Source organism: Trifolium pratense, linkage group LG2 (assembly GCF_020283565.1).
Source record: "Trifolium pratense cultivar HEN17-A07 linkage group LG2, ARS_RC_1.1, whole genome shotgun sequence".
NCBI classification, from domain to species: Eukaryota; Viridiplantae; Streptophyta; class Magnoliopsida; order Fabales; family Fabaceae; genus Trifolium; species Trifolium pratense.
Window position 1 is genome coordinate 29605006 of NC_060060.1, and position 63706 is coordinate 29668711.

The 63706-nt window shown below is 33.7% G+C and overlaps 8 protein-coding genes and 1 long non-coding RNA gene across 9 annotated transcripts; 3 read left to right on the plus strand and 6 right to left on the minus strand.

Annotated features, from left to right (window-relative positions):
• The first annotated feature begins 2246 nt into the window (after positions 1-2246).
• Positions 2247-14322, plus strand: LOC123907810 (importin subunit alpha-1b-like). The gene is made up of 7 exons (XM_045958185.1): positions 2247-2965; positions 3458-3652; positions 4757-5271; positions 5348-5423; positions 6300-6446; positions 8382-13673; positions 13777-14322. The coding sequence occupies exons 1-6, from the start codon at positions 2588-2590 to the stop codon at positions 8502-8504; spliced, it is 1434 nt and encodes a 477-aa protein (XP_045814141.1). The 5' UTR covers positions 2247-2587; the 3' UTR covers positions 8505-13673; positions 13777-14322.
• Positions 14323-20896: 6574 nt separating this feature from the next.
• LOC123908961 (equilibrative nucleotide transporter 3-like) lies at positions 20897-23655 on the minus strand. The gene is made up of 9 exons (XM_045959712.1): positions 23407-23655; positions 23198-23302; positions 22950-23105; positions 22694-22837; positions 22478-22583; positions 22162-22316; positions 21892-22052; positions 21534-21792; positions 20897-21223 (listed from the first exon to the last, which is right to left on the minus strand). Exons 1-9 carry the CDS (start codon positions 23455-23457, stop codon positions 21113-21115), a joined length of 1248 nt encoding a protein of 415 aa, XP_045815668.1. The 5' UTR covers positions 23458-23655; the 3' UTR covers positions 20897-21112.
• A 2393-nt stretch (positions 23656-26048) lies between these two features.
• Positions 26049-28338, minus strand: LOC123904511 (equilibrative nucleotide transporter 3-like). Its single transcript, XM_045954168.1, has 10 exons — positions 28290-28338; positions 28104-28208; positions 27809-27964; positions 27570-27713; positions 27374-27479; positions 27064-27239; positions 26815-26975; positions 26466-26724; positions 26262-26348; positions 26049-26141 (listed from the first exon to the last, which is right to left on the minus strand). The coding sequence occupies exons 1-10, from the start codon at positions 28329-28331 to the stop codon at positions 26049-26051; spliced, it is 1329 nt and encodes a 442-aa protein (XP_045810124.1). The 5' UTR covers positions 28332-28338.
• A 1659-nt stretch (positions 28339-29997) lies between these two features.
• Positions 29998-33420, minus strand: LOC123904512 (cation/H(+) antiporter 15-like). Its single transcript, XM_045954169.1, has 3 exons — positions 33196-33420; positions 31387-32382; positions 29998-31302 (listed from the first exon to the last, which is right to left on the minus strand). Exons 1-3 carry the CDS (start codon positions 33418-33420, stop codon positions 29998-30000), a joined length of 2526 nt encoding a protein of 841 aa, XP_045810125.1.
• Positions 33421-35388: 1968 nt separating this feature from the next.
• LOC123904513 (E3 ubiquitin-protein ligase RSL1-like) lies at positions 35389-37655 on the plus strand. The gene is made up of 2 exons (XM_045954170.1): positions 35389-35990; positions 37493-37655. Exons 1-2 carry the CDS (start codon positions 35389-35391, stop codon positions 37653-37655), a joined length of 765 nt encoding a protein of 254 aa, XP_045810126.1.
• A 4970-nt stretch (positions 37656-42625) lies between these two features.
• On the minus strand, positions 42626-46960 carry LOC123908898 (protein PLANT CADMIUM RESISTANCE 12-like). Its single transcript, XM_045959626.1, has 5 exons — positions 46414-46960; positions 45452-45515; positions 45108-45272; positions 44540-44605; positions 42626-43500 (listed from the first exon to the last, which is right to left on the minus strand). Exons 1-5 carry the CDS (start codon positions 46710-46712, stop codon positions 43336-43338), a joined length of 759 nt encoding a protein of 252 aa, XP_045815582.1. The 5' UTR covers positions 46713-46960; the 3' UTR covers positions 42626-43335.
• A 7142-nt stretch (positions 46961-54102) lies between these two features.
• LOC123907952 (protein pleiotropic regulatory locus 1-like) lies at positions 54103-55553 on the minus strand. The gene has a single exon (XM_045958434.1). The coding sequence runs from the start codon at positions 55434-55436 to the stop codon at positions 54138-54140; it is 1299 nt and encodes a 432-aa protein (XP_045814390.1). The 5' UTR covers positions 55437-55553; the 3' UTR covers positions 54103-54137.
• Positions 55554-56263: 710 nt separating this feature from the next.
• On the plus strand, positions 56264-58318 carry LOC123907957. The gene is made up of 5 exons (XR_006809525.1): positions 56264-56523; positions 56853-57056; positions 57677-57774; positions 57871-58005; positions 58203-58318. It is a non-coding gene; the product is annotated as an uncharacterized LOC123907957 (long non-coding RNA).
• Positions 58319-61686: 3368 nt separating this feature from the next.
• On the minus strand, positions 61687-63161 carry LOC123907951 (protein pleiotropic regulatory locus 1-like). The gene has a single exon (XM_045958433.1). The coding sequence runs from the start codon at positions 63018-63020 to the stop codon at positions 61722-61724; it is 1299 nt and encodes a 432-aa protein (XP_045814389.1). The 5' UTR covers positions 63021-63161; the 3' UTR covers positions 61687-61721.
• Positions 63162-63706: the final 545 nt, after the last annotated feature.

The window sequence follows — 63706 nt, forward strand, 5'->3', positions numbered from 1 at the left end:
GCGACATTCTCCGTAATACAAATCACGCTTAAGCCTCCGAAGTGCGAGCATACAAGCAGCGTTTAACTACGAGAATGCGACTTAGACGTCATGCGTCTAAAAGCAACCAACCCACAAACATTTTTTACCCTGAACTACGAAACCCTGATTTTCCCATTGCACCTGGGAATACGTAGGAGCAGGATTCAACATCTTGTCGGGCACAATAATAAAAAACAAAACCTTTTTCCCCGCATATATAATCAAATAAATAATAATAAAAACAAACTTTTTCTATCGATGAAGCAAGAAATGAGTAATCAAGCAAACATTAAAAAACACATTAAAGCAAACAAACATTTCCCTCTAAAAGGTTCCCGTTGAGTACAACGGATGTGAGGGGTGCTAATACCTTCCTCTCGCATAACCAACTCCCGAACCCTTTTTCTCTACCCCTCAAGGTTTTCTCGATATTTTCCTTTCCCTTCTTTGGGATAAATAAAATCCGGTGGCGACTCTGTTTCTTTCTCGAGTGTCCACACTCGAGGTTATTTTTCGCGCCGCGACACATATACCACTCCATTCCACTCAATTTTAAGTCTTATACAATATATATTTAAATATTTACATAATTATTTACTTAAAAAATATTTTATTCTTCTTCAGTCATTTTTTTAAGAAAATTATTGTAATATATAACTCCTCCAAAATTCGCCCGTGCATCGCACGAGTAAAAGAACTAGTGCTACTTAAAATAGCATCTCATAAAGCGTTACATGCTAATTAGATAAACTTGTTAGCAAACACGTCAATTTTTATAAAACAAGCTTATAAGTTAGTCATAATGTAACCAAAAACTTCTGCCTTTCTAATTCTAGTTTCAACGATAACCCAAGTTAAACCAGAATGAGAGCTCCTAAGCAATCCATGTTTCCGAATGAGAAAGTGTGTCTTCAAATTCTCAATGCATTATATGATACATACATCAAACACGGAATTTTATTCTTGTTTGTTCAAAAGCCTTTCACACGTTTTCTTGGCATGGATTAGTAGCTACACCATGCAAGCCTTTTGCTATTAATTAGTGAGACATTTGAATTTGTCATATGGAAGGTAATGATATTGGGTACAAAATAGTTAGGCACTGTAAGGAATAAAAATGGCTTTTTATTGAGACAGGGAGGAACAATGTCTCACACTCTCACCCAATTTAGTTATTAAAATTGAGGATTTTTTTTTTTTGTGCGCTCACGCGTGTGTGTATAATTTGTGCTGATTCAAAAAAAAAAAAGTATCCAAGGACTGTGATTAAAGCGGTAGGTCTGTTTTAGACATATATGGACTGCTAAGGATTCAAAATCGCTAGTCTAAGCATCTTTTTATTGAGACTAATGATGACAAATAATCTTTTGAGACCGCTGAGTCCTGGGGCTCTCTACTAGTGTCGTCAAGCCAAAATCGTAACTTTTTTTTTTTGAGTTATTTGGAATTTTAATGAAGTGTGTTTATGTCTCAAATGTTAAACTCTAAATTTTTTTCTGATGGCAGAGTGTTTACGTTTCCAGATTTGGCAGTTAGTTATCGTGCTTCAAAAGTAAAAAAAAAAAAAAATTATATTTGCACTCTCTCCTCCCAATTTATTGTTTTTGTTGCAAAAGTTAAAAAAAAAATTATCCAAAAAATTATCAACATTAAAGATAAGATTTTAATTAGGATTTAATTGATATGTACCGACGTTACACTATTAATCAATATCAACTATGTTTTTCGCCACATCACCCCACTTCCCCACTTTCTTGACATGATGACAAAATGTTAATTATTTATTGGACGATTGTGTAAAACTATTTTACACCGTCACTGCATATCAATTAAACATTATTAATTATTTCATAAAAAGTAATCAAAATTACATGCTATGAAAGAGGCTATCCATTGTTAATTTGAGTGAGTTCAATTTGAAAGAGACTCAAAGTTGTTGGTTGACGCTATCCATTCGAGAAGACAGAACAATTCAAAATTTAGTTTAATTGTTAACGACATTATTTTTCTTATGTAAACTTTGATGTTAAGTTTGTTAGAAGACAAATAAATTTGGTTGCTCATACTCTTGCTAAAGCGGCCAATGTTTGAGTTAGTTTCCTTATATTTGAAATTTATTCCGTTATTGAATATTTATTAACTAATGATATGAATTAATTTTGTTTGGTTAAAAAAAAAAAATCAAAATTGAATGTTTAAGAAATTAGAAAAATGGAAATCAACACGTGATCTCTCTTTCTTTCACTTTGAGACACATGAAATGCAAACCATTTCACCCCTCACCACTCTTCTCTCTCAAATCAAACAATGACTCCACTACACTACACACACCACTACCCAAATCCCCATCATTTTGGCTCATTTTATTTTGCTTTAAATTAAGTTTGTTAGAACCCGAGTTAGAGAATGGGTTAGAAAAGGGTAACCATAGTTAAAAGTTTGGAAACAACTATAGAAATTGTTAGTTAGTTAAATGTTGAAAAATTAGAGAATTTAGAAAAAAAACTTCAGTTTACTCATATTCTTTCCATTTCTATTCTCCGTTTCTTTCTGTAACGAAATCAACATGTCTGAACCTCTTTCCAACTCTACTCTCACCACAGTCGGAACTTCCGCTGCCACTTCCGACCCTACTCTCACCACCGTCAGTACTTCCGCTTCCACTTCCGACCCTACTCTCACCACTGTCGGTACTTCCGCTGCCACTTCCGACCCTACTCTCACCACCGTCTGTACTTCCGCTACTTCCACCGAGCTTGATGCCGTTAATTCCGGTGATGATGATGATACTGATGATTCCGATGAGGATTCCAGTGATGATGATACTGATGATTCCGATGAGGATTCCGGTGATGGTTACGTAACCAGAACGTACCAGAAATTCTGTTACGATCTTCGTAATCCTCATGCGCAACCACTACCTCCTCCTCCTGATTTCGATGCAGTAACCAACTTCATCCATTCTTTCTTTTATTATTATTATTATTATTATTATTATTATTATTATTGAATTTTATTATTTTTTTTTTGTTGTTGTTTCCACTATATGATCGATTTTGCTTTTAAATGAAATTGTTAAATGAAGTTGTTAATAAATATTATAATGATTTTACTGAAGTTGTTACTAAATACTACTATAATTAAATAAGAAGTGTGTATTATTATAAAAGAATAAATAATAAGTGTGTATTATTAAAAAAAATAAAAAATAAGAAGTGTGTGGTACATAATATGGTAGTGGTAAGTAATCTTCATTGAATTGCTATGTCTCTTCGTTTTGATTTTGTTGAAGGTAGTAAGTAATCTTAATTGAATTATATACCCTCTGATTTTGATTTTGTTGTCTCTTAATTTAAGGAGTAGTATTTTCCCAAAATAAAAAACATTAAGAAGTAAGCAGTCTTCATTGAATTAATGTGTGTGATTTTTTTAACAGGTGAAAATCATCCACTCATCGGCTAAACCGTTATTTTTTGATGATGACCCTGTTGCACAGCTAGACGCTGTGACCAAGTTTGCTACGGTATTGTCAATGGGATCGCATGATTTTATCGATGAAGTCCTGAAAGTACCAAATATTGTCGAACAATTGTGGAAGTTCTCGGCACAGAATGATTACCCTGAACTGAAGGTATGACATTTTTCCTTCATGTCTGCTCTGTTCAAGAAATTACCCTGAAACGAAAGAAATAAGATTCTGTGTCGTTACTTATTGCAACCCTCATTGGCAGCATTGCATACTTTTTGGTATGACTGTTCATGGTTCGGTTTTCAGAGAAAACTGAACCGAACTGAACTGTCGCGACAGTTCTATATAACTGAACTGAACTGTCAATAAGTTGTCATGAACCAAACAGAACTGTTATAACATTTTAGTTAGCCGGTTAACTACTTCCGAACCGAACCAAAACTGAAAAATTGAACTAATGTTATGTTGACTGTGGAAAACTGGGAAACCGAAAATAGTGGAAAATTGAAAAGATCCGCATTATTTTTGGAAGCATAGGAGTCGAACTGTCATAAGACTCACAACAGTTCTATAAATTTAGATCAGGTACCTCAATTTATATTTGGAAGCATAGGAATATATGAAAGATCCACTATCTGTTTCACTTTTCACTGCTTATAGCTATTGATGCTTTTGCCAACAAATCACAACATAGAAATGAAAGGTAGAAGCTGCATCTGGTATACTTAATTACAACCGAACCATTTCAAATTTTCGTTTTCAATTTCAGGTACTGTGTAGTAAATTCAAATCTTTGAGCCTTCACTTTCCATCTTTGAGCTTTCTGTTAATGATAAGGACATAGAAGGAAATTCAGTTGCTTGCATCACAAGTCTGTTAGATTCTAACTGTCAACAACTGCTTGTAACTAACTAAGTTTGTTAGGATATAGTTAGTTAGTTGTTAGAGCATATGTGTAATCATAGTTTGTATATAAGAGATGATTTATCATAAACTCATTAGATTTGTGAATATGGAAAATTTACTTTCTTCTCTGCTTATGATTTTTTCTTCTTTTCTCTGCATAAGTCAGTTCCAAGCTTATAGCTATGGAGTTTATCTTCAGTTTTCACACTTTCAACTACACAGTACCGAAAACTAGTTATGAACTTACTGTGGATTCACGGATATGTAGTTCTAAAGCTTGATGATGTTGGTTCATGAAGACTCTTTGCTGAACAATATTTATTATATTGTATAACATATTTTACATTATTATATATGTAGGAGATGGCGCTATGGGCTCTCAACAATATAGCCGCGGGATGGTGTCAGCATACGAGAGTTGTAGTTGCAAGTGGTGGTATTCCAAAGCTTCTGAAGCTCTGCATCAGCAAAGAGAGTCTCATTGTTAAAATGCAGGCAATATGGGCCTTGGGTAATATTGCAGTTTATTCCCAAAAAACAAAGCATCAAATTTTGGAATTGGGTGCCACCACTCTCTACCCTTTAGTATGTATGCTGAAGGATACAACTACAGACAAATCACTCTCCTCGGTTATTATGTTTGCTTTGCTAAACTTTTTTCGTGAAAGGATTCCGTCAAAGCTTTACTTCCAACTGCAACCTCCTATCAGCGTTTTAGTTTCGCCTACTCTTGTGGATATTTTGTCTATGGAAAACACAAGAGAAGAACTTGTGCTAATAGCTCTTCATATGTTTGCTTGTTTTTTGGCAAGCGGTCTTTATAAAAAAGACGTGGACAAAGCAAACATGTATGCCCAAATTCCAAAATTTCTTGTGTAAGTATTACTATCTTTTTTGTCTTTTTTCATGGTTTCTTTTGCATGTTGAACCGACTGATTTTATTTATTACAGGCATCATCCAAAATGGAAGGAAGTTCCCAATTATGCACTGTTGATCATAAGGGATGTGGATGAGTCTAACAAACAGGTAGAAGTAAATATTGAAATTACTTTTTCCCAGTAATGAATAATAGTATAATTTAGCATCCAGACAAAGTTGAGTTTGGCTTCTCGAGGAATTCAGGTAGATGGGGGGTTAACTAATTGTGTTCATTGCTTAGGGGCGGAGGAGTCCTCCCTCCATCTGTTTCTCTTCTGCGATTTTGCGTCAATAGTGTGTGGAGGTCTATATTCCGTTGGCTTCGTGTGATCATTGTTATTCCTCCAAATCTTTTTTCTCTATTCGAGTGTCTGTCTGAGGCAGCGAGTAATAAAAGAATTAGGAAAGGTTTTTGGTTAATTTGGCACTCCACGCTATGGGTGATTTGGAGGTCCAGGAACGATATTACGTTTGCAAATGGTGTGAAAGATCCGGCGAAAGCAGTGGACGACATCAAAATGTTGTCGTGGCGATGGGGTTTGGCACGGCGGAAGGCGGAAGATTTCAATTTGTTTGTTCTATGAATGGTGTTGGGATCCCGAGAAATGTTTACTGTGAAGATAAATGTGCGATGTTACTCCCTGTGTTTTTTGCGGCGGCTGTTACTTTGCGGTCTCCGCAAGAGGCGGGTGTTGCAGTTTTGCATCTTACTGTTTTGCCTCTTGACACTGCTTTTCTCGGTTTTGTGCCTTTTCCTTTAGGACTTTGTTATTTCTGTTCTGTTGCCTGTGTTTGCTGCTGTGAGGTTCCTGTTTGTGTGCATCAGATTTTGGCTTTGTTTTAGGGGGTTTGGAACTCTTGCTCCATGTGTTTATTGTCTTTGTATCTTGTTTGTACTTCTTGTACTTACTTTGATTAATAAATTTTGCCTTATTAAAAAAAAATATTGATCTCTCTTGATTTATTGTATCGCCGTTTTTTCAGGTTTTAATCGACAATCAAGTTCTCTTGGGCCTTAAACATCTCATTGAAGTTGAAGGCCTTAATAAAAGAGGTGGTGACAAGTTTATCCGCAAAGGTGTTTGTAGAGCAATTGCAAACTTTACCGCTGGGACAAGCGGTCAATTACAGGTTAGAGGATTTGATATCCATTGATTTAGAGGATAATTAAATCCCTTCACCTTACACTTTAACATTTCCAAGACATCATTTGAATATGTTCTAACCAATCTTCTGTAAAATTATCCTTGTTCCTAAAAACCTTCTCGTTCCGACCTTTCCAAATAATCCAAATGCACGCGATTTCAACCGAGATTTTTGCCACAATATACTGCAGTTCAACTTTGACAATGAAAATAGTTGTGTTGCTGCTTCTCTTTTAGACTTAATTTCCTGTTCTGACAGTGCTGCAACTTCAAGAGATTTCCACTTTTCTTTCACAAAATTATGATACCCTTCCAATTCACTCCAATTCGCCGCTTTCTCACGGACAAGGATTGGACAATGATCTGAGAGCCCTTTGTCCAAACACCATTGAGAACATGCTGGCCATTGAGATAGCCCTCTGAAAATAAGAACATGTCGATATGACTCATAGCCGAGCCTTCTAAATTTGACCATGTGAATCTCCTACCAATTAAAGGTAAGTCAATCAGTTCTGCTTCTGACATGAAATTCTCAAACTCAACCATCTTGACCCTTGTTAAGTCTCTCACTCTTTTACGTTCTGATTCCGACTTAATTGCATTAAAGTCTCCCATCACGCACCATCTAGCTCTAGGTTTTGATCCCACCAAATCTGACAATTTTCTCCAAAGCATTCTTTTCCCATTAGCGTCATTCTCCAAAGCATTCTTTTCCCATTAGCGTCACAAGGCGCGTAAACATTCACTAAGAGAACATTTATCCCTTCTTGTCCCCACTGGCCTTCCATACAGATGAAATGGTCTCCAATAATTTCATTTTGCTTGTTACATATTTTTGGATTCCATAACTATAACAACCCTCTTGATCTTCCTACTGATGCCTTGAAAGAGTAATCAACTTCACTTGAACCCCACAAATTCCTCTCCACATTCTCCATTTTAGTTTCTTGAATACATATCATATCCAGGTTATTTTTTCTAATCAAATGAGATACTTCTTTCTTTTCTTACATTATAGCTTACTATCTTCATTATAGTTGAAATTATCCCCCAACTCAACCCTAACTTCACCTCCCTTTTCCTCCTCCCTTCTTATTTTTCTCTGCTACCTTCTTACCCCTCTCTTCTTGGATAATTAGTTGTTGCAAGATTTCCCCTTCCTCTCCATTCTTAACCACTCAAATCTCTTTCCCAAAGTCCCATACTCCTTGACAAAATTTCTCTGGCTTCACCATGAACTAACTTCCATGCATCTCTTTCTAAATCATTAATAAAATTGGACTGAATTGAAGTATGTAATACCTGATTTTTATCAACTCCTTTTCTGTTCTGCAACCTTTTCTCAGCTTTCTTTACTTTTCTCCACATTTTTCTTTTGTCATCAAGGATGTTTTTTCTTCTCCTTCTTCTCTCCGTGAAATCCGTTCCTATTGCTCCACATGAGAAGACCATTTCAATTTGAGACTTATTTGTTTCTTGTCTTTGAACTTCCTCACAACTGCATGTTTCCTTGTTGATGTCCCCATCTTGTTCTTCATCTAGGATTTTTTTCCTCCCTCACTTAACTCGCCCCTTGCTCTTTCAATTTGTTGACTTACTGTCATGGCAATTTGATTTTCGTTTGGACCTTCTAAATAATTCTCATTCCCGCCATTTTCCTTTATGTGATATATATGGGTAGAACAATTAATGAGAGGTATTTTTGGAACAATAACATTAAATAGGGTTAAATTTGGTTACTTTTGCTTATATTTAAGACCAAATTTTTTTGTTGACTTGTGCTTATTGTAAAGTTTGTACTTAAGTTTGTGGTATAGTGAATGTGATAAAATAGAGTAATCTCATAGGAACAACTGAAATTGACAATTTTATTTTTCCTTCTTTTACTTTTGTAACAAAAACATATATTTGATCATTGTAGGCTGTGATTGATATGAAGCTTATTTCTCCTCTGCTTGATCTCACGAAGAGTGAGTCTGACATTAAGGAAGTGGCTGCATGCGTTATATATAATGTCACTTGTTATGAATGCAGTAATGAATGAAAGCAAGAGCAGATATTCAAAGCAAATACTAACAAACTATTCTATTTTCATCAATATTCTTCTCTGCTTTATTGATATGCTAATGATTGGTTATATAGTACAATCCTAGGGAATCTAAGAAGGTACATTCCTCAATGATTACAAGCATTTCTTATCCTAACAGAATAGGTGAGTCAGCAGAGAACATTCTAGGCTTAGTAACAAATTACTTCCTTGCCCTTCTACCCTTTTTGAGTGGAGTTGTTTTGAATCCTCGAAGCCAATGTGGTTTGCCTGCATTCCTTTTGGGCCTACCTTGTGGAACAGTGTCAAGCCCAATATCATCTTGGCCCATATCCATATCTTCAATATCTGTTTCCACTTGGTTCGTGACATCCCAGGTTCCATCGAAATTGACCTTGTCCTCAAGGTCGAAAGTAGGGTAGGTGCTTTGAATTTCTTGATATTTCTCCCAAGTAGCATCTTCAGGAAACAGACCTTCCCATTGTATCAAAACTTCTACAAATTCTCCTGATTCATTCTGCTTCCAATCCAAAACAGCCAATGGTTTGATCACAGGTTGATTACCAAGTGCTTCCAAAGGTAAATCAAGTGGCTCAGAAGTTTCATCAAAACACGGTTTCAGCTGGGAGACATGGAAAACAGGATGGATCCTGCTAGTTGGTGGCAATTCCAACTCAAAAGCCACATCTCCAATGGCTTTTATGAGCTTAAAGGGTCCATAGAATCTTTTAGACAGTTTGTGAATTCTTCTCCCCATAACAGAATTCTGTCTATATGGTCTTAGCTTGACAAACACAAGATCACCCACCTTGAATTTATGTGGAATACGATGCTGATCAGCTTGTTCCTTCATGATAGCTTGGGCCTTTTGTAACTTGTTTTTGAGATTCTGCAGCATCATATCTCTGTCTATTAGTGTAGCATCTATTGCCTGAATGGATGAAGATCCAGGAATATAATCAGCCAAAGCAGGAGGAGGTCTACCATACACAATTTGGAATGGAGATAAGCCAGTGGAAGTATGTATGGCAGTATTGTAATGCCACTCAGCCCAGTGCAAGAATTGCTCCCATTGATTTGGTTTGTCATGGACAAAACAGCGCAGGTACTGCTGAAGCACTTTATTGACAATTTCTGTCTGGCCGTCGCTCTGAGGATGGTACGCTGTAGACATTCTAAGCTTAGTACCACTCAGCTTGAATAATTCCTGCCAAAATTGACTCAAGAAGATAGGGTCCCTGTCTGACACTATGCTTCTAGGCATGCCATGCAGTTTACAAACCATTTTAGCAAACAAGTCAGCTACCTTGATTGCAGTAAAATGTGTTGGAAGAGATCCAAAATGAGCAGCCTTTGAGAGTCTGTCTACCACCACGAAGATAACAGTATGCGATTGGACAGAAGGGAGCCCGACAATGAAATCGAGAGATATATCCTCCCATACTTTCTCTGGAATCGGCAGGGGTTGCAAGAGTCCATATGGAGAATGGTTAGCTGGCTTAGTTTGTTGGCAGATGGAGCAGGATTTAACAAAGTGAGTAACATCATTGCGCATCCCGTACCAAAACACATTCTCTTGCAAACGCCCATAAGTTCTGTGTATACCACTGTGACCACCTATGGTAGATGCATGAAATTCTTCCAAGAGTGTCAGTTTGAGTGGTGAAGTAGCTGGGATAAACAATTTACCTTTGAAAAACAACAGTCCATTCATAATTTCAAATTCAGAATACTCTGCTGGTTTAGCTTGGACTTGAGCTAAAAATTGTTGAAACTCGGTGTCCACAGCTAGTTGTTGTTTAAAGGTAGTGAGAAAATCCATCTGCGGTATGGTGAGAACTAAACAATGGACGCGTGAAAGGGCATCTGCTACCCTGTTCTGAGGTCCAGGTTTGTAGATAATTTCATAAGAGTATCCCAGCAGTTTGGCAAGATAAAATTGCTGCTCAGGAGTTTGTATGACTTGGGTCATTAGCTCTCTCAAACTCCTTTGATCTGTATATATAGCAAAAGTATTACCCAATAGATAAGTTCTCCACTTCTTCACTGCAGTTGTGATAGCACACAACTCTCGCACATAAGTGGAAGCTTGTAACATTCTTGGACAAAATTGCTTACTGAAATAGCAAATGGGATGACCACTTTGCATCAACACCGCTCCCATTCCTACACCTGAAGCATCTGTCTCAAGTATGAATTTCTCATCAAAATTGGGTAAACCTAACACAGGAACCTCAGTCATGGCTCGCTTTAACCCTTCAAACGCTTGTTGAGCTCTCTCCGTCCATTCAAAAGCATCGCGTTTGAGTAATGAGGTCAATGGCGCAGCCAAGGAAGCATAATTGCGCACAAACTTACGGTAGAAACCTGTTAAGCCTAAGAAACCACGCAATTGCTTAACATTCGTCGGTGGTGGCCAATTCACCATAGCGCTGATCTTAGAAGGATCAGGGCCTACACCCTCAGCAGACACAATGTGTCCTAAGTAATCAATAGAAGTTTGTGCAAAGGAACACTTAGAAGCCTTTAAACAGAATTCATTGTCAAGTAAACATTGTAAAACTGTCTCTAAGTGTTGCAGATGAGTATCCAAAGTAGGACTATATACCAATATGTCGTCGAAGAATACAATAACAAAACGACGAAGGAACGGCTCAAAAATAAGGTTCATAGTAGATTGAAAAGTAGAAGGTGCATTGCACAGTCCAAAAGGCATTACCATAAATTCATAATGACCTTGATGAGTGCGGAAAGCTGTCTTGTGAACATCCTCTTGAGCCATTCGAATCTGATGGTATCCAGAGCGAAGATCCAGTTTAGTAAACCAACAGGTGCCATATAATTCATCCAAAAGCTCATCGATGGCAGGTATTGGAAAGCGATCTTTGCTAGTGACTGCATTCAAAGCTCTATAATCTACGCAAAATCTCCAAGTGCCGTCTTTTTTGCGTACCAACAGAACAGGAGAAGAAAAAGCACTAGAACTGTGTTGAATGAGGCCGTTTGCTAGCATCTCTCTGATTTGAGTTTCAATTTCCTTTTTCTGAAATTGGGGGTACCGGTAGGGACGGACATTGACAGGGTTGGTGTTTGGAAGTAAGGGTATTTTGTGGTCTACTGGCCTTTGTGGTGGAAGGTGGGTTGGGGTTTTGAAAATGGTAGAGAATTTGGTTAAGAGCTTATTGATACGCTCATCAGGGTGAGGGTTGGAATTTGATGGTTCTTCTGGTTGGATGAGTTGCAGGTTAAGAAGAGTATCAATTGCGTTGGTGGAAACCAGACGCTGTAGTTGATGGATATTAGCCTCTTCTGGATTAGCTTTTGGCACCCCCTTTAGGTGAATTTGTTGTCCTTCAGAAAAGAAACTCATGGTTAATTTGTCATAATCCGTCACGATTGGGCCTAATGTTTTCAGCCATTGGACTCCAAGTACCAGCTCAGCTCCACTTAAGGGTAAGATAAACAGATCCACCGAAAATTCATGAGAGCCCAATAACAGAGTTGTTTGAGGACACATAGATGTGCAATTCAACACCTCCCCATTCCCCACCAATACTTTGAAGGAATGGGCTTCTTCAGTGGAAAGGCCCAATTGGCGAGCGACCCGGTCCTGCAAAAAATTGTGGGTACTCCCACTATCAATCAGAATTGCAACAGGTTTGTTGTGGATTTGGCCCATAACCCGCAACGTCTGAGGAATAGTATGGCCCATGAGTGCATGTAAGCTGATCTGGGCTGGATCCGGTTCAGATTCACTAGTCTTGGATTCAACAACAATCGGATCTGGATCCGAACTTTCCAAATGAAACGATGTCGCATCCTCTGTTGAATCCTCAGGTTCAACGATCAAAAGATGGAAAAGACGCTTACAACGATGACCACGTTGATAGCGTTCATCACAATTATAACACAATCCTTTCTCGCGACGAGCTTGAAGCTCTTCCGGAGATAATCGTTTCACCGCCGTCTGGGTTTTTGGAGCGACCACAGACATAGTAGGTTTGAAAGAGGAATTGGTGTTGGGTGATTGGGAGCTGGTGGCAGTGTTAGTGCGATTTGGGTGAAACGAACGATCGGAGAACTTATCTTCTTGGAGCTTAGCAAGACTGATAGCTTGAATCAGAGTGACAGGTTGGAAAGCAAGTACCTCGCGACGAATCGCCGGTTTTAAACCGGAAATAAAACAACTGAGGTAGCACGATGGAGGAAGACCCGTAATACGGTTAGCCAGAGCCTCAAACTGATTCTGGTACTCTTTAACCGTCGATGTCTGTGAGAGCTTGAACAGAGCACCTCTCGGATCTTCGTACTGTGACGGAGCAAAACGGGTTTCTAAGGCATGGAGAAATGTTGCCCAAGTCAAGATCTGGCCATTTTGATGCATCCATTGAAACCATGTGAGAGCCTCGCCATCCATGTAGAAAGATGCGATGCGAAGGCGTTGTTCCTCCGGTGTGGTGTGGTAGTCGAAGAATTGATTGATTTTGAAGATCCAACCCAACGGATCTGAACCATCGAAACGAGGTATATCCAGCTTGATGGAAGTGGTGGGAAAGGGGTTGAGATCTCGGTGATGAGGTGTGAAACCAGGTGGACCAAGACGGGAACGGAGGTCATGGATATCGGCGGCGACGGAGGTCTGGAACGTTTGCTGGGATTGCAAAAGAGTATTGATGGCCGTGGTGAGTTCCTCGATGGTGGGAATGGAAGACATTTTGACTCTCAATGAGAGCACCAAAATGTTATGAATGCAGTAATGAATGAAAGCAAGAGCAGATATTCAAAGCAAATACTAACAAACTATTCTATTTTCATCAATATTCTTCTCTGCTTTATTGATATGCTAATGATTGGTTATATAGTACAATCCTAGGGAATCTAAGAAGGTACATTCCTCAATGATTACAAGCATTTCTTATCCTAACAGAATAGGTGAGTCAGCAGAGAACATTCTAGGCTTAGTAACAAATTACTTCCTTGCCCTTCTACCCTTTTTGAGTGGAGTTGTTTTGAATCCTCGAAGCCAATGTGGTTTGCCTGCATTCCTTTTGGGCCTACCTTGTGGAACAGTGTCAAGCCCAATATCATCTTGGCCCATATCCATATCTTCAATATCTGTTTCCACTTGGTTCGTGACATCACTCGTGGAAGTAGTGAGCAGATGATGTAAGTTTAAACATCATATTTTGTTTTTCGATATATTGTTTTTAAATTGGTATGTATGACAATGTTGTGATGAAAAATTAAATGATTGACATTATTTTAATAGGTCATTACCGGGTAAGGAGTCTATTGAGGTGCTTTGTGAGCTGTTGAGTAGCACAGATCAAAAAATTTTGGAGTCATGTCTAAAAGGATTAGACAACTTATTGGCTAACAGTGCTATGGCGGAGATTTTTTTCGAGATGGTTGATGAGTCAGTACTCGATTATGGAGGAGTAATAGATAAGTTGATAGCTCTGAAGAAACATGACAACACAGAGATTGGTGACATGGCTAAAAAGATTGAGGACAAATGGATTGCTCATTAGGTTAATACACGGCTAGGAAGATTTGGACTGATGAATAGTTAATACACACGTGTCTTTGTGTGTTGAAAAACTCTTGGATTTGGTACACACTACACTACACTACACTACACACTATGCCTTGAATTTTTTGGTGAAATCTGCCTTGAATTTTTTGGTGAATTCTTAACTACTCATTCAAAGTGAGTGGCTAAATTTACCCAACTTAGTTGTCAAAAGCATATTGGTCTAGTAAATCTTACTTTCTATTCTCATTAAAAAAGTGTATAATTTTCTATTATTGGCAATTTATTTTATGCAATTGCAATTCAACCCCTTACATTAATGTTCTCCTATTACCAAAAACACAAGAGAATTTATGTTTCAAAGCAACTTCTTCTCTCACATTAACCTTTTTTTTACTCATCTCTCACATTAACCTTGCTCAGCACATTTCCCCCTTTGCACTTCAACATTTTTTGTTTTTTTGGTGAAATGCACTTCAACGTATACACTACTAGTACAATAGTATCTACTATTTTTGTACCTGTAGTACCACCAAACTTCTAAGGGCTCGTTTGATCCCGCTTTTTTTTAGAGCTTATGCAAACAATTTATGTAATATAAATTAGGTTTTATGCTATTAGTGAAAATTATAATTTTATAAGCTATTTTATCATAAACTACTTTGACAAGCTTATAATAATATATAAAAATTACGTAAACAACTATAGCACACAACCTATTCAATTTCAATCTACAAGTCCTTTTATTTTATGAAATAAGCTGCTAGTCTTTTATTCCACAGGCAACTATAGCACGCACATTTTTTTGTTGTTGAGCGAGACACACAACTAAAACAATTTTGTATCTTTTTACATTTGATATATTTTTTTATCATGAGGAACATTACAAAAATAAATAAATAAATAAATAAATTATTGTTCAAGTTAGACAATATTTTAGGAAAAGACGTTTTTATTTCTAGCTTATACAATATACATCATATAAATAAACATAATAAAGTTTGATACTATGGAATTTTTCATACTACCCCTTGCCTCTTTACTTGACAAGTGTTTTTTTTTTTATCTATATATTTAAATCCTAGATAGTTGTCCAATTGACTATCTAAAACCTAATCTACATCACCTACTTAAACCAATGAAAACCTTTCATTTAGCCACATCATCCACTTATATTCTTTTAATGAAAACCTATTATTATTATTATTATTATTATTATTATTATTATTATCATTTTTGTTCATTTTATTATTTTGTATATTTTATTATTTTTGGTTCAAAATAATTAATGTTTTTCCCAACAATCTTTTGTCTTATATTTCTTTACACGGGGAGTTGGTCAATTGTCCCAATATATTTCAAATTAATATAAATGACAAATTTGATAATGAAATAGTTTATTCAACTCATAATGCTCTAATAAGATTTATAATACAAAAAAACTTATTATGTTTCAACATCAATTTTTTCTCATGGTCAATTATATGTTGTCAAAAGTTATATTAAAGAGTTATATTAAGGAATGAATTAAAGATATTGCTAACAGATGTTAATGAAGAATATACCAAACCAAGGTAACTTCAAATGTGATGAATAAATAAGTTTTTTCAAATATATAAACACACATTTGATATCTATATCGCATTTAGATAACTTCTATTGTTATTATTATTTTGATAATACCTATTGTTTCGATTTAAAGTGACTACCTATACAAATAAATTTATGATGTTATAGTATAAAACAACGCATAAGACCCGTGCAATGCACGAGTAAACACAATAAAGTTTGATACTATGGAATTTTTCATACTACCCTTGCCTCTTTACTTCACAAGTGTTTTTTTTTTTAATAAACATAATAAAGTTTGATATCATATCTTTTATATTATAAACTTGTATACAAGCAAACCCTAAACCCTAATTTGTTTTCCCTATTTTTCCTCCATTTTATCTTGCAATTTTTATTAAAAAAATAATACAATTTTGTCTTGACTATGTTTCAAACCCGCAACCCTTCAATGCAAGACAATATTTTCAACCACTGTGACAAGTATACCAATTGTGATTAAAATTATGTGCAATAATTGATAAGCACCATCAAGTTTAAAAGTATATCATATCAAAATTATTGTTGACTATATTATTCATCACCAAATATTTTTATGTCTTTTCTGATCAATGATTTTTTTTTCTACCGGATCATAAATTTAGAGAATAATTATCGTGTGAGATTTGTAAAGTTATTATCACGTGTGATTTGGAAAGTTATATATATATATATATATATATATATATATATATATATATATATATATATATATATATATATATATATATTCTCATACTATAACACATTCAACAATATTGAAATCTATTAAAAAAAACGTTTTTCACATTTCAATGTCTCGTGTTAACAACTTCACCACAATTCGACTTAATTTACTCAGAGGTGTGTATAAACTTTCATTCTGTTTTGTGATTTATTATCTTTATTCCTGAAATCGATATTGTTTTAAAACTTTATATATATATATATATATATATATATATATATATATATATATATATATATATATATATATATATATATATATATATATATAGGGAGCACTTCAAGTGAGATGAGTGATTTATTGTGAGAGATGAGAGGAACAAATATAAACCATCCGATCAAAACTAACTGTCTTGATTAAATGGGCTTCACTTAACAAATACACACCGCATCACTCTTTATATATATATATATATATATATATATATATATATATATAAACAGATCATTTGAATCCCAATCCTTTATCTGATCGGGAGAAGTTGGTTAATGCATTGCAAATTAGATATCAGACCTACTGCGTTGAGTTTTGCGTAACCGAAGTTAGTATAGTTGCAAATTTTTTAATAGATTGTTTTTTACACCAAAATTCTCTATTATTTATATTTTATTTTATTTTATATGCTATTTCTATTAAAATTATTATATCGAGTATTGATATTAGGATTTTCACACACGACACAATTTTGCATTTAGTGACAATTTTGATATTAGGATTTAATATTAACCGATGATCAATTGATACAATATGCACTAGCAAATATTGAGATAATGTTACGTAGTTGTGGGAAGAGTTTAAAAGATTATCCTCCAATACCTAGAGCAGACACATCATTAGTTCCTGATATACAAAATAGTTTAATACACGACGAATTGAATTATAACAGACAATCATTAGATGAGGAACATGTTAGATTGATGTCAACCATGACTTCAGAGCAACGTAAAGTATATGACACAATCATGACAAGAGTTAACGAAAACAAACCTGGTGTGTTTTTTCTTTATGGTTATGGCGGTACAAGGAAGACATTTATCTGAAGGGTCATGTCAGCCGCATTACGCTCAAAATGTGAGATAGTTTTAACTGTTGTCTCAAGTGGGATCGCTGCATTGCTTATACCTGGCGGTAAAACAACACATTCAAGGTTTTGTATTCCTCTAAATGTTGACGAGTTTTCAACATGTACCATAGTTCCTAAAAGCCCTTTGGCGCTATTAATACAAAAAACAAAGCTCATTATATGGGATGAAGCACCAATGATGCACAAACTCTGTTTCGAAGCCGTTGATCGAACTTTAAAAGTGATCGTGTAGACCAGGAGAATGCGACTGCACCGGCGTTGAAGGTGGTTGAGAGCGTTGAAGACGGTTGAAACCCCTGTTGGAGCGGAGGGGGGTTGTGTACCTGCAGGCACTCCGACGCTCAAGTCAGTTTGTGTGTAAGTAGGTTTTCTGTGCTAAAAATATGCGTACCTTGTGAATGAAGTGGAGTCACATATATATACCCCCCAGCGCAGGGCCAAGGCCCTTGATGGCATTAATGGCCATCAAGTGGCTGCCGGAAAACGGCTTGGAGGCCTTGATGTGCAGTAAATGCCCATCATTCCGGTTTACGGCCGTTATGATACGTAAGAGTATCAGACCGTTGGAGGGTCGAGCACATCTTGCGGGCTCTTCATGGCAGGCTCGTTCGGATCATGTTTGTTCTACACCTTCTAACGCTCGAGCATCTATGCTCGGCCCAGAACAAAAAGATATTCTAAAGTCTATTGATGAAAAAAATAAACACATTCCCTTCGGTGGAAAAGTTGTTGTTTTTGCCGGAGATTTTAGACAAATTCTACCAGTAATACACAAAGGTACAAGGCCAGAAGTTGTTCATACTACTATTAATTCTTCGGTTCTTTGGAATTTTTGTGAAGTTTTAACATTGAGTAAAAACATGAGGCTTCTCAGTGGTGCTTCAAGTTCAGACGTTGAACAAAGAAGATTGTTTTCTGAATGAGTTTTGGGTGTTGGCGATGGAGAAATTGGAGATGACAACGACGATGATTTAGAACTTGACATTCCATCAGATTTATTGATTCCAAATTCAGGTGATCTTCTTGCTTCTATCGTTGAAAGCACTTATCCCTAACTTTTTCAAAACATGAACGATATAACGTATTTCCAAAATAGAGCTATGCTACCTCCTAAAAATTCAATATCCGACACAATAAATGATTATATGTTTGATTTAATTCCCGGTGAAGAAAAAACATATTTGAGTTATGATACTCCACTCACACAAAATGTAGACGGTCAACCAGTGGATGATGTTCATACTCCCGAATTTTTGAACACGATTTCTACGTCGGGACTTCCAAATCACAAGTTGAGACTCAAAGTTGGAGTTTCAGTTATGCTATTAAGGAATTTGAATAAAAAATTAGGATTATGCAATGGAACAAGACTTATTATTACGAGATTGAGAAAACGTGCTCTCGAAGGAAAAATTATTTCAGGAAGTAATATTGGTGATCAGGTTTTCATACCTAGATTTTCTCTGACACCATCTGACGTGAGAATTCCTTTTAAATTTTAACGGAGACAATTTCCTATAATGATTTCTTTTGCGATGACTATTAATAAGAGTCAGGGACAATCTTTAAAGCATGTTGAGATATATCTTCCGTCGCCAGTGTTTTCACACAGTCAGTTGTATGTTGCAATTTCAAGAGTTACTTCTAGAAAAGAATTAAAATTATTGATCATCCATGACGACAGTGAAGATACGACTAAGACTTCGAATGTGGTCTATAAGGAAGTCTTCCGTAATATAACATAATTTTCTTTGTATGAATATTTTTCCAAAATTATTGTTGAACTATCGACGATAGTTCAACATTAATTTTGAAAAAATATTTAATGTTTCTCAACTTTTTTCATATACCTTACATTATTGGAATTATCATATCTTATTATTATTATTATTATTATTATTATTATTATTATCATTATTATTCAAAGCAATTATAATTATATCATATTTAAAATATGTATTAAATTGTTTAATGCCATGTGGATATATGTTATAACATCAATATCTGACTCACTGGACCGTCTAATATGTTTTGGGATCAGTTTTGATATCAAGTAATTTCAGCTTCCTCCTAATTGCAGTTGTGGGATCGAACCATAATCCTTCATACTAAATCTAACGCCAATTACTACTGGATCAACTAATTATTGATTATTGATATTTATTTTACATTTTACCATAATATAAAAGTTGGTTAGTGTAGCGTGACCATAACCACAATTTAAAACTTTGAAAATAATAATGTCGTGTGGCATTTGAAGGATAGAGATTATATGACTCACATGTTTTTTTTTAAAAAAGGATACAAATAAAAATTTGTATGTGTCAATTAACTATTGAGATTGAAATGTGAACGTCTCTATTAGTATTACACCATTTTCTTTTTAACTTTAAGTAAATTGAGATTCTTTTTGTGATAGGAATAGGATTATAGAGAAGTGGGGGTGGACAGTGAGCGGGTCTGGCTGAATTCGGTCAAACTGTAGTGTCAAAGAATAAAGCCTAGTCAGCCCAAAAAATAGAGAGCGAGGGTTCGGTTTGCGGTTTAAATAGGTTATTGAGAGGTTTGATACAATGAATTTTTTTTTCTACCCCAACATTTGTTCTTTTACCTCAATATATTTTAAAATATTCTCATTATATCCTAAGTATATTTTTTTTTACTATGCCTCTTCGAACACTGTTCCGGTAAGTTTTTTCTTTTCCGGTATGTTAATTTTACCTGTACATTTTTTCAAAGTGTTCTGATATGCAAAAAATATTTGGAATCGTTCTCGTTTTTACCGGTTTGTATTAAAGTGTTCTGGTTAACACTAGAGCGCCTCAACAACCTCTTAGATGCGGTCGTAACCGCGGTAACAGCTTTAATGCTAATATCTCCGATGAGGACGATTTCAATCTCAACTGTAACACACATGAATCAGCCACAGATTGTACTGACTCGCTAGTAAAATTAAAATTCAGTTTCAGAATTTCAATTTTAGTTTTAAGTTTCAATTTGAACTCTATTTTGATTTTGTGGATTTTTGTAGAGTTTGATTCCTTGTGAAAGTGTTGAAGAGAGGAATTTATTAGCAGATGCGGCGAAGATTGTTGAAAAGAATAGCAAGGTTTACAAAAGGAAAGAAGATTTGATTAAGTTCGTTTCTGAAAATCTTCAATCACTAAATTCTGGATACATTCTTAATTTATCAGAAATGAGTCAATGACACCTCTAAATATGTCATCTATCTTTTATAGCTTTTTACCCTTTCTTTTTCGGATGGTAAAAGAATATAAAAATTCTTGCAAATATGAGTTTCTACTTCCTATTTATAGTCTTTTAAAACTTATTTGTTCTTTATTGGTCTTTCACATTTTTAAAATTACTTCTTTTACTTTATTTTTTATCATCTTATATGTACAAAAATTTTACCGTCATCTAAGGTGACAAATCTCTTTCAGAGAATCTAGAATCTATCTCTGGGATATACAAAATAAGTTGTCATACACAAATTGAGAGAATGAACTCCTAAACATCTACTTACATACATAGAGATTAGAGAGAATTGGTTAAGCAAATTACAGAGTTTAAAGACTAATACTACATGATTAGTTTAAAAATACACTACTAGTGTAATATCATACAAGTAAAATTGTAGGGAACAAATGAATTTAGAATGAATCTTTGCCTATGATCCACAACCAGTCAAGAACAGCTCCAGTAAATATTCCTGTTAAAAGACAAAGAACAAGCAAATTTCCTAATGCATTCTGCTCAGGACTCTGCAATAATACAAACTCCAAAATTAGTATAGAACTTGGACTAATTAATCACATGTAAATCAATTGTATCATTGGAGATAAAAAGATGTTAATTAAATAGTTTTTGGTCTTTGTTTGACACGTGTTGGTATTCGACACCAAAACAACACTGACACATAGTTACATTGAATCGTTTAGTATATTTTTTAAAAATTATCATCATTGTTTATGTCTCAGTATGTGTCATGTTTGATATTTGTGTCTGTGTTAGATGACTTAGATCTTTGTAGGTTTATATCGACATTAAGAGTTGTGAATCGTATAAACTTGCCTTGTAACCTCTTGGTGCAACTGTCATAACACAGACAGTGAGATAGCCATTGGTGAGTCCCAAGAATGAGGTAAGAAGGATCATCCATCCTTGATCACCATACTTTGCTGTAAAATAAAACGCTGGAACCAATAAGAATCTAGCAAGGATTGCTATTAGTAAACCCTTCCTTGATTCCAACTTCAACCATGGCACAAGTGGAATGTATCTTGATATGAAATCAAGAACATTATACATAGCAACTAAAACAATTGGATACCTACAAAGATCGACAGTGCCAACATTAAACTTTGATAAATAATCAATTTCATTGTCATCAGTTGGATTAGCAGAAGACTAAGCATAAACAGGTACATACCAGGTGCCTAATTGATGTGTTCCTGTATTTTCATACACAAATCCAGGAAAGATTGATAATGTTAACACATATATCAGAATTAAGTCTGCTGCATAATCAATGTTCTCCATAAATAACTGTCGGTTGCTCAGCCGCTCCTCTTGTTTGTCATCATATTCTGCCTACAAAAAGTTCCAAAATCGATCAGGACATAATTGATAAACTAATTATGCAAGATTAATGTATTACAATTTTAGCACAATAATTATGTTACATGATCAATTTTCTTACTTGAATGCCTGCAGCAGCTAGATCCGCTGCAACAGTCTTTGATCCCTCAGATGCGGCTTTTGAACGATAGTATTTCACTATAGGCAATTTGGCAAAGAATGCATATAGGATGATGCAAAGGAATTCGATGAATGTGGAGATTGCGATGAATAGTACTGCAAAGAAAATAAGAGAACAATGTACCTTTATATATCAAAGAAAACAACTTTAGAGCTTGGGAACTATAATTGCATTAAGAATTGACAGAATGTCAAAATCATTTTACAGAATAGAAAAGGCGAAAGCGTGACAGGATTATACAATAAGAATAACATACTCGCTCCTTTGCGAAGTCCATTGTTAGATTTCTCGAAAGCTAACTTGGTCAGCACTCTAAGTAATGAAGTTAGAGCACCAGATGCTGCTAAACCAGCAAGGTAAGACTGCATTATGTTAACAATATACGTTAAGTATAAATTTAATTAGACAAAGAAATGTACTTTAAACAACAAAATAAGCATAAAAACTTCAATACGTAATGTGGAAGATCAACCTGCACAAACTCAGGACACATAAAATACAGATCTCCAACCATGCCGCCTTGGATATGAGCATCGGCAATTCCAAAACAAGCAGTTAACAAGCATATACCAATGTAATGTCCGATTCCACCTCTCCCTAATGTTGCTAGGTCCAACTGTCACAATAGATTATCGAAAATTGGTCATATATATATATATATATATATAGACACAAAAATGAGTTGCTGCAGCAACTTAAATTATAAAATTGGAAAATGATTGACTTACAATAAGAACCAAGAAAGTGGCAGAAAAGAAAAGTGTGAATCCAGCCAAATTTCGGAGTCGAGTATTGATATTTGATTGATAGTATGTCAATATTATTAATGCTCCAATCGCAAATGGTTGGTAAACCAATGTAAGCACCCTTGAAGGGTGATATTTCTTCAAAATTCAAACAAAGCATATAATTAATTAACATTTCAGAAAGCCTAAACTTTGTAGGATCATGTGAAGCCAAGGTGAGTGTTACCTACCGGGAACAACTGGTAATAGTAATCTCCAATGGTTAACATGCTGTTCCAAGCAACAAGTGAACCAAGTCCAAGAATGAAACAAACTACCATTGCTTTGTATTTTCCCTGCTTGCATCAATTCATCCATTCACATTGAAATCATAAATAAATTCAAGAATCAAGATAGATACCTAAATCCTTCTTCAGAAATATTTACATCATACACTTACCCCTGGCTTTCTTGGTTCTGCAGTGGCATTGCTAGCAGTTATAGTGTACATCTGGAATGTACTACGTACAAAGTTGTTCAATTTTTGGCCAAAGTCAAGCTGAAAAATGCAACAATCAAAGTTCACTACTGAGTTTAGATCACTACTATAGGCAAATTTCTAACCACCAAATTCCACATTAATTTTCATGACCCCTAAGTCAGCAAAATAGGTTCCACAAGGGTTTGAACAAACCCAAATTTATTGACTAAAAACCAAATAAATGACTTGCAATAAGTAGATATTCTTAAAAGAGAAAAACTAAACTAAGAAGATAATACAAAACAAAATAAGAATCATGTGGTGGTATAGTAATAGTACTAAGCATGTATGTAAAACAAAATTAGAAAGGAAGCTTTGATATTCACCTAAGATAGATTATGAGAGTCAAAGAGAGAATGAAGACAAGTTTAATGTTGTTTCATTTGAAAATGTGTGTTTATGGACACTAATCATCACCGTCAAATACTTTCCTTATCAGGAACAACTTTGTTATCAAACATCATCGTACTCTTTCTGTTTCCATTGCCGTTTGCGGCACAACATTTTTGCTTTATTTATTTATTTATTTATTCATTTATTACACTAAGTAGTACTGTATTTATTGAATGCTAGTAGTAGTACATACAAATTTGGTGAACTGACCAATTAATAATTTGGTGATTATAAGGATTTAGTCACTCTATTTTATCATACTCCCTCTAGTCCTAATTATAAGAAAATATTCATTTTTTAGATACATTGAAAGTTTGATGTATCTAGTTCATATTATGTCTAGATGCATCAAACTTTTAATGCATCTAAAAAGTGAATCTTCTCTTATAATTATGACCGGAGGGTGTACATGCATATTTTATAAAAGATACATAGAGAAATAATTAAATATGTAAATTTTTTAAATAATTAAATTATATATATATTTTTATGTGAGTGTGACTAAATGTTAGTGATGGTATAAATATTTTTCTTTGTATTAAAGTTATGAGGAAACCTCGATAAGAATCAGCTTAAACATAGTATAAGCATAATTGTAATATCGGAATTAAGTAGATTTTAGCTCACTTGCTAAGTGCTTATATGAGACAGGATATAATACATTTATCATATCCTGTCTCTTATTCTGACCACCAAACGGCTCGGAAGGATTTAAATCTAAGATTAACTTATGTAATGATGAAGTAACCGTGCATGTTCATGTTTATGTTTGTTTATTTTGCTTAGCCCTTTTATTTATTTAGAATGAAGCATCTAATATAGTAGAATATAAAAGAACAATGCTAAATTAAAGGTAAAGTTTATGAAGAAACAAACAAGAAGAGGTCATATTTGGTGGTTATTTGTCTCTGTCATCCAACATTTGTTTCCCATCCATTTCTGATGTTAAGGATAGGTAAATTTTATTTTACTAAAGATAAATATACAACAGTAATAATAATTTTCGTCAAAAAAAAAAAACAGTAATAATAATTTATTATATTAAAACTTGCTATTTTTTTCATTTTTTTGTGTATGGTTTATCAAATATACTAGTGTAAAAATTTGTGGAATAATTCTCTTCCCCCAACACCCTTTTATCTTTTCAAAATTACTTTTTTGCCCTTACAAAAAAAGTTCGGAACGTATTTTTCGAACTTTTTTGCCATTAGAAATGATATTTAAACTAGAAAAAGTTTGGAAAATACGTTCCGAACTTTTTTCGCAAATCATCCAAATTAAATGTAGAGTTTCATTTTTATGTCATGATGAAGTAAAGTAACACCATTTTTAGCTAGCAAATCAGAGTGTAATATATTAATATTGGACCCCTCTATTAAACTGATTAACCAATAGTAAATTTTGATACATGCTTAATCAAAGCTAAACTGCCTGAATTCAACAATAATTACTGAGTACATTTTACATGGAGACATTATATTTGTTTAATTTCATCAGAATCCTTGTGATTTTCCTATCAGCCATAATTCTCTAAATTATTCGTGCCCTAATTCCTTAGTGACAGAATCGTTAATTCTAAAATAACCCCTAATTCCTTAGTGAATTTAAGATTAGAATTAAGCATGAGTGAACAAGAATTCTTAATTGGTTTCAAGGGTTTGCATCTATTCCTAGACTACAAAGGCAAGAATTTCTTATCTCAAAGCATTCATAAATTCAACTCCCGTATCACAATATGAACCACAAATCAATTTAACGGCGGCCAAGCGATAAAAGCATTAAGCGCGGAGATAAGTAAAATAATTCAATAAACTTCTTCAATAACCATAAATCAAATCATAGAACAAGAATAATCATCTAGGTTTACTCATCCCTAACAATTGAGAAATTAGCTACTCATAATATTGATTAGAGATAATAAAGAATTACACAGTTGAATGGTGTCCGGTTGAATCACCAAATAATTGATCTTTCAATGTGCAAGCCGTCAGGTGCGTGACTGCGTTTCTTCTTCTCTCGGCGTGCCTCCTCTTCCTGTTGAGTGTGTCTTATGCTATTTATATAGCCACTGCCAAACCTAAATTATTTTCTTTTTTCCACGCAAGCAACGCTCTTTATCTTGTTTCCATCTTTGGCCCATTACACATGACATATGTGTAAATAGAATACTATTTGAAATCCTTCCCAACTTTAAGTGTATCCTCCACTCTAATGATATATCTAAGCTGAACAATAAAATAAAGCAAAACTACACCAAATATCTGATTAATAAAGAAATAAAAGTAAAAATATGCAATTGACTTATAAATTTAAAAACTGCAATTTATTCAAATTGACTATAAATTAATTAATAAACTAATAAAGAAAAACTAAAGATTAACCAAAAAGACTCTAAAAGCTACATTTGACGAGAGGTCATCAATAAGAATCAGCACAAGCAAATTACCTAGTGCATTCTGTTCAGGACCCTACAAAAGTAACAAGATTATAATAAAAATTTGAGTAATTAATAAAACCAATTTATGTACACAATTCTTAATAGTTTATGAATCTGAAGATTAAAAATGATTGATAAAATATTTCACCTTGTAGCCTTTTGGTGCAACTGTGAGCACACAAACAGTAAGGTATCCATGGGTTAGTCCTAAGAAAGAAACAAGCACAATCATCCATCCTTGATCACCGTATTTTGCTGTGAAGTAAAATGCCGGAATCAGTAGTAATCTTGAGAGAATTGCGGCGAGTAAGCACTTTCTTGACTCCAACTTCAGCAATTCGACGAGAGGAATGTATCTTGATATTAGATCTGAGACGCTGAACACTGCGATCAAAACCAGCACGTACCTAAAACATACCACCAAATGTGTCGTCATGTAATAAACAACTTGGATGATCAAAACTAAAGATTAGAGGATTGATAATAAATGTGCTTACCATTTTCCTAGCTGATGTGATCCTGTATTTTCATACAAGAATCCAGGGACAATCGACAAAGTTAAAACGTATATCAGAAATAAATCAGCAGCATAGTCGATGTTCTGAAGAAATAGCTGACTATTGCTCAGTCGTTCGTGTTGTTTATCATCAAATCCGACCTGTACTAGTTCCAAATTCTTGAGGTTATTAAGAAACACTTCATGAAGCTAAGTAAGTATATGATAAGTTTAAGTTAAATGACATTACTTGTTGGTTTGTCTCATTTTGAATTCCAGCAGCTGCTAAATCAGCTGAAACGGTCTTCGATCCTTCGGAGGCTGCCTTTGAGCGATAATATTTTACAATGGATAACTTAGGAAAGTAGTATGCATAGAGAATAATGCACACTAGCTCAAAGCAGGTAGAAATTGCAAAGAATAGTACTGCAGAATCAAAATTTTATTGATGAATATTAAGTCTATCATACATTTAGCATAGGACTTATAAAATGGAATATAAGTATGTGATTAAAACTGATTTTGATTTATATTTCCACTAGTGAAAAGGAGTAACATACAAGCCCCTTTTCGAAGTCCATTATCCGATTTCTCAAATGCCACTTTGGTGAGAAATCTCAAACCAGATGTTAGAACTCCCGAGGCCGCTAAACCAGCTAAGTAGGACTGCACAATAAACATTAAAATAGTATGATTAATTCTATAATACTATTATATTAAGATTGTAGAAATATAGATATTTTGAGTAGGAACAACCTGAATGAACTCAGGACACATAAAGGACATGTCTCCAACCATGCCACCTTGAACAAGAGCATCTGCAACACCAAAACTAGCAGAAAGAGCACATAAGCCAATATAATGTACAATTCCTCCTTTCCCCGATATTGCTAGATCTAACTGTCACACAAAACATTATGTTAAATGTTGCAGAAAAAAATGGTTACATGAAATTAACAATCAAATAAATACTGAACTGAAGAAGTTGTACTTACAACAAGAACTAACAAAGTGCAGATGAAGAAAATAGTGTATCCGGTTATGACTCGCATCCTAGTGTTAATCCTCGACTCATTGTGTGTCAGTATTACCATTGCCACAAGTGAAAATGGTAGATAAATTATGGTGAGTACTCGAGAAGGATGGTATGTCTATAGGAAAAACATGTTATTGTTAGACCAATATCTTCATTAATATGTGATAAAAATCAATTTCAAAATAAACAATACAGAAGCAAAAATATGTATGCCATTTCTATTAGTATTATAGTATGATTTCACATATACTTACAGGAAACAGTTTGTAGTAGTAGTCTCCGATTGTCATCATACTATTCCATGCAACAAGGGATCCGAGTCCAAGAACGAAACAAACTACTTCTGCTTGAAATTTTCCCTGCTTTAAATCATAGATTAGTAGGCAGAACAATATCAAGTAATATAGTTAATAGTAATAAATAAGTAACAGCATATATACCTTCAACTTTGGTACTACATTTTGATCTAAAGTAGTGGCCATGACTAATTCTCTGTAAGAAACAAAATTAGAGTACATTCTCAAAATGTCAATGAGATATTTCAAAGAATATTTGGAATTGAAATAAATAAAGAAAAGAGAAGAACATACATGAAAATGAAGGACCTTCTACACAGAAAAGAAACTCAGCTATTAATACTGAGATGTGCCTCTTGAACTGAAAATATGAACCTTCTACAAAGAAACGAAACTCAATAATTGATGCTGTTGTTGAAACAATGTGATTTCTGAAAAAGCAAAGCATGTTTTTGAAACCATGTGGAGTCCTATGTTTGTTTTCCAATAGTAGATAAAAACTTTTCATGTAGTGCAGATGATATAATTGAGGGGAAAAACTACAATTTAGTGAAAGCATATTTTTCATAGGTAAATTATTAGATACTTTGGAGTTTGATTGGTATTTTGTAGACAATATTTATTCAAGATTTAAATTAATTTGATTTAATTGCACTTTTAGTCCTACTATTTTATCAAACTCATGAAAATATTCTCCCTATTTTAAAATTGATTTTTTCCCTTAAAAAGTGATTTATTATCTCCAACATTGAACCTAATGGGTGAAATATACAAAAATTTACCTTTTTTTTTAGCCTAAAATTGCCACTTTTAGGGGAAAAAACATTAGTTCGAACCAAAATTACGATAAACCTGAAAATAGAGGACTAAAAAATCCGACTTTAAAATAGCTGGATTATTTTCGAGATTTTGATAAAATAGAGGGATTAAAAGTGCAATTAAGCTATTTATTTTAAAATAAATTCATAGTATAAAACATGACAATTGAATGATGAGTTCACTTTTTTTGAGTTAGGAATAAAAATAAAAGTGCACTGATAAAAATTGTTTCACTTTTCAAGATTCTTGTCTAATTGTATGTAGACTTTGAATTCTCATATTTGTAGCAATGCCAAAAAGATTAACCTATGTACAATGATTATCTAATATAGACTATAGTAAGAACTTGTGTCATGATAAAAAAAAGTATATTTCTACATAGGACAACTTAGCATCACAATTTGTGCTTTAAAATGATTACTTTCTGTTCCTGTTATTACAAACTGCAACATAATGAATCATTTTAAGAAGACTTAATAATACACAAGATTGTTACAAGAGAAAGGGGGACACAGCAGACCCTCCCTAAGGTCTAAGAAAACCGATAATAGGATAGACATTCTCTATTATTAACAAAGTCCTCTCTAATCGAAGCATGACATTGATCAAACCAAATAAAATCAGATATGGAAACCCCAAGTTAGCAAGTTTGTCACCACAATGGTTACCCTCCCGAAAGATGCGAGAAACAACAGACATGTTGCTCACTATGTTTAAACAATTTAACCATCTGTTTTTCAGCTTCCAAAGGACAATACTATGAGACTTGAAGGCCAAGGTAACCAATTTGGAGTCAGTCTCCAACCAAAGCTAACCCCGGCCACAAGCTCTGCTGAATAGGCATCAGAAACACCAAGATTTAAAGCAAAACAACCAAGGATATTAACATTCTTACTTCTAAACAGACCTCCACAAGCAGAAGGGCCTGGATTCCCAACGGAAGCTCCATCTGTGTTGCATTCGATCTAGCTGAGAAAAGGAGGCTGCCAAATTACTTCTCTAACGATGAGAGCCTTTGATAAGAAATACTAGTTTATAAATATTGGGGTCCTAGATTATTTGCCACCGTTGACACCGCTACATATCTTCCCCTTTGTTGTTGACATCTGGTTTTTTCTCTCAAGGAATTAAAGTTATCACTTGATTGCCAAGGTTTATCATTTACAAGAATGTCCTCTCCATCCGGCCCTTGTCCAACATATTGATGCATCACAAGAACTGAAGCACTTGTTTCAAAATCTGAAGAAGCTAACAAATCTCCAATGGCTCCTAACTCAGGACATTCGCTCCAATCTGTCAACCCTTCGGTTAATGCCGAAGCTTTTTCCTGACCTCTCCCAACTATAAACAAGTCATTGACATTGTTCATTTCTCTTATCGCTGAAACTGTTTCCTCTCCATTACTCACAACCTTCTCTATGTACTTGATTGAGTCATCACTTGCAGCTATCATCTTTATGTCATTAATACACTCCTCGTCTATTTGGTTTGAAATTATACTTCTTTCATCGTCTAGTTGATCATTGTTGGTCTTCAATTCAGCCACATCCTTTCCTGGAATGAAATGCATCACAGTGAGAAAAACTCTTTGATGCCTTGACATTCTCCATCCATACGATAATGCTTCCCTATCATCCGGTCCACCGAAGAATAACACAGCAACCCGGTGAGATGCTTGGTTTGCAGTTAACCGATTGGATCCATTAAGGCCTCTATCGACAAGTATCCCAACTGAGCAAGGTGAGCTTTGTAATAAGTTATGGTTAACCAGTCTCAATGCAGGGTTTGTTTCTTGCATGTCTCCGTCAACTGTTTGTTGTTTATGGAAAGGAATGATGATGGTGGCTACCCTTTTTTCCTCTGCCAAAATGCATATGTCTTCATGCATGGTTGGGTAAGGGGAAACAACTGTCAAAGGTTGAACCGAGACATAACCAACGTGTTCCTCAAAGTTCTTAAATGCGGTGATGATGTGTTCGGTTTGTGCTTGTGTTTTGTTCAGTGCTGGGCCTCCTGATTGTCTACTGGTATGCACAACAAGCATGGCTGAAGCTCGATTGGTGAGTTCGACTAAGTGGAGAACATGAGCACATATTGGAGACGTTTTGTTTGGGTATGTTGCTTCTAGAAGATTGATTATGGTAGGGACATTTCTAGGGGCATGAATGCAAAGCAACACCCTTAACTCTGCATCAATTCTTGTACTTTGCATTGTTCTCTTTCTGTAAGGTATCAATCTTTTCCTTGGCTTATAGATTAATGTCGCAATAGGTGAAACTGTTGCTGTCATTATAAGTGTTGCAACAACCATGATTGAGAATATTTCATCACCCAAGACCTGCAAGAATATCACAAATCAGAACATGTAATATCACAAATCAGAATTTTACACTGTCAGTACATCAAAATTAATTTGGTTTACCTTTTGTTCCCTCCCAATATTGAGCACAATCATTTCAATAAGACCTTTGGTGTTCATAAGTAAACCAAGAACAACACCATCACGGGTTGGTATGTCGAAAAGGACTGAAATAATGAGAGTTCCGATGACCTTGCCGAAACAAGCAAGAGGAATGATTGTGAATACAAATGACCATGAACCAGTTCCATGGATTAAGCTAATATTAGTCTTAAGTCCACTGATAGCATAAAAAAGTGGGAGTAAAAGCCCTGAAACAAAATCTTCTAGCTTTTCAATTATAGCAGCTCCAAGTGGACCATTTGGAATCACTAATCCAAAAACAAAAGCACCAAAAATAGAATGTGTTCCAATAACATCTGTAATGAAAGCTGAGATCGCAACACCGACGAGTACAACGCATATTTGGAACTCGCTAAACTGTTTTCCTTCAGGAGTTCTGTTGATCAACCAAGTAACTGATGGCCTAACAACAAAAAAACAGAAAGCTACAAACAACATATTTGACACTACAACCCAAACAGAAGCCCAAGTACTTGAATTTTGCTCTGATAAAGCAATAGCTAGAGCTAGTAAAAACCAAGCACACACATCATTGATGAGGGAAGTTGAAAGGGCAAGTTTGCCTAGCTCAGTGTTGATGAGTTTGAGCTCAGCAAGCATTCGAGTAAGCACGGGAAAGGAGGTGACAGATAGAACAATACCAATATAGAGAATATAGCTAATTTCATTTGTATTTTCATTTTTACCACTCATGGAAAAGGAGATTCCAACACCAACAATTAAGGGCAATACCATACCAGCAACGGCAATGGACACCGCCTTTGTCCCGGTTCGTTTCACAATAGAAATGTCCATCTCTAAACCAATTAGGAACAGAAAGTATATCAGGCCTATGTTTGCCATTGTTTCTAAAAACATTGCACTTTTTAGAGGAAATATCATATTTGCTAGTTTTTCATCTCTACCAAGCACTGATGGCCCCAATAGCAATCCACCCTGTAAATATCATCCAATAATTCTAGCCAATTACCAACTTATAACAAAAAACAACATGCACTATTATTATGACCAAAACAAAATTAATCACATTTTTGTTCTACTTCTACATGGTATAACAACAAAAAAAACCTAATGCAGACATGTCGGCGTTGAGTTGAGAAACTGATTCACCGAATGAGCACTAACCTAGAGATTCATAGATTCAGGGTTCAAACTCTGGAACTAACATAACTCATTAGTTTACAAACATACTAACATTTGTCTATCAAAACAAAAACTAAATAGCTATATATGGAGTCCCTGTGATTTTACCTCAGTTGGTTGGGACATCGCATTTTATATGCATGGACCGGGGTTCGAACCCCGGACACCCCACTTATCCACCTTACGGGTGGAATTTCTAGCCACTAAACTACCTTACAAAAAAAAAAGAACTTCCACTTCTACACGGTTTCACAACAAAAAAAACCTAATGCAGTCAGCTCGGTTGGTGAACTGAGTTGAACGAGTACTAACAAGAAGATTCGGAGTTCAAACCTTCAGAACTAACACAACATATGGTAGTTCTAAACATAATCCACTAATTTACTAACATTTGTCTATTTGAAAAAGAAAGAAACAAAACCTAATATTTTTTTATCAAGTAGCCTAGCGGCTAGAATAAGTGGGTGTATCAGAGTTCGAACTCTCGTCCCTGCGTTTTACATGCAATGTCCCTAACAACTGAACTATACTCACGGGACCTAGTACATTTTAACAATATGTAATAATAATGAAATAATAGGAATAAAGGTGGAAGAGAAAAGTTACCAGGATTTCAGCAATGACACGAGGTTGATGAAAGGGTTTGAGGATAAAAACAAAGAAACGTGTGGCAAGAACAACTAAGGTTATTTGCAAAACAAAGAGAGGAATAGAATAATCTAAAGGGTTATCACCTTGCCATACACCATTTGTTGTTGTCATGGTTGGTGTATAGCAAATTATTGATATGTCTGAAACATTGGACGGTGCTAACATTGTTGTGTTTTCCATTTTGCACCAAATTAATTTAATAAATTAACTACAATAATAATATCAAATCAAGAACACAAGCATTAATGATGGTCACAAAATTAATTAATCAATACCCCTTTTGTTATGATGAAGAAGATCAGGCTAAGGGGTATTGATTAATTAATTTGTTTCCTTCACTTTTTTTTTATTATATTAATTTTATGAAGAAAAATAATATGTGAAAAAGAAATGTGAAGGTACCCCTTAATTGCTTGTGTTCTTAATTCTGGATAAAAGATGAACAAAAGGGATCAAGGCAGGTTAGCTTTGATGCTTCCCTGCCCAGAAATCCCAAATGAAAGTGACAATTAATTTTCTCAGGTCATAATGTACTATTTATATCTTTCTATTTTTGGAAACTAAATCTAACTTGTGACATATGTTTTAATGTGGCGTGTTAGCCACTTGGGTAGAAAAAAAATATTGTTTTTCTTTTTTTTTTTTGTTGACAAATATTTTTTATTTTGGATTAACAAATAATTTATTTTGGTACAACAAATATTGTTTTTCTTCCAACCATATTTTTATAGTTTCCTACTTACTCCAACAATTGAAGTTTAAGAAAATATTCTTCAAAAAAAAAATTTAAGAAAATATAATTGCATAAGCTATTTAAATTGAACGCTAGACATACTTCATCCTTTATAATTTAGAGGTATTTATCAACCAACTAATAAGGGAAAGCTGCGTAAATAAATTTGTATATGTTACCTACAACTAACTTATAAGTTATAACCAACTTTTATTTCACATGCATATAGTTTATTGTCATTGGTCGATGGATAAATACCTCCAAATTATGAAGGGGTAGTTTAGAAAAAACTAAAATTGAATTGAAGATATAAATATTTATTCAAGTTTCCCATCTTGATCGAGTTATTTTTTAAATCGATTCTATCATTCTTTTAACAATTGTTCGTAATCGTTCTACCACCATATCTTATCTCAAACCTCTATTTAAAGAAGTTTATAATTTACTACACTTTTAGGATTGGCCTGTCACTATTCAACATTGATTTAGAAAAGACAACTCACGTGCAAATTTTTTAACAAAAAAAAAAATTGATGCTTCTTTCTTCCCAATTTTAGTTAATTCAGATTGTCATTTTTTGCATGCACTTTTGGTGTTGAATTGTAAGGTTATTCTCACTCCTCATTTAGTTTGTTAATTTTTGCGAAGAATTATACGAAAAACAAAAACACCTAAAAATCACCTTATCCATTAAATCAAGTTTTTTTTTATTATTGTTTTTTGTTACAAGTTTTTTTTATTTAATTAATACTCTTAAAGTTTTTGTAGTGAATACTTTTAAAGTTTTTTTTTTTTGACTAATTAATTAATATTTAATACTAGTATGGTAACATAACCAACAATTTATCTATATCTATATATACTATATATAAAAGGATACATGAGTTTTGGTAATTTTGGTGTGGACTTTTCATAATACCAACAATATCTCTGATTTTTTTAGTAGCAACAAATATATTTTATTAACAAACCCATCATAACATAAGTCACATTTTTATTTTTTTTTGCAACAAAAATCTTTTATTAACAAACTCAACATAACATAAGACTTTTTTTTAATATAAATTAGACACTGTCTGGCCCGCTAGTTTTAATAATAAAACAAAATATCAATCAATAAAAAAAATAAAAAATATCAACGATTTATCTAAATCCTAATTTTTTTTGTTTGTTACAATACCATTTAAATTTATTAATGATCACTTAAATTTAGCTAACTTATCTATTTTGGTTACAGATTTCGGTTACTTTTGAAATTCCTTGACTAATGACCAAATCAAATAAATAAACATCAACTACTATATATATAGTAGTGAGTAGTGACAGTGTGAGTGTTTCCACAAAGTCACAAAAACAACCTGACTCTTGCCACTTATCTGGCAAGCGAAGCATCTCCGACATTCTTAATTTGTCCGATGGAGGAAATAACGATCGACATTGAAGGAGAGTCTTCAAATTCAAAAGACACGCTGTTTGTTTGTGAAATCTGCACGAACACTAAAACAATGAGCGATGCTTTCTACATCAGCGGTTGTCATCATGCTTATTGCTCCGATTGCGTAGCCATGTACATCGGTTCCAAACTTGAAGAAAACATCACAAACATTGTGTGTCCTATTCCCGGGTGCAGTGGTTCGTTAGAAGTGGACTTTTGCCGTTCGATTCTTCCAGCTGAGGTTTTTGAACGGTGGGGTAACGCGTTGTGTGAGACTTCAATTGATGTATCGGAGAAATTCTATTGTCCTTTTAAAGACTGTTTTGCTCTTTTGATCAACGACGGAACAAAGACCGATAAAAATTCTGAATGTCCTAATTGTAATAGGATGTTGTGTGCGCATTGTAAGGTTCCATGGCATGAAGGAATCAAATGCAACGAGTTCCAAAAGTTGAACGCCGACGAGAGGGGGAGAGAAGATGTTATGTTGATGAAACTTGCGAAGAAAAATAAGTGGAGGCCATGTCCCAAATGCAGATTTTATGTTGCTAAATCTGAGGGTTGCAACAACATGACATGCAGGTTTGCTTTCTATTTAATCTTTTATTGCTTTGTTATTGAATATAACACACACCAATAGGTAAATTGTACAAAATATTTTTTATATGTTTTTTATTAATTTTGTTTTCAATGAAGAATAGCCGGTGGTAAACTTTACACGATTTTTTTTTTTTAAACAACCAAAAAGATACAAAGGTGACAAAACAACTAAGATATCCCTGTTATGTTGGCATTTTAAAGAAGTCACCTAAGAAGTACCTTGATGATATATATTAAGGCCACTTCTATCATTAACAAAACCCAATGCATAAGAATATATACTCCGGTTCAAATTACTTGTTGTTTTAGAGAAAAAAAAAATTTAAGAAAGTGTATTTTTGCATCTTATCTTCCTATTATACCCTTATTTTAATTCACTATTAATTTTTTTTTTTGCGCAGACTTTCACTTTCCAATAAATTTAATATATTATGTACAAAAAAAATTAATATGTTGTTCACCAAAAAAAAAAAAATAGTTTTCAAATATATATTTGGAATTTACATAAGGGTATAATAGACAAAATATAACTTTAAATTATTAAAACGACAAGTAATTTGAAATAATTTTTTTTTCTAAAACGACAAGTAATTTGAAACGAATGGAGTATATATTTGTCTCAGTAAAAACCTTATCAAAGAAACGCAATCCGTAAACTTTACACCGTAAAATAGAGAATAACTAAGAAAAAAGAATAATAGTTTTGAAATAGAGTTTTCAAAATTTAATAAATGGTAAAATTATTCTATATATAGTTGAATACACCGTCAATTAATTTAATCATTCCGACATGAATTTGAGATTCCAAATAAATTACAAACAATTTTTAAATTTAAAAGGATTAGGATCTCATACCAAAATATAATTCAAAAGAGGGGAGCGCTCAAACATTATACACTTAATTGACTGAACTCGAGAATCTGAACTATGTGGGACTCCAAATAAACTACAAACAACTTCAATAAAAGAGTGATAACCTATTCTTATCTCTTCTTCTTCTTTTTTTTTCTCATTAACCACCTTTTACTATTATGTTGACTAACTACCTTAATGAGTAACAATTTTCAATTTTAGAGATGATGAAGTATATATTAACTTGTAGATGGCTTCTAAGTTTTAATGTGAGGGCTGTAGCAAGTCCCTCAGTTGTGTATCGCTTACATTGACCATTTGATTTAAGAAAGCCTACATGATAACCATACTAGGATATCCTTTCGATAATGTGACAACACATTATTAGATGCATATGTAAAATTATACTGACAGTGCACAACAATTAAACTCTTAATAAAATACTGACTAAACATTTGTCATTTTAATAACAATTCTTGTCTTCAGTTCCTCATTCATTATTCCCTCGACTAGTTGTTTCCTTTCAACTAAAAATAAAACTTATTTTTTCTTTTTTATTTTCCACAACTTATTTCTTGTTTATCATTAATTTTGATAGTATATTTAAATCGTATTGTTAATTAAATTTGCAGGTGTGGTTGTAGTTTTTGTTACAAATGTGGAGGTGCCTTCGTTGCCGACAGATGCAACTGTAATTTGGGTCAAGATCTCTCCGCTGTTGAAAAATTCTTTTCTTTATTAATCATATTGTTATACATGGTTCTCTATATTATATGGCCATACATATTCAAATAAGTTGTGTACTAGAGTCATCGTCTTTTTTAAAACCATGGTTTTCCTTCAAATAAGTTGTGTAGTAGAATTTAATTTGTAAATCTGTCTAGTATTTTATTTTGTACATTTCAACAAAAGTAAATTTCATTAGAATGAAAGTCTTTCTTCTTATTTCCTTTTTATTTGTCGTTTTAGATTTCTACACATATGTCAAATTGTCAATGCACAACTTTGATCACTAATATCTTTAATTATCTTTTATAAAAAGTTATGAAAATTTTATATTTTGAAAATACTCGTCGGGACAAATTGAATATCTTATATGTTAATATTTATTTTATATATTAGTAGAAAATTAAGATCAAAGTAGATCATATTAATAGTGTGCATGATTCCCAAACGACAAATAAAAAAGAACGGAGGAAGTACTATTTAGTAAATTACTATACATAGTATAAGTCGTGGGATAGAAATTGTTGGGAATTCCATTTGATATGGTTGGTTGTTGGACTTTTGCCTCCTACGTGCTATTTGAATCTCTAATAATATTTTTTGCTTTTTTTTTATAAAAAAAAAATGGTATTTGATCTAAAGATCGACTACTTTAAAAGAGCAATATAATTACACTATCACCAATAATTCGACTTAAAATTTTGAAAAGAGCACACTTTGATGTCTTAAGAGCACTGGCTACTAGGGGTTTTGCATCTTTATTATTGATTGATCATTCTATTGAATTGATGATTTGCATACTCTCTTTATCTATTTCTTCAATCACGATCACTACAACATTTTTCGTGTTTGGCAACGGTTTTCATCTTGATAATGTTGGCGCAGCAAGCTCAACAATGGCAACACAGATAATGAACAAGAAACGAATTCACATGTTACAATGATACTTATATGAGTGTTACTTGCATAACAAGTCATTAACTAATGGCAAGAAACTCAAAACTAACCCGAGCTATATTACAACTGTCACTTAACTACCTTCAATGGAATTTTAAATTCTAACTAAAATGTTACTTCTCATACAAGTAATCAATTTAGCTAATATCAATTAATCAAAACATGCCCCTTTATTTAATTCACATTAGCTAAATCCTCTACTCCCATCAATTTTCAGTTTCACTGCATCAGAACTTTTACCAGTGATTTCTTTAATTAAATTCTTCAACCATATGGGGCATGAGTTGCATACATTGAATCTGTTATATTATCTTCTTCACAAGAGAGTGCCACAAACTGTTCCTTCTTAATAACACCGTGATATTGGTGCATTACAAACCAAAAATATGTAACTTGTAGTTGATTTTCTATCATCTTATAAGTTTCCACACCAACTAGCATCAGTGTACCCTTTCAGTTTACACTTTATTCATATATCTGAAGCTAGAAACAAAATACCACTATCAACTGTTCCTTTGACATACCTCAAATGTTGGTAAGGACAACTGAATGTCCCTCAAGATCCCAATAACCGAGAGCAGATCCTCTCCCGTATGATTTCCACGGGAGGGAGTAAATTTTTCATCATGACCATTGATTCATTTTATAATTAAATATTTATCTTGCAAAAGTAATAAACATGTGGTCAAGATTAAACTGCAAGAAATTTACACACCGCAGAGAACTCATACTCCCAATAACCCTAGTCAATTCTAAGTAGGGCCTTTTTGACACGGTCTTAATTTTTATCATGTAAAACAACTCTAGATTATGTTCACAATCTCTATTCCAACACAAATGTCGAATCATATGTTACATTATGAAACGCACATCTTGATATTAAGGTATGATATTTGAACATCAAAATATTAACAATAAAATGCATATGATGATTATTTTATCTCTCTTTTATTTTGGTGATTACTTCTCTACCCTTTTATAAATTGAGGGTATTAATTTATACCGTCATGACACCAATCAAATTCAACCACATGCATGTAAATCAAACATAAGTAATTTTTTACCATAATTTTGACTACTTTTAATTTCAAATAATTATATTTTAAGGTACTAATTTTCATTAATTATATTTTAGGTTACACATATTCAATGTGATGTACTAAAAAGTACGATTCACAAATCCTACAACATATGCATCTTTTCTTTTTGATCTTTTCTTTTGTTTGTTACAATACCATTTAAATTCATTTAGTAAAAGAATGATCACTTCTTCTTTTTTTTGACGGAAGAATGATCACTTAAATTTAGATAATTTATCTTTTGTCAAAAAAAAAATTTAGATAATTTATCTATTTTGGTTACAGAGATTTCGCTTACTTTTGAAATTCTGACTATAATTATCAAATCAAATAAATAAAAATCAAGTAATATATAGTAGTGATCATAGTGAGTGTTTCCGCAAAGTCACAAAAACAACCTCGACTCTTGCCACTTATCCGGCAAGCGCAACATCTCCGACATCCTTAATTTGTCCGATGGAGGAGACAACAATCGACATTGAAGAAAGAGAGTCTTCAAATTCAAAAGACACGCCGTTTGTTTGCGAAATCTGCACAAACACTAAAACAATGAGCGGTGCTTTCTACATCAGCGGTTGCCATCACGTTTATTGCTCCGATTGCATAGCCATGTACATCGGTTCCAAACTTGAAGAAAACATCACAAACATTGTGTGTCCTATTCCCGGGTGCAGTGGTTCGTTAGAAGTGGACTTTTGCCGTTCTATTCTTCCAGCTGAGGTTTTTGAACGGTGGGGTAACGCGTTGTGTGAGACTTCAATCGATGTATTGGAGAAATTCTATTGTCCTTTTGCAGACTGTTCTGCTTTTTTATCAACGACGTACGGAACGAAGACTGATAAAACAAGTTAAGTTACAAACAACTTCAATATTGTTTTCTCATTAATCACCTTTTACTATTATGTTGACTAACTACATTAATGAGCAACAATTTTCAATTTCTTAGATGATCAAATATATTAACTTGTAGGTGTTAGAAAACTTTAACGTGTAGTTATTACAAGGTGGCTTATAAGATGAAGGCTCTAACAAGTATCTCATCTGTGTACCACTTACATCCATCATTTGATTTAAACAAAACTTACATGATGTTATTAGTTTTTACCATAGAAGGCACCGACGAGGGATTTGATGGAGTCGTCACCTTAGAAGCCAATGTTATTATTTTATTTACAAGGGAGCTGAGAATCGAACCTAGGATCTTTAATATACTACACAAACCCCCTAAAAGCCCCTAGGTGCACTTTTAATTTTTCAATGTTACTCTCACTTAGAAGTTAAAAGAGGTTAATCCTGAATTAAAAGTGAATGCAATGTTGGAGTTAGAAGTTTATGCAACTACATTATGATGCAGATACCTTTCACTATTTATATAACTCTTGTAGTATCTTCCTACATGGATCTTTAATTTGGTTTGACTATGTTATTTCCCTTTTATAGTATGAAATTTCCAATAAAAGATAATTGTTGTCCAAACTCCAAACTACAATATAAGGTACTATGGTATAACATGAATGACCATTAAAATGTGCTATTACTAATTAACTTGTTGCTTTCTTACTATGGATAATACCCAATATTAATTCACTTTGGTTGGTCTGCTGGTATTGACTTGTGACTTAGGAGTGTGCTCCTCTTAAAGTCTCAAGTTCGATTCTTTCTAGTTTCAATTTGAATGGACTAATTTTAATTTCTTAAAAAAAAAAATACACAATATTGGGGTTTGTATGAACTTTGAACACCTTAAAATATGCTTTTACTAATGCATTTCCTCCTTTCCTTTGCCTTTATAATTTTAACCAATAAGTTAAAGAAAAGATAAGTACAAACAAAATCCATTGATTAATTCTTTAATATTAAAGAATTAAAGAAGACAAAATTTGACCTAAGAGTTTTTGTTCAACTCCCCCACTAACAATATGTAATGTGTTTTAAAACACGTTATATTGACCAGTTGTTAGTTGGTTTAATAGTGATGGCGCTGAACGTATTGTTAAATTGCAGATGTGGTTGTAATTTTTGTTACAAATGCGGAGGTTTCTTCGTTGCCGACGGATGCAACTGTTATTTCTATTCGGGTCAACAACAAGAAGTAATTCGCACCCCTGCTGGAAATTTACTTTTTGATAATTCTCTTTGAGATTACCTTGCTGCTTGTTGTTTTTTTTTTATTCATCCTTCTCCCTCCACTGTTGTTGTATTATTTCTTGAACAAGTTTGACTAGTTATACAAATTGTCCATGATGGACTATTAATTCTTACAATTTCTTTTTCAATTTCAACCATTGGATGAAAGAAGCACATATAGATCATCATAGACTTCCAACGTTGAATAAAATGTATTTTCACTTTCTTTCTCCTTTGCTTTGAGCTTTCAATTTCAACCATTCCAAATGTATTTTATTTATTTTGAAAATGATAAACTGTGCTTCCACTATAGTGGTTAAAGAAAGAAAAATGATAATATAATTTTGAAAGTAGTATATTTTTTTAGACAAATTGAAAGTAGTACATTTAATGCCTTGTAATTTTAAAAAATAACGTGTTAAAAGTACTAGTAGTCCATATGTTTTATGTCAATGTTTCAACTCAATCCAGAAATAGAGGAAACAACCACATGGCTTTCAGAAATTAATAGAATATATAACACATGGATTGGAGAGGGATTGAAGTGGAAGTGTAATGTAAAGATTTATTTTATTTTTTCTAAATTGGGTATCCTCGGCAACCAGATGTAGATATTAATCCCTCAAACTTTGTGAGATTCAAATGGACAACAAATTTTCTCAAATTTTAAAAATCGAATGTCAAAGATAAGATGTGAAACTTCCTCAAGGTAGAAACTGTAATCTTAAATCTTAGTGGAATTTCACCAGCATTAATATTAGGCTTTGTGTCACACTCATGACTCAACCTAAGTAAATCTTTCCTACAAATTTGCACAAATCTAGTTATGCTTTATCTTTCAGTGATACCTAATAAATAACTAAAAGTCAACTCATCAACACCACTAAGTTATGCTTGACTCATTACCAACTCAATAAGCTAAAAGTTTAAACTTAGTTCAGCTTAAACTTGTTAATACAAATGCCAAGGAAATAGGTTATATTTCCTATAATTAAGCCAAGCTTGTTAATACAACACTTGTATGTTTTGATTACAATAATTAAGATGGGATTTTTGCAACACTATGACACTAGTCAAACTATATATTACAGGGTTGGTAAAAATAAGACCCCATCGGTTTAGAATGACATACTCTATATGCACATTTTGCAAACTAACATCATGGGGTGGTAATTTTAAAAGCAACATCGTTCTCCGTCTAAAAATTGAGAATAAGTCGGCTTTGAACAAAGAAAAACGAAGTATATATAAGCTTGAAATGTTTGAGTCTAACTTGTCGAAACAATTTGAACTCGAACATTCTCAACTTATACAAGTCTCTTTGCTCCAAGCGATGTGAGACTTATTCTCCAATAAAAACATCACTTGTTTCTCATGAATGCCACTAACTCTTAGTCCTGGCATAATCGGTGTTTGTTAGAGCCTTCATTACATTCTCTTTTGGCTTCATGAAATTTGATAGAACTTTGAAATCAAATATGTAGTGCAGAAACTGGGGATACATTTCAGATGAAGAACCATTGTTTCAAAACTTTTTTCACTACCTTGATTCAAGATTCATTGATGATACTATATGTCTATTTCATCTATAGGGTGTAATTTTCATCGGTAAGCTTGATAGACTCAATAGTGGGAGGGATCAACTCGGCGAGTGGTTTATTCCCATTCCTAATGCCACCTATGCATATGGTATCACCCCGACCGTGCCAAGTGCCGTCTTGAACGTTGTTAATCTCCAGTGTTCTTGACTCCTGCGTCATGATACAAAGATACAAAAATTGAATACAATTAAGTCACTGATTATAAATATATTCTCATTCTGATTATGGTCACCACTAAATTTGAAAGATGTTCTGTCATCAAAAGATTTATCTCACAAAATACTTATGTTGTCAATCTCAGGTAGCGGCGAGTACGCGGATAGCAGGATGACCGCTATTGTGAAGACTAAAAAGTCATGTACAAAGTAAACATAAATTCCAACAGCATACATAAATACTCAAAAATAGAAAAATACACAAAATTAAAGGGACAATCAAACTTAATAACTATAGCCAACTTTGTCGTTTCCCATCAAAGTAAGTTCTAAATGTAATCAAAATGATATCTCATCAAAATCAAGTTCTAAATGTAATCAATATAACATTCGATAAAAATCAAGTTCTAAAAATACTCAAAATGACATCGCATAAAAAAAAAAAAAAGACAAAAGCAAGTTCTAAAAATAAACAAAATAAATTGCACATAAAGGAAAGAGAACAACGAAAAAGGAAGGAGAATATAAACCTTCACACAGAAATAGAGCAAGGAGAACACAAAATAGAGAAGAACTCGAACGAGAGAAAGGCAAGGCAACAATGGCAGAACTCAAACTCAGGAATAATGGCAGCACGAAGAGAGGAATTCAAAGACAAGAACGAAAAGCGGCCACAATTGAACAATCGAACACGTAGATTGCAATATTAGTTTCACTCAAAGGATGAAAAAGCACCAATATACCCTCAACAAATTTAAAATAATTTAAAAAATGAGGGTTTTTTAGAATTTTTCACCAAAATTGCAATAGCGGCGGCCATCAAACCGGCTATGATAGCGAGATTGCGCTGCGATGGTGCCGCTTTTCAACCCCTAATAGAGGCCGCTATTTCTGCTACTTTCAGGGGTGCTTCGCAGGCCTATGGTGTGGCAGTAGAGGGGTGCACCGCCACGCTACACCACTATAGCGTGCTATCGACAACATAGCAGAATACAGTGTACAAGAAGTCAAAAAGGGTTAAAATTTTGAATTACCTGACACAATGTACAACAAGGACAGACAAAATGGTAAACACAATCATCCACCGAACTATCGCTACCCTGAAAAAAGATATCGACAAATAGTGCGTTAGATATACGAATGCAGCCAAAATTACACCAAACTTAGCCAACATGTATTGAACAGAAAATACAAGCAGCCAAAATTAAACAATCATACTCCAACACATATGCATGCTAGCAAAAAAATTCACCAATCCTCCATCACATTAGTACAAAAGAATTGTTTAACAGGACGAAAGAGACAATGGAACACTTTTGTCATTTGATTGCATGTCAGAAAGTTCTTCATTGTATTAAACTACATGCTTCGATCGAACAAGAAAGATAAATAATATATCCAGTTCAAAATGTTGTAAGATCATATTAAGCCTTTTAATATCATACACTCTTTCAAAATGTGATAAAATATTTAAATTTTGTAGGGTATTCTCACACCACGAGGGAGTCAAATTAAAATAACACAGTTATAATACTAGTTTGATATAATTAACTGTTAAGTGGACAAATTGAAAATATATGTTCCAGAAATATATGTGCCCACCTTGATGTTGAATTTCTTTCGCATGCGAGTTCGATAGAATCCTAAATATGCTCCACCAGTAACGACGAAGGTGACTCCCAGGTACAGAAAGTAGTGATGTCTCGTGACGATAAAGGCTATGAAGTTGAAAAGAGCACAGATGGCAAGAAGAAAATATACAAATGCCTGCAATATAAAACAAGGATATTCAAACTTCAAAGAGTTATATAATGAAATATCAGAGAAGTTGGATATGGAAATCGTCAACTCTAAATACGATTCCCTTTTGGTAAAATTTGAAGTTAGGATTAGATCATTTTAAAACAACAAAAAAGCTCCAAGAATTTTCAGGCAGTGTAAATAACCTGAATATAGCAAGAACCAAGACCAGCTCGCTTCATGTTCTTCCCAAATCGGTAGCAGGGACAACTGTAACACCAAATAAGCTACTGTGTCATTAACACATACATAGACAACGTGACCAAAACATGGATGATTCAGAAACAAGTTAAACTGATTTAGATTCATCTTTCAAAACCACATCAACCATCACAGTAACTCGGAAAAATAAATCAATGTCACAAATCCTTCGCACCAGCACCAGGATGAAAATAACATTGGTCTACCTTTTGGAGTTGTACGATATAAACCAATAGTGAAAATCACAGGTCAAGAGCAAAAACCTATACCGCAGAAATGCACACCGAACTGAACTGCACATTACCAGCCAACACAACTCACATCCCTTATACATTTACGAAAAAGAGGGTAAAATTATTTTATTTTTGAATTCGGAGCCATTAAGAGCCAGATAGTTTTCACAGTCTCTTGCACAAATATTTGAAAGCGCGCGAAATGGAGTGAAAACAACATAACAGTTTTGTAATTAAAATTGAAAAAATAAAAAAGTTGACCCAAGTTTGATGATAATATTAAAAGGTCAATTTTCCATTCATCCATAAAATTGTTAAATTAGATTTTCTTAACAATAATTGCCCAATTTGTTCCCTATCCTCCATAGCCCCCTTATCCAAAGTCTAAATATAGAGTTAGGGATCTAATGAGTAATGATCACAAAAGAATATCTTACATGTAAAATCTTAATCTCATCAAACTGAAATTATAAACTACCAAAGATTTATCAATCAGGAAATAGAAATAACAAACAAGCAAATAATTTTGAGGGGAAAAAATTAACAAAAAAGTCAAAAAACAAAACTTCATAACATACAGAATACAGAAAATCAAACAAACACAATCAAAAATCTAAAACGACAATTTCTAACATTTTGAAAATAAAAAGGAACAGCATGAAACAGAACTTCACCATGCAGATTCAACAGCGATTCTCCGGTGTTCGAAACAATCAAGAAGTTCACCCTCCCACATCCTCAAAACACCACCAAACTCTTCACTACGTTGTTCATCATTTCCAAAACTTGTTCCACCAAGCTTCCCCCAACTTCCATTAGCAGTTTGTAAAGCAACAGATGAACAAAGCATATCAAAATCCAAAACAGCCATACCTTCCAAAAGCCTCTCCTTTTCTCCACCACCTTCTTCTTCCTCTTTTCTTCCTTCTTCCAACACCATCACCTTCTCTTGTTGCTTCTCCAAATCCCCCATTGCCAAAAAAAAAAACCCAAAACCCTCAAAATAAAGCTATCACCTTTTTCTTCTCTTTCTTCCAAATTCAACTTTTTTTTTATACCCAATTGAAATCAAAGACAACCCTTTTCGTTTTGCTTTATGGGTTTTCAGAAAATGGAAGAAAGATTATTCTTTTCGTTGTTGTTGTTGGTGGGACGTAGGTTATCTAATGAAAGCAAGAACAAGTGGGAACATTTTTTATTTCTTTTACAAAATTTTTTAATATTAAATTTACTAATTATTATTAGTACTAGTAAAAAATGGTGTGTGGGTCCCACATAAGTCTCTGTTTAGTTTGGATTAATTAATGAATGGTGTTTTTTGTTACCACATGGTTACTAGAATATAGCAAAAAAAGATTTTATCCGGATAATTAGCAATAAAATCTGATCTACTAATTTTGATTTTGTGTTTTTTGACATGGTAGAGATTTTTACTAATAATAAACAAGATCAATTTCTCTAACTTGATAAGTTGAGAATGGAAAAACTAGATTAAGATATGCTAAAACATGTTAAAACCTCCATTTAAAAATAACAATTTTTTTTTAAGTTACTAAATTTGATTTAGTAGTAAGAAATTCGGATAGTATATGTATGAGATTCTAGGTTTTTTTTTTTTTTGAAGGGAAAAAGATTTATTGAGAAAAATTAATCAGGAGGTACAAAATCTTTATCTTTTTGGATAAAGGGCCATATACAAGTTGGGACACAATTGATCCACTCACTATTGGGCTCTATTTCAGCCCATTTAGCCATCTCATGAGCAACCCGGTTGGCACTTCTAGGTACCCATCTGATATCAGCATTAGGGTTTTCTTCCAGAAAAATTATGCTGCGCTGAACGATCCACCCCCAATCTTTTCTTATCCTCATTCGACCTTTGATAGCTTTCACGATGGTTTGAGAGTCCGTCTCCAAGACAACTTGATGATTAATGAATTTCGCAACCCATTCCATTGCATCATTCAGAGCTAGAGCTTCTCCTAGAACCGCCTCACCAGAGCCTTTGTGCATTCGAGTTGCAGATCCAACTGCGCTCCCATCCTCCCGTCTCAAGACCAAACCTGAGAGCCAACGGCCATCACTGCTTAGGTGAGCATCCACGTTGGCCTTCAAGCAGCCCCTAAGCGGGGGACTCCAGCTAGTGTTGTTCCTACAACTCTTGTGCGAAGGTTTTTGGATCGGGGTTCGCTATTCTTCGAAGGATTTGAATTCATGAAGTCTTTTGAGGGCATTGGCGCTGATCTCTTGGGGAGGTAAGTCTTTGTTCTGAAAAACCAGTAAATTTCTAGTATTCCATATCTCATAGGTGATAGCAACAATTTTTTCCATGCACTCTTTGTCTGTGTTTATAATCATGTAGTTGAACCAGTCATAGAACTCAGTTAGCTGATTGGAGTTGAGGTTTAGGGTTAGAGGGGAGGCAAACCAAACCTTTTTTGCCCAATCACATTCTAGAAAGACATGTTGGATAGTTTCCACATGATTTAGGCATCGTGGGCATAGGGGATCACATCTGATTCCTTTTTTGAACAGTTTTCCTTTGACTGGAATAGCATTACTTAGGCATCTCCATATAAAGTGACTGTGCTTAGGAGGCACGTTCAGTTTCCATAGGACCTTCCATATCTCCATAGAACTGTTGGATGAGGTGGCATTATTGTTGTCTGAGTTCTTTGCCCATTCCATGATAGCTTGGTATCCAGATTTTACAGAGTAATGTCCATCCCTTGTACCATCCCAAGTTAAAATGTCAGATTGAGTCTTGTCCAAAATGGGGATTTGCTGGATCATATGTGCCTCATAAGGGTTGAAAATTTGGTTAATAATGGTCACATTCCAGTCATTGTAGTTGTCATCCATTAATTCTTTGACTTTTATGAGGCCACAGTTGTTAGGTTTAGAGATGGTGCTGGTAGGGTTACCTTTCTGTTGGATCCAATTATCTTCCCAAATATTTATGCCTTGGCCAGACCCTATGGTCCAATAGCTTCCTCTTTTTATAACCCAACTGGCTTGGAGAATGCTTTTCCAAGTGTAACTCATCTGCTGCTTGTGGCTTGCCTTTAGGAATTCCCCCTTAGGATAGTATTTGGCTTTGAGTATTTTGGCTACCAGAGAGTCTGGTTGAGTAATTAGCCTCCATCCTTGCTTAGCCAAAAGAGCCTCATTGAAAGCTCTTAGGTCCCTAAAGCCAATGCCTCCTTCCATCTTGTGTTTACACACAATTGACCATTTTATCCAGTGGATTTTTCTATGGTCTGTTGAACTGCCCCACCAGAAATTACAGATCATCTTCTCAAGTTGGTCACAGACCCCTTTAGGTAAAAGAAAACTGCTCATTAGGTAGGTTGGTATGGCTTGAGCCACAACTTTGATCAGTGTACCCCTGCCAGCAAAGGATAAGTGTTTTTCCTTCCATCCTTTGAGTTTTTTCCAAATTTTTTCCTGTATAAAGTTGAATATCTGTTTCTTAGATCTTCCCAAGGCTACAGGCATGCCAAGATATTTAGAGAATTGGTTGAGGATTTTCATAGGTAGGATGTTAGATATGTCCCTCTGTATTTGATTAGAGACCCCTTTGCTAAAAACCATCTCTGACTTAGAAAAATTCACCAGTTGGCCTGAAGCATTTTGGTAGATTTGAATGATGTTCTGAATTGTTGACACCTCCTTTGTGTTTGCCCTGCAAAAAACAAGACTGTCATCAGCAAAAAAGAGGTGACTGATCTCAGGAGCCTCATGGCAGATCATAACTCCATGAATGAGTTTATCTTGTTGAGCCTTTGTTATGAGGCCAGATAACACATCTGCACAGATTATGAATAGGTAGGGGGAGAGGGGGTCTCCCTGTCTAAGGCCTCTTTGAGGGTAGAACTCTTGGGAGGGGTGGCCATTTATAAGGATAGAAAACTTCACAGTTCTAACACAATTCATGATAGTGGAGACCATAGATTTGGGGAAGCCCATAGAAGTAAGGGTAGCTTCAAGAAAATCCCATTAAACTCTATCATAAGCTTTTGCCATGTCAGTTTTTATACCAACATAACCATTTTTCCTTTTAGAGTGGGCAAGGTAGTGAAAAATCTCAGAGGCAATAATGGTATTGTCTGTGATGAGTCTTCCTTTTATAAAGGCACTCTGGTTGGGGCTTATCACCTCAGGGAGCATATCCTTAATTCTGTTGGCCAAAGTTTTAGTGACAATCTTGAGGCTGACATTACAAAGAGAAATGGGTCGAAAATCACTAGGAGTAGAAGGGTTGTTAGTTTTTGGTATAAGGCAGATGTAGGTAGAGTTCAGATGGCTAGGGTCACTATTGTTGTTAAGGATATCAAGGGCCATGTTAGTGACATCCTCTCCAATGATCTCCCAGTAGTTATGGTAAAAGAGGGCAGGTAGGCCATCAGGGCCAGGAGCTGCCAGAGATTTCATATCCTTTATAGCTTGGAAAACTTCTTCTTTTGTGAAGATTTTACTTAGCTCCTGGTGCATGTCCTGGCTGATTCTGCCTTCTACAATCTGAACAGTTTCCTTAATATTATGAGTATCCTGTTTGGTGAACAAGTTTTTGAAGTGATCCACAAGCACATTCTCAATCTCTGTGTCCTTGTATAATTTTTGCCCTTGTGTGTTAGTGATGGTCTCAATTTTGTTCTTGCTCCTTCTGATATTAGCTTTCATGTGGAAATATTTGGTGTTCTTGTCTCCATGTTGGAGCCATAATTCTCTGGACCTTTGCTTCCACCAAGTTTCTTCACATTCCAATATGTTATCTAGCTCCTGTTCTTTTTCCTTTATTTGAGTAGTAAGATTTTGAGCTCCATTTTGTTCCTGGAGTAACTGCAGATCATCCTGTAATTTCCTAATTCTCTTTGGTATAATGCCAAAGGTTTTGTGCCCCCATCTGTGAAGAGAGTCCAAAGTAGTGTTCAGCTTTTGGGGGATGGATCCTCTGGTGTGCTGCCAGTTATCTTTGACTATAATAATTAAGTAATTAAGGTGGATTAACTAATTAATCGGATGTTCCGTAAAAATAAAAAATAAAAACTAATTAATTGGATGTGGACCACATGTTTAAGAGAGGGAAAATAAGAGGGAAAAGAATTATGTTTAAGGTTAGCAACTTTAATCACACTTGAAGTATACTTTAGTGGTTGAAATACTTAATTGTAAGTTCGATTTTCGTTCTAAACAAATTTGTATTTTTTTTAATATATAGCTGCAATAAAAAATAAAATAAAAAAGTAAAAAAAATTAGATTTAGGGTTAGTATTTGTTAGCAAGCTTATAATATACTAAGAGGTAAGATATTAACTAATTAATTAGACGTGGACCACATGTTTAAGAGATGGAAAATAAGAGGCAAAAGATTTAAGTTTAAGGTTAGTAACTTTAATCTCAATTGAAGTAGACGGAGGTTCGATTTTCCATTCCAGACAAATTGTATTTTTATAAAACAAGGGATGCAGGTTCAATTGAAGTTTTTTTTTTTTTTAAAAAAAAAAAGTATGTTAAATAATTCATTGTTGGGATCAAGGTGAGAATTGGTTTGTTTCTACACACTCATGTTGTGTGTGTATATTCCTTCATTTTCCTACACATGATTTGCCCCCTTAACTTTAATGTGTCCCTATTTTAGAATTCCAAAATTATTCAAAACAATTTATCGTTTGTCATGGTCCTTCGAATCCGGCCTATTCAATTCAATTAAAATAACCAAATAAGATGAATATAAATATAACCAATAAAATAGGGACATTATATTTTTTTTTACTAAATTGGGACATTATATTGAAAACCATCTACTTTGACAATTCCTTTCAATATTAGACTTTTTTTTTTACAAACACCGTTTATATAGAAAAATAAGAATTGGTTTATGCGTAATGTTACCCAAAATATGTAATTAAACCCATTAAAACAAATATATCGATTTAAGTAAAGAATATTGATTTACCGAAATAGAATTGGCATAAACTTTATGTATCCAAAAAAAAAAAGAATTGGCATAAACTTTTGAAGTAAGTAAAAATTATAAAAACAGAATAAATTTAATTCTATTAATATAAGGCATATTTCATTCCATTTTGAAATAAGGCATATTTCATTACATTAATAAAAAAAATTATTATTTGAATTCATTAAAAAAATTGATTTTGTTAGGTCATGGACGAAAATTAATATAAAATATTTTATAATTTACTTTTTTAATTGTTTATATTATACAGTTTTTATATATTTCCAAAATAATTACACATAGTGAAAGGAAAACGGACAACAAGTTGTGCCGCTAAACCTTTTCGAAAACTACATCCATAGACCTAGGAGAGACGATATTGCCATGCAATGATCCTTTGAACTCTTTTTAAAAGATCAGCAGCATGATCCTTTGAACAATTTTTAGACAAAAAAATTTATGTTATATATTAGTGAGAGAATAATATAAATTATTTTATAATTTATATATTTTACAAATTCTTTCCTTTTTTGGATTTCATTGAAAAGATAAAGTTTGTTATAGTTATTTTTTTTCGTTAAAATTATCTATTTAACTGAAAGTTATTTTTTAGTAAAACAAAAAGCATGCAAGAAAATTTATTTATAATAATAGTTATTTATTTGGTCCTAATATATTTTAATTTTAATGATGCACGAAAAAAACTTTATTTGATGGTCAAAAAACTAATAATTTGAATTTTTTTTTTGGTCAAGATTTGAATATTTGAATTATAACTTGAATTTGAATTATTTTCTTTTTAAGTAGGTGAATTAATTGCAATTTTATATGATGATTTGTAGGTGAATTAATTGCCTCAAATGTATAGTATTAAGATTAAGATCAGTGAAAATAAAAGTATTTATATTATACTTTAAGGCAAGGTACTATACTCACTAAATACTATGAAGTTGCTTTCACCACTAATGAGGTTCTCTCTAATACTGTTGATTGGTTTGTTTTATGTTGGTAAAGCAATAGATTGTGGTGGCAATCGAATTGCAAACACCATTGTGGTTAACCAAAGAGGTAAAGGAGCATTCAAAACAATTCAAGCAGCCATTGATTCTATAAAGACCCAAAATAATCAATGGATTTTGCTTCAAATAAATCCGGGCATATATAAGTAAGTTTTTATTACCCATTTAGATTGCTTGTTTTTTCTTTTCTTACATTAGGTTAGATTTTATGTCTCATCGTTCTTTTGTATTTTTTTCCTTTTATTTTGATCATGTAGTAGATCCATTGCATCCATTTGTTTTTTTAAAAAATTGATTTCTCCTTTTATTTTGATCATGTAGTAGATCCATTGCATCCATTTGTTTTTTAAAAAAATTGATTTTTTTTACAATAAAGAAATGATAGATAAATGAATCTTTTTTAAAATAATTAATTTTTTCTATCATTAAAAACATTATAATAACCAAATATTATTTATCGAAATTGTCAAAAATATAAAATTTGATATTTTTTGAATTTTTATTCCTTATATTAGTCAATATTGTATTTTTTTAATCAAAAATTTTAAAAAATTAGTGAGTTGCTTATAAACAGTGAAATTGTGATTTTTCTAGTAATATTATTATCTCTAAAATACAATAATCAGCTTAATTCATAAAAATAATCGTTAATTTATCAATTTAACGACTTAATGTACCGGTACATTCGAATTATTCTGATGTATCGTAGAAGCTCCCAAATTGAAATATTGTTAAATATTAAATTTATTGTTCTATTTACACACTTGTTGAGTTAATATTCCACATTCTGAGTTGCATCAGTGATAATGAGCCTAACAACTACGCTGAAGCTTCTAAGCATGACTGTTGGGTGAAAGCTATGCAAAGTGAGCTCCATGCATTATCTAGCAATAACACATGGACTATTGGGTGAAAGCTATGCAAAATTAGCTCCATGAATGCCGTTAAAATCTGAACCCTTCACGTAGACTCACACCTGTGTGTGTCACACGAGTCTTTCTTCAGCTCTTGGCATCCAAACAACGACTAACATGAATGAGACGTGTTATTTACAAATATAAAAATTCTATCGTTAAAATCTGAACGGTTAATCTCAATCAAATAACTCTAATTTTTATTGACTAAGTTGGTTGAGTATATTACTACTCATAAAACGGAATTTCTTAGTCTTTGTTGTAAAAACAAGAAAATAGGAACACCTCAATAAAACACAAGTTTGTTTATTTCCTTTTCACCTGAAACCCTATTTTATTTTGCAAAACTATTGAATATTGAAATACATATGAATCTAAGCAGTAATAATCTTTATTCAAGTTCAAAGAAATGTTACAAATTAAGATGATTAGAAGTGTGCTAAAAAGCTAAGTATGAAGTAACAGCTAGCACATCTAATCAAAATGAGGCCGGGCTACATACATAACTAGAACCGACGGATGTCTTTAGGAGGCCTGAAGTTAAGGGGATGTGTTTCTTGAGTGGCATTTTGATCTTGTTTCCACATTTTTATTGTTTTGTCGGCTTCACATGATATAAGCCTCGTACCGGTGATATCATAGGTTAAAGCATAAATACCAGCTTCACTATCCAGTGAACCAGGTTGTACAATTGTTTGTAATTGCTGGAAATTGTGACCACTCTTCCAATCCCAGAACCACATACTACCGTTGTCACCTCCGGTAACCATAACACCCTCCTCATTGACTGCCAGTGCATTGATAATAGTTTTCTGTTGAGAGAGCATATTGTGACAAAATTGTCCTTTTGGAAGTGTGAACTTTTTAATATTATCAGCCGATGCAGACGCAAAAGCTCGCTGTTTAGGATGTGGAGCCATTGCTCGAACAGACTTTTTATGGTTTGTAAGTGTAGTTAGCAATGTTTTACCATAATACCTAACATCCCACATCTTGATTGTAGAATCATGAGAACCAGTAACAACTTGATAAGGGTCCGTTTCCGTTGTAAACACAGAGCAGACAGTATTGTCATGACCTAGAGCATGAATTTGGGTTTGTTTACGTATGTCCCAAACCCGGCAGACAGAATCACGTCCTCCGGTAACTAACATGTTGTTGTCGTCGGGATGAATAGACAAGCAGTAAACACCACTGAGATGACCATGATAAGACCTAATAACCTTGTTCTGTTCAAGATCCCAACATTTAACTTGTTTATCATCAGCAGCAGAAAACATGTAGGTATGTTTGTTGCTAATAGCAAGTGCTCTTACTTGTTGGATGTGACCTGTTAATGTGAGTTTTAGAACACCAGTTGCTAAATCCCATATCTTGATAGTTCGATCTGCAGAACCAGTAGCAAACCATGTATTACTGGGATCAACTGCAATAGATGTCACCCATCCTAAATGACCACTGATGACTCTGTAGTTTTTCCATGGTGCATGCCAATCAGGTCGTGGCCATTTACTTTCCATTCTTTCCATCAAAGAAGATGTTGAGAAATTCCTGGAAGATCCTCTGCTTGGCATTGATGGACCTGGAAGTAGAGCAAGCCCTGGTTCTTGAGACTGATTCTTTGTAGCAGAATTCTTCGTCTGAGGTTGAGCAATGCTTTCTTGAATTCCACCATACTCGGCATTCACTTTGTAATTAACACGAATTTTCTTGCTTTCGGAATCGGGAGGAGCGAGTTGTTGATCAAGTGGAGAGAATAGATCCAGGGGACGTTTCTTGAGTGATTGTGGTTCAATTGCTTCCATACGACGACGTATTAGACGGAAGTGTTCAAAAACCAAAAACACTATGCTTTGCTTCCTTCCGATGAATGAATGAATTATGGGAATCGATTAACCAATTTGCTGTCTATATATAAGTAAAAAAATAACCAATCTTTTTTAATTTTGTTTTTTTGATATACAATCTTTTTTTTTTGAAGCAAAATCTTTTTTGATATACAATCTTCTTAAAATATTCACTAAAAGATTAAAATTTATTTTTATATCAAAATATTGCAACTAAATCTTTTTATTTTTTTTTTTGGTGAGAGTAACTAAATCTTTTTATTGTTTCTATCAAAAAAATAACCAATCTTTTTTAATTTTGTTTTTTTGATATACAATCTTTTTTTTTGAAGCAAAATCTTTTTTGATATACAATCTTCTTAAAATATTCACTAAAAGATTAAAATTTATTTTTATATCAAAATATTGCAATTAACTAGTACAAATATTACATATTACTTAACGGTTTTACATCAGTGGAAGCTATGTCAGATGTGAAAAGGAATATGGAGTAGTGTTTACATCTGGTATCAATATCCACATAAGTGAAAAATACATAGAGACAACTTTTTACATCTGAGCTTAATATCCCCGGATACCAAACTAAACGCGGTGGCAATCCTGTAATTATTTCCAAAATTCTCTAAAATATGTATACATCTGGCCCATAATATGCTCAGATATAAAAAGTATTAAAGTATTTTTTTTTAATGGAAATTATTATAAGTCACGACATAACAAAAAACACCTCATCTTCTCTCAGCCACGCACGCGAAATCGAAACCAAACCTAGCCTTCATCTTCTCCGTTTCGGCAATCGGTGATTCTTCGCTACCTCACTTGATCTATCGTTCACTCTCTCACTAGATCGAACTCATTCTCTCTCTCTCTCCCTATCACACTCGTTCTCTCTCGAACCCTAGCCTCCAATCCCTTTCACTGAATCACAAATTCAATCCCTAATTGAAGAATCAAGGCTTACTGAACCCAAATCGAAGATCAGTGAAACGATTAAGGGTTGTTACAGAGTCATAATTGCACCGCCTCTGCTCTCGATCTAAAACTAGTGAGTTCTGACGATTAAGGGTTTTTACGTTTTAGCATATGCTTATCTTTCATTTTAATCTTTGATTTTGATGATTAAGGGTTTAATCTTGTGTAATTTTTTTGTAATCTCTTCTACTTTTGCTTTTAGTGTTGTGAAAATTTGATATTGATGTGAACTGGAAAATCTGAGATTCTAGTACTTTCAATACCTTAAGACAATAAATTTGCATTTAACAAAAATTTGCTTCTATCAAAACTTTTAAATTTGTTGTAGATAATAAGATAAAAAAATAGTATTATGTCACCACTAACCATTACATAGATGTTCAATATTTGTGCATCTTGTAGGCTATAAAGGTGGAAAATATGATAAAGCTAAATGATGAATTTGATTACAAAAGCTTATCAAGAAGGATAGACATATAAGTAGGTAAACTCATTATGCAACATGATAGACAGCAGAAGGCATTTGAGGATGAGATTGAAAGCTTAGGTACTGAAGCACAACATCTGATACTTGAGGCTTAAAGAAACTTTGTAGATTCATTGGAGGTTGGTCCCTTATTGATTTTTTATGTTTGTCATATGTGTTGAAGTTTGTATGAAGGATGATTTAGTATATATAGCATAACTTAATTAATTGCCAACAAAATCACCTTATCACTTCTAAGTGTGTTAGATTTATTTGAGTTGTCTTTACATAGATTGCCAAGGTATCCTTGTCTAAGTGTTGAAATTTGTGGTATTGTAATGCTTGTGTTTGTGTTTTGTGTCTTTGGGGGCCTAGCAAAGTTTTACCAAACTGCTAATTTTAACGCCATGTGATGTGATTGACCACAACACAATGAAAATTTCCTACAGTTACTATCTCAGCCATTGGATGCAGGTTAAACCGTATATTTTTTACTTCAGAATATGAATCGTATGATCGTCATCCGGTGACTGATATAGTGATCGCAGGATATTTTGTCGGAGTCAAATCAATTTGCTTTATTAGTTTCTTTATATGATATTCATTCACTTGATTAATTGATTACATTTCAAAGGTTTGTTATTCTTGAAGTTTAACAGTTTAAGTAATAATATATTAATGTAAAAGTGATGAAAGTGTTTATTTTAAGATGAATTGGATTAAGAGTAACTTGAATGTTGATTGCTATGTTATTTAACAGATGATGATAATTGACTCTAAATTACCTTATCCAAGTGGAACTGCTACAGGTGTTCTTATTAATGGATTCCATACTCCTTAAGGAAATGTCATGGCCAAGTATGATTACGAGGCCGATTATGTTTGTGTTATTTGTCTTCTATATTTGTAATTTCAAGATGAAAACATATAAAACTAGTTTGGCATCTTTGACAGGAAGTAACTTAAGGGTTTCACGCAATTCTTCTCACTCAGTTTGCTTTGGTCTTTCTTCCAATGGTTCTATGCTGGTGGAGACCAATGTGGATTTGGTCAGTTTCCTACTTTCGGGTGGAAAGCGTGGAAAAACACGTGTGTGCTTTGATTCTATCTCTCTTTTTTTTAATAGACAAATGTTAGTATATTAGTGTTATGTTAGTATTTTCTCTTTTGTCAGGGTTGAACCGGTCCTTTAACTTCAACTTCTGTAACTCTCTTTTTAGTTTTATGAATCGGAACTATGAAACATTTGTCGATTGTATTGATTTGAATGTTTGATTTTTTTGCAGATTTTACTTTGATTTCAGCATGACTTATGTTGGAGCAGGAATGATCTGTTCTCATCTTGTCAATTTATCATTGTTTTTCGGTGTTGTGGTTTCATGGGGCATTATGTGGCCATTGATCAGAGTACTTATCATGATTTCAATTTATCATGATTTCAGTTTTGATTTTTTTCCATTTTAAGCCTTAACTTTCCTTTATTTTCATGATGCAGGTTTTATTTCCATTGCATTAATCCTTGGTGATGAACTCTGCAATTTTATCAAAATTATATATTTTAGTGCCTTTTTATCTTTTCTTTATTTCTTGGTTTTGTTTCCCTTTTCTATTATGTTAATGGTGTTTCCCTTGTTGATGACTTTCTATATATAAAGTCTTAGTGTATGGAGATTGTCCATTTCTTGTTTCATACCTTCTTGATTTTTCAGCATCAACCTCGGGAGTAGACGGGAGCTTGTCGGTATCTAGATTTCCCGTTGATCATGAAATCAATTTGAGGATTTATTTGTAGATGGATTCTGTTGTAAATTCAACCAATGAGGTGTGAACAATCTTTCTTTTTTTTCTTCATTAGTTTGTCATTGATTGTTAGGTAGGAGTAGGAATGTAGACAAGAGAAATGGCAAATTGATAAAAACAAACAATGATAACGGTCAATATTATTGAATGATTTAGGATTCTCCTCATATGGCTTTGCATAAAACAGAGCCCTTGCTCAAATCACTAACCTGGTCCTAGAAATGTTAATTTATAAACCACATGACTAGTTCCCTTCTTAACAAGAGCTAGTATTAAAAAACTTGACCACATACATGCAAGGTTCACTGGTAGTGTAAAACTATATGTTCATTATAGGTAGTCCATTAATCAAGAGCTTGTTGCTGCGTTTTTCTGTTTTGGTTTTAGCTCGGCGTGTTGTGTGTTTGCAACTTTTTGGTGTGCTCGTTTGTTTGGGCTCCTTGACCCTTGTAACTTCCTAAGTACTTCTTGTAATAAGTGGCTGAATTAAGTTATTTACATATTGTAGGTGTTCAATGATCCCACGACATTAACAAAGGAGGAGCTGTATGATTTGCGCTGGGCAACTTGTTTTCTTGACCTATATAATCCTGAGGTAGATTATGATGATGCCGATGAGAAAGATTAGGAGCTAGCTAGCTAGGTTTGTGTGAAGTTACAATGGATTAGTATTAATTATGATGATATTTTTATTTGTATTTTGAATGTTCAATGGTTGTATTTTAACGACATTATTACTATATGTTGAATGTTGAATTTTAGTATTATGTTCTTGATGCAAGTTATGTTATATTGTTGGCATTGTGAGTTAGATTTTTTTAATAAAAAAAGAGCAATGCTAATTGGTACGAATGATGCAATCAACGAAACACAAGAATGATGACATGTAATGCTATTAGTGGTGGGTCAAAGTGAGAGCTTCCTTATTTTACGGAAATCATGGGCAGATTGGTTTTGCAATTGTGATTAATATAACCTTCTTGCTTTTCGTTATTGCTCTATGTCGTAACAAACATCATTTCCCATAAAAAAAAGGATTTAAAATATATCAAAAAAAACGCAGGTTTTTCAAAAAAAAAATTAAATACAAGATTTCACATCTGGTGGACTTGGTCAGATGTAAAAGGTCCAATTTAATTTTTAAAAAATAATATTTGATTTTTGCCTCGGTCAGAGGTAAAAAGTGTTTTTTTACATCTGACTCCGCCAGATGTAAAACGTGTATACTTACTAAGTCTCGTGCGCCTACATCTGACATTTTTCAGATGTAAAAAGTGTTTTTCGCCAGATGTAAAAAAGCTTTTTTCTACTATCTTTTTATCTTTTTATTGGTGAGAGTAACAATCTTTTTTTTTGATATACAATCTTTTTTTTTGAAGCAAAATCTTTTTTGATATACAATCTTCTTAAAATATTCACTAAAAGATTAAAATTTATTTTTATATCAAAATATTGCAACTAAATCTTTTTATTTTTTAATAGAAGATTAAATTCTCTTATCTTTTAGTTGGGGGGAATTTCTTTCAAAAAGCTTGAGCTAAATAGATATTTCTCCCTCTCATATATGTTCACATTTGTAATTAGAATGGTACCTCCAACTTTTGGAAGACTGGAGTCACTGATCCCCTTTTATTGATATGACACATCCATGCGGCATGCACCAAGCCTATGTGAATTTGTTCATCAAATCTGTACTCCTATATGATATAATCTACGTAGTTTGCATAATATGTAACTTTCCATTTGAGTCAATCATTTAGGCCTCGATAAAATTAAAGACATGAGTTTACGTTTTGGTAAATAGTGTATTCTTAAGTTGGGCTGTCCACATTGTTGATCCTGTCAGTTTGGCACAACTGTTTTCAATCTAGTCGTGTTCAAGCTGTGTACTAGATGATTGGTAGTTCTACTTTAGGAAATTTACTTACAATACATGCCGTAACACTTGTTTTAATTCTACTTGTGGAATCTGGTACAGGTGATGACTAAAATAATTAATTTTTTCTATCATTAAAAACATTATAATAACCAAATATTATTTATCGAAATTGTCAAAAATATAAAATTTGATATTTTTTGAATTTTTATTCCTTATATTAGTCAATATTTTATTTTTTTAATCAAAAATTTTAAAAAATTAGTGAGTTGCTTATAAACAGTGAAATTGTGATTTTTCTAGTAATATTATTATCTCTAAAATACAATAATCAGCTTAATTCATAAAAATAATCGTTAATTTATCAATTTAACGACTTAATGTACCGGTACATTCGAATTATTCTGATGTATCGTAGAAGCTCCCAAATTGAAATATTGTTAAATATTAAATTTATTGTTCTATTTACACACTTGTTGAGTTAATATTCCACATTCTGAGTTGCATCAGTGATAATGAGCCTAACAACTACGCTGAAGCTTCTAAGCATGACTGTTGGGTGAAAGCTATGCAAAGTGAGCTCCATGCATTATCTAGCAATAACACATGGACTATTGGGTGAAAGCTATGCAAAATTAGCTCCATGAATGCCGTTAAAATCTGAACCCTTCACGTAGACTCACACCTGTGTGTGTCACACGAGTCTTTCTTCAGCTCTTGGCATCCAAACAACGACTAACATGAATGAGACGTGTTATTTACAAATATAAAAATTCTATCGTTAAAATCTGAACGGTTAATCTCAATCAAATAACTCTAATTTTTATTGACTAAGTTGGTTGAGTATATTACTACTCATAAAACGGAATTTCTTAGTCTTTGTTGTAAAAACAAGAAAATAGGAACACCTCAATAAAACACAAGTTTGTTTATTTCCTTTTCACCTGAAACCCTATTTTATTTTGCAAAACTATTGAATATTGAAATACATATGAATCTAAGCAGTAATAATCTTTATTCAAGTTCAAAGAAATGTTACAAATTAAGATGATTAGAAGTGTGCTAAAAAGCTAAGTATGAAGTAACAGCTAGCACATCTAATCAAAATGAGGCCGGGCTACATACATAACTAGAACCGACGGATGTCTTTAGGAGGCCTGAAGTTAAGGGGATGTGTTTCTTGAGTGGCATTTTGATCTTGTTTCCACATTTTTATTGTTTTGTCGGCTTCACATGATATAAGCCTCGTACCGGTGATATCATAGGTTAAAGCATAAATACCAGCTTCACTATCCAGTGAACCAGGTTGTACAATTGTTTGTAATTGCTGGAAATTGTGACCACTCTTCCAATCCCAGAACCACATACTACCGTTGTCACCTCCGGTAACCATAACACCCTCCTCATTGACTGCCAGTGCATTGATAATAGTTTTCTGTTGAGAGAGCATATTGTGACAAAATTGTCCTTTTGGAAGTGTGAACTTTTTAATATTATCAGCCGATGCAGATGCAAAAGCTCGCTGTTTAGGATGTGGAGCCATTGCTCGAACAGACTTTTTATGGTTTGTAAGTGTAGTTAGCAATGTTTTACCATAATACCTAACATCCCACATCTTGATTGTAGAATCATGAGAACCAGTAACAACTTGATAAGGGTCCGTTTCCGTTGTAAACACAGAGCAGACAGTATTGTCATGACCTAGAGCATGAATTTGGGTTTGTTTACGTATGTCCCAAACCCGGCAGACAGAATCACGTCCTCCGGTAACTAACATGTTGTTGTCGTCGGGATGAATAGACAAGCAGTAAACACCACTGAGATGACCATGATAAGACCTAATAACCTTGTTCTGTTCAAGATCCCAACATTTAACTTGTTTATCATCAGCAGCAGAAAACATGTAGGTATGTTTGTTGCTAATAGCAAGTGCTCTTACTTGTTGGATGTGACCTGTTAATGTGAGTTTTAGAACACCAGTTGCTAAATCCCATATCTTGATAGTTCGATCTGCAGAACCAGTAGCAAACCATGTATTACTGGGATCAACTGCAATAGATGTCACCCATCCTAAATGACCACTGATGACTCTGTAGTTTTTCCATGGTGCATGCCAATCAGGTCGTGGCCATTTACTTTCCATTCTTTCCATCAAAGAAGATGTTGAGAAATTCCTGGAAGATCCTCTGCTTGGCATTGATGGACCTGGAAGTAGAGCAAGCCCTGGTTCTTGAGACTGATTCTTTGTAGCAGAATTCTTCGTCTGAGGTTGAGCAATGCTTTCTTGAATTCCACCATACTCGGCATTCACTTTGTAATTAACACGAATTTTCTTGCTTTCGGAATCGGGAGGAGCGAGTTGTTGATCAAGTGGAGAGAATAGATCCAGGGGACGTTTCTTGAGTGATTGTGGTTCAATTGCTTCCATACGACGACGTATTAGACGGAAGTGTTCAAAAACCAAAAACACTATGCTTTGCTTCCTTCCGATGAATGAATGAATTATGGGAATCGATTAACCAATTTGCTGTCTATATATAAGTAAAAAAATAACCAATCTTTTTTAATTTTGTTTTTTTGATATACAATCTTTTTTTTTTTGAAGCAAAATCTTTTTTGATATACAATCTTCTTAAAATATTCACTAAAAGATTAAAATTTATTTTTATATCAAAATATTGCAACTAAATCTTTTTATTTTTTTTTTGGTGAGAGTAACTAAATCTTTTTATTGTTTCTATCAAAAAAATAACCAATCTTTTTTAATTTTGTTTTTTTGATATACAATCTTTTTTTTTGAAGCAAAATCTTTTTTGATATACAATCTTCTTAAAATATTCACTAAAAGATTAAAATTTATTTTTATATCAAAATATTGCAACTAAATCTTTTTATCTTTTTATTGGTGAGAGTAACAATCTTTTTTTTTGATATACAATCTTTTTTTTTGAAGCAAAATCTTTTTTGATATACAATCTTCTTAAAATATTCACTAAAAGATTAAAATTTATTTTTATATCAAAATATTGCAACTAAATCTTTTTATTTTTTAATAGAAGATTAAATTCTCTTATCTTTTAGTTGGGGGGAATTTCTTTCAAAAAGCTTGAGCTA

Excerpts from the sequence above, each read along its gene's own strand:
- LOC123907952 (XM_045958434.1), bottom strand. The coding sequence starts at position 55,436 with ATGGAAGCAATTGAACCACAATCACTCAAGAAACGTCCCCTGGATCTA.
- LOC123904512 (XM_045954169.1), bottom strand. The coding sequence starts at position 33,420 with ATGGAAAACACAACAATGTTAGCACCGTCCAATGTTTCAGACATATCA. Across the intron at positions 32,383-33,195 it reads GTGTCATTGCTGAAATCCTG|GGTGGATTGCTATTGGGGCC; the intron begins GTAACTTTTCTC and ends TGATATTTACAG. Across the intron at positions 31,303-31,386 it reads ATATTGGGAGGGAACAAAAG|GTCTTGGGTGATGAAATATT; the intron begins GTAAACCAAATT and ends ATATTCTTGCAG.
- LOC123908898 (XM_045959626.1), bottom strand. The coding sequence starts at position 46,712 with ATGGGGGATTTGGAGAAGCAACAAGAGAAGGTGATGGTGTTGGAAGAA. Across the intron at positions 45,273-45,451 it reads TTGGTTCTTGCTATATTCAG|GCATTTGTATATTTTCTTCT; the intron begins GTTATTTACACT and ends TTTATATTGCAG. Across the intron at positions 44,606-45,107 it reads GAAAGAAATTCAACATCAAG|GGTAGCGATAGTTCGGTGGA; the intron begins GTGGGCACATAT and ends ATCTTTTTTCAG.
- LOC123907951 (XM_045958433.1), bottom strand. The coding sequence starts at position 63,020 with ATGGAAGCAATTGAACCACAATCACTCAAGAAACGTCCCCTGGATCTA.
- LOC123904513 (XM_045954170.1), top strand. The coding sequence starts at position 35,389 with ATGGAGGAAATAACGATCGACATTGAAGGAGAGTCTTCAAATTCAAAA. Across the intron at positions 35,991-37,492 it reads TGCAACAACATGACATGCAG|GTGTGGTTGTAGTTTTTGTT; the intron begins GTTTGCTTTCTA and ends TTAAATTTGCAG.
- LOC123904511 (XM_045954168.1), bottom strand. The coding sequence starts at position 28,331 with ATGGCCACTACTTTAGATCAAAATGTAGTACCAAAGTTGAAG. Across the intron at positions 26,976-27,063 it reads AAAATGAGACAAACCAACAA|GTCGGATTTGATGATAAACA; the intron begins GTAATGTCATTT and ends GAACTAGTACAG. Across the intron at positions 26,142-26,261 it reads TAGCTTTTAGAGTCTTTTTG|ATATTTGGTGTAGTTTTGCT; the intron begins GTTAATCTTTAG and ends TTTATTAATCAG.
- LOC123907810 (XM_045958185.1), top strand. The coding sequence starts at position 2,588 with ATGTCTGAACCTCTTTCCAACTCTACTCTCACCACAGTCGGAACTTCC. Across the intron at positions 3,653-4,756 it reads ATGATTACCCTGAACTGAAG|GAGATGGCGCTATGGGCTCT; the intron begins GTATGACATTTT and ends TTATATATGTAG. Across the intron at positions 6,447-8,381 it reads GGACAAGCGGTCAATTACAG|GCTGTGATTGATATGAAGCT; the intron begins GTTAGAGGATTT and ends TGATCATTGTAG.
- LOC123908961 (XM_045959712.1), bottom strand. The coding sequence starts at position 23,457 with ATGTACACTATAACTGCTAGCAATGCCACTGCAGAACCAAGAAAGCCA. Across the intron at positions 23,303-23,406 it reads CAGAACCAAGAAAGCCAGGG|GGAAAATACAAAGCAATGGT; the intron begins GTAAGTGTATGA and ends TGATGCAAGCAG. Across the intron at positions 22,317-22,477 it reads TGGACTTCGCAAAGGAGCGA|TACTATTCATCGCAATCTCC; the intron begins GTATGTTATTCT and ends TTTTCTTTGCAG.